The 72089-nt window shown below is 35.2% G+C and overlaps 1 long non-coding RNA gene across 2 annotated transcripts, besides 1 other annotated feature; it reads right to left on the bottom strand.

Annotated features, from left to right (window-relative positions):
* Nucleotides 1–42207: 42207 nt before the first annotated feature.
* On the bottom strand, nucleotides 42208–66050 carry LOC101927573 (uncharacterized). Of its 2 annotated transcripts, none has more exons than XR_246185.4 (7): nucleotides 65968–66050; nucleotides 55170–55251; nucleotides 52993–53115; nucleotides 52684–52793; nucleotides 52046–52092; nucleotides 47921–47980; nucleotides 42208–42288 (listed from the first exon to the last, which is right to left on the bottom strand). It is a non-coding gene; the product is annotated as an uncharacterized LOC101927573 (long non-coding RNA). The 2 variants fall into 2 exon arrangements; XR_946305.1 differs by lacking the exon at nucleotides 65968–66050 and adding an exon at nucleotides 57351–57430.
* Nucleotides 69213–69282: a silencer, noted in NCBI's record as "silent region_2802". NCBI's record gives its function as "represses an Ori minimal core promoter by ATAC-STARR-seq in GM12878 lymphoblastoid cells {active_cell/tissue: GM12878}" and the evidence as "EXISTENCE:reporter gene assay evidence [ECO:0000049][PMID:35858748]".

Raw genomic sequence — 72089 nt, 5'->3', positions numbered from 1 at the left:
TCTGCCATTCCTTGTTACCCTATTCAAATGTTGCCAAATATTCAAGGTCCAATTTAACTCATACTTCATTTAAGAAATGCCCACATCCTCTGGATTCTGCTAAATAGTAACATAGTTTCTTGGACTTATTAGTTAAATTGTTTTATATTCAATTATTATTTAGCATTCTTTCTCTACCAAGATTCTTAGAGGTAGGAGGTAGTTAGGAAGCTTAGAAATTATATAGGAGCTGAAATTCTGGTTAGGTAGTTATCCAGACTCTATTTTTACTCTACTAGTGACTGGAAATTCACTACTTTAAGAAGGCAGGCTCTTCAATGTTTGAGCAGCTCTAATCTTTTTAAAAAGTATTTTTAATAGAGATAAATAGTACTTTTGGAATTCATATCTACGATACTAGTTCAGTTCTCTTAAACATTACAGTATCTACTCCTTTCTCCTCAGAAAATATATTGCAGATATTTAGAAAGTGCTACCCCATCTACGCTGAATCTTGACTTTGACACTTTCTGCTCTATTAATTATTCCTTGGGAGGGGATGGCCTCCAGCCTCCTGTCACCCTGCATACAGATTCTGGATTGCATTACATTTAAACTGTCGATGGCTTTCAACTGAGAGAACACAGCATGTCACTCAAGATGTGTTCCAATGATTGTAGGTTAGAGTGGAATTCTTACTTCATATTCATAAATCATTTAACTCTGCAGTTACTAGAACATAAAATATAGTAATAAGTTGCAGTAAAGAGACTGTTGCTGAAATATGATTAGAGGTGACTTTCTATTAAGGCATTTTAAGTGAACCCTAAATACAATCCTTTAACCACTGAAAATGAGACTATGGCACAAGAGTAATTGTCCCCTCAACAAAATGTCACATGGTGGGATTAATTTTTTTAACTAATATGTTAAGAAAGTAATTTATGAACAGTATTAATAGAAGAGATTATTACTGAAAGGAAATAATATTCTTCGTTTATGAAATTTCATATATATACACACTTACATATACAAAAAATGTAATTCATAGATAACTCTCAGGAATATGTCACCCATTAATTATTATGTAAAGTAAAATTATCCAATAATAATTATTTTGGTTTAAAATAGAAAAGTCAATATTTTAATATGATAGAATAATTTACAAGTTACTAAAAAGCCAAATTTGTAATCCATAAAATTCTAATAAAATGCAATATATATATAGTGTATGTGTGAATTTAAGAAAGATCAATAGACTCTATACAAATAGAAACAGAAGAAGATTAAAGAGTTAAAAAGGAAGAGAGAATGGAAAAAGCATAAAATAATATCAAATAATCTAACGTATGAATAATTGGACTTCCACAGTAGGAAGAAAGAGAGCAAGAGGAAGATGAATTATTTGAAGAAATAATACCTGAGAAGTTTCCAAAATAATAAGACCATAAATTACAGATTCAAGAAGCTAATATAATTCCAGAATAATTAAAAACAAAACAAAACAAACAAATTCTAGACGTATTGAAATTGCTGAAGATGAAAGACAAAGAGAAAATCTTGAAGGTATCCAGAAAAAAAAAACATATTTTATATACTGAAATGTAGAATAAAAAATGAAAGCAGATTTTTCATTTCAAACTCTGAAAGCCAGACAATAATAGAATAATATCTACAAACAGAGATTTCTAGGCTCAGGGAAACTGTCTTTTTAAAAAAGAGGAATAAATAAAGACTTTTCAGACAGTCAAAGCCTTGAAGGAGTCTATGCCAACAGCACTGCACACAAGAGATATTAAAGGAACCACAGAAAAAGAAATCTAGAAAGAAATAAAGCTGAAAATGTCATACGTAATTGTAAATATAAAATTATTATGACTTTTTAAATCAAAAAGCAATGATGATATAGGTTTATAGACTATGGAAGCGTAAAGCATATGACTAAATACAACAAAGAATGGGAAGAGGAATTGGAATTATACTATTTTAAGATCTATATATGACACATGAAAAACTAAAATATTTGAAGGTAGATTCAGTAATTAACTATGTACTATTTATGATACATACTAATACATATAGTAAACTTGTACTGAAATGACATGAGTGTACGCGCCATAGTGCAGTATACATACTAAAATGTACTATGGCTTAAGTAGTACACTGTATGTATTAATATGTACTAATATGTACTCATATGACTTCAAGAATTTTTATATAACATTCTTGAAATGACAAAATTATATGTACAGAGTACAATTTAGTGGTTGGTAGAGGCTTAGTCTAGGGAAAATGCTGAAAAACTAAAAGGATATAAATATAAGCCAATAGTAGAATTAATAAGAAATTGTAAAATATAGGCAATTCATTTTAAAATTTTTATCTATTTATTTTACAATTTTTTGTGGACACATAGTAGGTGTATGTATTTGTGGGGTACATGAGATTTTTTGATACAGGCATGTAATATGAAATAATGACATCAGGGAAAATGGGGTATCCATCCGCTCAAGCATTTATCCTTTGTGTTACAAACAATCCAGTTACATTCTTAATAGTTATTTTAAAACACACAATTCTTTGGGAGGCTGAGGCAGGCGGATCATGAGGCCAGGAAATCGAGACCATCCTGGCTAACACGGTGAAACCCCGTCTCTACCAAAAATACAAAACGTTGGCTGGGCGTGGTGGTGGGCGCCTGTAGTCCCAGCTACTCGGGAGGCTGAGGCAGGAGAATGGAGTGAACCTGGCAGGTGGAGCTTGCAGTGAGCCGAGATCGCGCCACTGCACTCCAGCCTGGGCGACAGAGCGAGACTCTGTCTCAAAAAAAACAAAACAAAACAAATACAAGTTACTATTGGCTATAGTTACCTTGTTGTATGATCAAATAGTGTATCTTATTCTTTATAACTATTTTGTTTTGTACCCATTTATCATCTCCACCTCTCCCCTAGCCTGGCACTACCCTTCCCAGCCTCTGGTAACCATCCTTCTACTCACTATGTCCATGAGTTCAATTGTTTAGATGTTTAGATCCCACAAATAAGTGAGAACATGTGATGTTTGTCTTTATGTGCTTGGCTTATTTCACTTTAAATAATTATCTTCAGTTCCATTCATCTTGTTGCAAAGGACAGAATCTCAGTCTTTTTATGGCTGAATAGTACTCCATTGTGTATATGTACCATATTTTCTTTATCCATTCCTCTGTTGATGGGCATGTAGGTTGCTTCCAAATTTTGGTTATTGTGAACAGTGCTGCAACAAACATGAGATAGCAGATAACTCTCCCTTGTACTGATTTAATTTCTTTTGTATGTTTACTTACCAGTAGGATTGCTGGATCATATGGTAGCTCTGTTTTTAGTTTTTCGAGGAATCTCCAAACTGTTTTCCATAGTGGTTGCACTAGTTTACATTCCCACCAACAGTGTACAAGCCTTCCCTTTTCTCTACATCCTCATCAGCATTTATTATCGCCTGTTTTTTGCATAAAAGCCATATTAACTGGGGTCAGATGATAGCTCATTGTAGTTTTTATTTGCATTAAGCCTTTTTAGCTGGGGTCAGGTGATAGCTCATTGTAGTTTCTATTTGCATTTCTCTGATGATCAGTGATGTTCAGCACCTTTCATATGCCTGTTTGCCATTTGTATGTCTTCTTTTGAGAAATATCTATGCTGATTTTTAATCAGATTATTAGATTTTTTTCCTATAGAGTTATTTGAGGTCTTTATATACTCAGGTTATTAATTCTTCTCAGATAGGTAGTTTGCAAATGCCATTTAATTTTTTTAAAAGCACCAAAAGTGGAAAAAATAAACGAAGAACAGATAGACTATCTTGCAAACAGCCAGTGAAATAATAGATTTATATCAAACACTAACAATACTTACATTATCACTTGTTTAAATTATTGTTTCAAGACAGAGGTTGTCATACTGGATTAAAAATTAAGGACCAATAACCAGATACCACTACATACCTTTAAGAATGGCTAAAACCCAAAACACTGAAAATAACAAATGCTAGCAAGAGTGTGGAGCAACCAATATATTCATTCATCACTGATGGGGATGCAAAGTAGTACAGCCACTGTAGAAGACAGTTTGGCAGTTTCTTAGAAAGCTATATATACTTTTACCACATGATCCAGTGATCATATTCCTTGGTTAGCTCACACAAACACACAAAAAAAACCCACAACCAAAGACAAACAAACAACAAAAAAACCTTGCACACAAATATTTAGAGCAGCTTTATTCATGATTGACAAAACATTTAAAAAGTAAGAACAAACAAGATACCATTATAAAACTTCAAGAAAACAAGATACCCTTCAAAAGATAAATGTATAAACAAACTGTAGCACATCCATACACCGAAAAATTATTCAGCAATAAAAGGAAATGAGCTACCAAGTCACAAGAAGACATAGAGGAAGCTTACATGCATGTTACTGAGTAAAATAAGCCAGTATGAAAAGATTGCATACTACATAATTCCAACTACATGACATTCTAGAAAAGGCCAAATTATAGAGACAGTAAATAGGTCATTCGTTGCCAATGGTTCAGTAAAAAAGAGGATGAAACAGGTGGAACTCAAGGAATTTTTTAAGGCAGAGAAATTGTTCTATTTGATGCTGCAATGATAGCTACATGCAATTATACCTTTGTAAAAACCCAGAAATTGTATAACAGAAAGACTAAATCCCAATGTAAACTATGAACTTTAATTAATAATATTCTGTCAATTGCAACAAATGTGTCACATTAATGAAAAAATGTTAATAATAAAGGGGATTGTGGGGAAGAAGAGGGGAGAGAGGGATAATATGGGTACTCTGTCATTTTGAAACCGACCCAATTGTCCCATAGACAGTTTTTTTTTTTTTTTTTTGGATAAACATAGAAGTTGATTCTTTCAGTCTTAAAACTAGAGAAACTTACATTTGTCTTATCTGAGTTTCTTTCAGGGAACTGACAATCAGTCAGCATCCCAGACATTATCAAGGAGCTGAAACTTATAAGATCACTGCATCTGGACAATGGTGGGATGCCAGATCCCTTGCTTGCCTTGATGGTTCTGTACTCCTCGCTAATACCTGTTTTACTGCATGTAGCTACATCCCTTCTCTGCAATATAAATCCCCAATTTTAGTCGGTCAGGGAAACAGATTTGAGACTGATCTCCTGTTCTCCTCGGCTACAGCACCCAGGAATAAAGCCTTCTTTCCTGGTAATACTCATTGTTTCAGTAATTGACTTTTCTTGCTGTGAGCAACAGGACCTAAAATGAATCCATTTCAGTAAAAATTTCTGCTTATTTTTTCTTTAAATCTTAAACTTCTCTAAAAATAGTCTATTAATTTTAAAAGGTAATATTTATCTATTTGCTAGTTACAAGAAACTTAGATTGAATGTGATGGCACGGATAAGATTAAAACAAATGTAAACACTAATCAACAGAAAGCTGGTGTGACTCTTAATAACAGAAAAGTTGAAGTGAAAACAAAATATATTATCAGAAATTAAAGAAGGCCATTGTGTAGCAATAAAATGTTTAATTCAGCAAGATGACATGACAACTCCAAAGGGGTATGTACCTAGCAATAGAACTTAAAAATGCACAAAGCAAAAGTAGATAAAACTGAAAGGAAGAAGAGGCAGATTCACAATTATAGCTGGAAACATCAACACTCTTCAGCACTACATATTCAGTAATCAATAGAACAAACAAAGAAACAGAAAATTGGTAAGAATGTAGGAGACTGAATATCACAAGGAATGTGAATTATTTCACATTTACAGAACACTCCATCAAATAACAGCAAAATACTCATTTTTTTCCACTGCACATAAAAAATTCACCATGATGGACCATATTTTGGGCCAGAGATTGGCAAACTTCTGTATAAAAGGTAAAATAATAAATATCTTAGGGGGTTTTTGATCTACACAGCCTCTCACCACAACTCATCTGTTGTCGTGTGAAAACCCTTGAGAATAGAGAAACAGTTTGGTATTTTTTTTTTCTGGCCAAATTGAATAGATAACATTCTACTCAATAATCTCACTCTGCCCTAGGTATTTACTCATGTGAAATAAAAACTTAGGTACACACAAAACCTGGTACCTGAATGTTTATAGTAGTTTCATTTGTAATCGCCAAAATCTGACGACAATCCAAATATCTCACAGCGAGGGAGAAGGTAAACAAGCTGGTATATCTACACAATGGAATGCTGTCAATCAATCAAAAAGGAAGAGACTATTTTTGGGTGCAACTACATAGATGAATCACAAATGAGCTATACTAAAACAAAAAGATTCAGTTTAAAAATGCTATATATTGTATGATTCCATTTATATAACATTCTGGAAAAGACAACATTTGAAGGATTAATGTTATATTAATGGTTGCAAAAGGCTAGGACTGGGCGAAAGGTTAACCACAAAGTGCCAAGGAGACCATTTGGGCAATAATAGGATTGTCTTATATTGTTGCTGTGATGGTGAGTGCATTAATTACTGATTTTTAAACTCATAAAACTGTACACTATCTATCAGTAAACTTTACAGATAAATGTTATGTTAGATTCTACAGAGTCCCTGAAGGTAACATGGGGGCTACCACTGTGTGAGGATACTGTGACACTCTTGCACCTGTTTTATGAATTAAGGGTTTTTTAAAAAAACTATTTGAGTGGTACAGTTTATATCATTATGTACAAGATCTAGTTTAGATGAAAGAAGAAATATCATCTCATCTTAGAGGATTCTGGCTCTCACTACCCTCAAGAATATTCCAAGTAATTTTCTATAAGACACTGCATTTTCTTCGCCTTTGTCACTTCTTGCCTGCACTATTAACCGATCTCCTCTTCTTTTCAGTGAATTTGCCAATAATATTTCATTCAAATTCATCCCACATAAGTAGTAGATTTAAAATGAAAACTTGATGAATATCATTGAAAGCACCTGACTGTTTCACTGAATTCTGAAGCATGAATTCTTGAGATTTTCTGAAGGTGTGTCAGGGGCTGCCACCCGGAGTGAACATAAAGCAAATTGTACCTTCCTCCTCCCCTGAATGCACTAATTTCAACAAGGAAATTCTTCTTTTATTTGTTTTATAAATTTAAATTCCACCTCAGATTACTTACATACAATAAGTTCTACTTTCAGAAACAGTTTTAAAACCCCAAACTCTCCTGATAAAAACGTCTTCTTAACGTGGCAAAAAAGTGCAACGGTTGTTCTATCTGGTCTTCTTCAACACTGCATTTACCATTTCTTGCCCTAGTCTTCCCGTAGCATGATTAAACAGTCATGCTCTCCATAAGCTCTGTGCCTTGCTCATTGAAGCCTATCATCCCAGAATGTTCTTTATCCTTTCATTTGCTTGGATAACTTTTGTTCATACATACAGATTCATTTTTAGAGGTAAGTGTAAGGAAATTCCTTGACATTCCAGGCTGGATTATTTATTCCTTCTCATATTTTCATTTTACATATTGCTGTAAGCACATTTTCACATTTTATTATATTGCTTTTTATGTGACTCAGAACTCAGCCTTTGAGTCTCTTTTGATCTCTTCCCTTCCTGTCCACACACACTCCCTTTAGTGACCTCATCCAGTTTTTTTGACTTTATATATTACCTATATGCTTATGATTCATAAAATTATCTCCAACTTTGATATCTCCACTGAAATAAAGACTTCTTTAATAAATTTCCAACTTAAAATTCCTAATTGACTATCTAATAGGTATCTCAATCTTGACTTTTTCAAACTGAACTTCTTAATATCTCCCACCCCAAAACTATTGTTTCTGAATTATTTCACTTTTTTGCTAACAACAATAGCCTTAGTCCAGTTGTCAACCAAAACCTATGAACTCATTCTTGAATCTTCTTCTTTAACAATCAATATCGATATGTAAAATAACCCTTTTAGCTTTATTATCAAAATATACTCATATCATTCCAGTTCTACTATTGCATTGCAAACACCTTAGAGACCAATCCTCCAGCTAATGACAAGCATAACTACACAAAATTCAAAAGAAAAAGCAACTATCTGAAAACAGTGGCGCAAATGAAAAACCTGCCTATTGGCAGATTGTTAGAGGGAAATCAAAATGTGGAAATCTTGCTAAATGGGGTTCATTACTTTTCAACACTTTTGGCTTCATCACAAAGGCTTTCCTCAGTAATGGAGAAAAGCAGCCTTAGCAGCTAGAACTCCAAGACCTCAAGAGGAAAAAGCAGAAAACACCGTGGAGAAAAATTAAAGATAACTTAAGTAAGTGGACAGATGCATTGTATAAGAGTGTTAAAAGAGTCACTTACGTTAAAATTGTAATTCTCACTGAAATAACTTACAGATTCACTAAAATTTCTATCATAATTCTAACACGTGTTTTGTAGAATTTGACAAGGATATGGTAATATTTATACAGTAATACAAACAACCTTTAATAACCAATGCAAATGTTTTGAATAAAAAATTAGAATGGCACACTATGTCAACTTTAAGAATCAATATAAAGCTATAATAATGATGATAGTTTGGCAATGGTTCAGAAATGGCTCCATATCATGGTCAAATGATTTATTCTACCATTATTATTTTAACTCTTCATTTTGTGATATTAAATTCATATGCAGTTGTAAGAAATAATACAGACAGGTCCCACTGAGTAAAAGAGATCCTTTACCCAATGGTAGCATCTTGGGTAAGTTGTCTGCTGATTTTCTATGTTATAATTTTATCTATTACTGAGGTAGGGTGTAAAAATCTTTGATATGGTTTGGCTGTGTCCCCACCCAAATCTCACCTTGAATTGTAGTTCCCATAATTCCCACGTGTTGTGGGAGGCACCCGGTGGAACATAATTGAATCATGGGGACAGTTTCCCCCATACTGTTCTTGTGGAAGTGAATAAGTCTCACGATATCTGATTATTTTATAAAGATTTTCCCCTTTCACTTGATTCATTCATTCTCTCTTGTCTGCCGCCATGTAAGACATGTCTTTTACCTTCTGCCATGATTGTGAGGCCTCCCTAGCCACATGGAACTGTGGGTCCATTAAACCTCTTTTCCTTTATAAATTACCCAGTCTCAGGTATGTCTTTATCAGCAGTGTGAAAACGGACTGATACAGTCTTTAGCTTAAATTGTGTATTTGCCTATTTCTCCTTTCACTTATACTAGTCTTACTTCAAATATTTTGCATGGTGCATGGATATTGAAGATTAATATGTTTTGTTGGAATGACCATTTTATAATTATACAATGTCCCTCTCTGTCTCTAGTTATTGACTGAGATATAGATCTGGAGTCTTATTTACCAGATATTTTTCATTTCTGAAACTTTGCGTAATATAATTTTTTTCTTTTTTTACATTTACTACATCTATATTTTTATAGTTTATCTGAGTTTCTTAAAAACAGCATATAGGTAATTTTAAAAGATAATTTCTGTTTAATATAGTTACCAATATGTCAGATATTTTACTTTTGTTTTGTGTTTTTCCTTCCCCAGTGATTTTACTGTTTGCTTTTCTCTACCTTTCTATGGGTTACTTGCCCTTTTTCAGAATTTCATTTTAATTTGTCCATAGTGTCATTGAGTGTATGTGATGTAAACCTTTCTTACTGGTTATTATATATATATAACATTTTATGTACATAACTTATCATAGTCAATTGGTGTCATTATTTTGCCAGTTAAAGTAAAATGTAGAATCTGTAGCACAATTTATGCTCCTCCACCACCACCCATTTACAATATAATTGTCTTAAATATTTTTCCACATAAACTTAGAATCACATCAGAAGGTATTATAATTTTAGCTTCTAGCATCAAACATAATTTAGAAAATTTAAGAAGAGAAGAAAAATGTATTGTCTTTGCCAATATTTTATAACAATTAGAAAACTTCCTTTAGCCATATCCTTAGGACAGATCTGCCGGTGACAAGTCCTCTTAGTCTTTCTTTATTCCAAAATATCTTGATTTGTCCTTCAGTCTTGAAATATATTTTTAGTAGACATAGAATTCGGGGTTGACAGAACCTTTTTTCAGCTCTTAAAAAATATCAGGCCTCTTCTCCTCGCTGACCTGGTTTCTCATGATAAACCCGCTGTTATTCAATTTGTTTTTACCTTCATGTACAGTGTCGAATTTCTTGCTGCTTCCAAGTTATTTTCTTCATCCTGAGTTTTCAGAAGCTTGACTATAATGTGTCTTGGTGTGTACAGTTTGTAGTTTATTCTGTTTGTGATACAAACTAATCCAAGAAGCAAAGTAGTTTCTTGGATCTGTTAGCTTACACCGTTTCCCAAATTTGGGAAGATTTTAGCCATTATCTCTTAGAGTAATTTTTCAATCTTATCCTTTTTCTTGTCTCCTGGAACTCAAGAGACACAAATGTTAGCTCTTTTGAGATATAGTCTAAAGTTTCCTCAGGCACTGTTTATTTTTTAAAATGTATTTTCTCTGTTTTGTCGATTGTGTAATTTTTATTGTTCTCTCTTAAGATTCAAAAATTATTCATTCTATCCCTTCTGTTCTTCTATTAGAACCACCTTTTGCAATTTAATTTTCATTATTGTAGTTTTATGTTCTAAAATTTTTATTTGATTCCACTCTATACCTCCTATTTCTTTGCTAAGACTTTCTATTTTATTGCTGAGTTAAAAAAATATTTCCTGTATGTTTGTAACTTCTGGGTGAAGCAATTTTATGATGACTGCTTTAAAATCTCTGTCAGAGAATAATTTCTGCCATCTCAGTTTTAAGTATTGATTTTTTAAAAATCAAGTTCAGATTTTTGAGTTCTTAGTAACATGAGGGACTTCCTACTGAAACCCGGACAACTTGAGTATTATGTTATGAGATCTTGACTCTTCCTTCAATTTTCTGTCTTAGCTGTCTTCCTTTAACATGACTCCAGTAAGGAGAGAAAGGCATGCCTCATTATCGTTGAATGAATGAATAAGTCCAGGCACCTCACATGATTTCCACTGACACTGCAGGGCAGGGGATGGAAGGTGACAATGGGAGGATGAAAAGAGAAGCAGGCTGAGGGAGAGATACTTCGTTACCAACCAGTGGAGATAAAAGTCTCCACCCTCTATTCAGCCATCTTTGGTGCCACAGCTTTACTTTGAGGAGAACTGATGAGTGTCCTTACAGCTGGACACGTGTTGGAAGTCCAGGCTCTCCACTCAGTCTTTGCTGGGATTGGTGAAAGTAGGGCAGAAATTTCTTTTTTTTAATTTTTCATTTTTTTGCTAGTGTTTAGGAATAGTAGCTATTACTATATGAAAGTGTTCCGCCTTCCTCTTAATAGAATGCTGCTTTCCTGGTCCTATGGCTAGAGAAAAGGCTTTGTAGATGTTTTCTTTTCTATGCCTGCTGATGCTTTTAAGCTACCACCTTCAACAGTTTTATTACTGGAATACATAACATAAAAAGAAAACCCAGGAAACTGACCACACCATTGCACAGATTGTGAGGTCCTTAGGTCATGACTTATTTTATCTACCTTTTAGTGTCCTTCAATGATTGTTATATGTAAAATGTCCAAGCTTTTCATTGTGTATAGCAGGAGAAATAGGAAAAAAATGTCTACTCCATTTTTCCACAAATGTAAGAGGTCTGTTGATTTTTGTAAAATTGCCAAGACAATTCAATAAATTTCATTGCATTACACAAATATTTCATATCAAATATATAATATATATGCACAGTAATATATATACATAATTTACAGAGAACCTTTCATATATTTTATTTCTACATTTCATATTAATCTGCAACATTGTTATTATAGTTTAAATTGTTTTCTATTAAATAAGTTTTTGGAAAAAATGAAATAAACTCTTTTATATGTACATACATATTAAATATTTTAATGCTATTTATTCCTTTCTGTAAATAAGAGTTTCCATCTGGGATCACTTTACTGTAACCTGTAGAACTGTCTTTGCAACTTCTTGTAATGCTAGTCTGGAAATGGATCCTATTTTAGCATTTGTTTACCTAAAAATGTTTTCATTTTGTATTCATTTTTAAAGAATATCTTCACTGGACATAGAATAACAGGTTGACATTTGGTTTTATTTTCAGCTCCTACAAATGTTGCTACATTTTTATTCTGGCATGCATTGTTTTTCTTGCTAAATCAATGGCTATTTCTATTTTTACACCTGTATATGGATTGTCCTCATTTTTTTCTTTTAGTTGTTTTTAAAATTTTATTTTACAATTTTCTTTTGATGTTTGTTTGTTTGTTTGTTTGTTTGTTTTTGAGATGGAGTCTTGCTGCAATGCCCAGGCTGGAGTGCAATGTGAGATCTTGGCTCACTGCAACCTCTGCTTCCAAATTCAAGTGATTCCTCTGCCTCAGCTTCCCAAATAGCTGGGAATACAGGCACGCTCCACCACACCCAGCTAATTTTGTATTTTTAGTAGAGATAGGGTTACACCATATTGGCCAGGCTGGTCTCGAACTGCTGACCTCAAGTGATATGCCTGACTAGGCCTCCCAAAGTGCTGGAATTACAGGCGTGAGTCACTGTCCCCGGCCAATTTATAGCTTTCTATCAGTGATTTGGTCATAGCTTTGGGTAGATTTTTTGAACTTCCCAGACATGAGAAGAACTAATTTTTGTATAAATACTTTAAACCCATTCTTTTTTGAGGGGAATTAAATTAGACCTATGTTAGATTACTTGAAATTTTCTCATAGTATTGAGAATTTGTTCATCATTTAGCATTTTATTCTATCAGTGATTTAGTTTATGTATTTTCTCTTTCTATGTCTTCAAGGTTACTGACTTTTACTTTGATATTGCTGAATCTACTTTAAAGTTCATCCTGAGTATGCTTGCACTTTACAGCCCTAGAAGTTTCATTTACATATCCTTCATGTCTTCCTTTATACTATTCATGTTTTCCTTTAATTTATTACACATAATTATACCTCCTTATAGTTCTTATTTGGTAACACTACTATTTCTGATTTTTGAAGCTTTGGGTTTTGTTTTCTTTTTACTAGTGGTAGGACATTTTCCTACTTCTTTGCATGTCTCGTGTTTCTTTTATTTGATGCTGAATAATGTTAATACTGTTTTTAAATATATTTTATTGTTTTTCTTCCGATAGTGTTAGACGTTATTTTGGCTGGCAGTTAAATTACATTCTAACCAGCTCGATTCTTTTAAAAACTTGTTAATGAAAGTCTAGAATAGCCTTTACTGTAAGATTAATGTATCCATACTAACAAGATTTGATCATTCTAGAGCCTCTTTTGAAAATTGCAGATGTTTTATGGGTTGTTTCCTGCTAGGTGTGACCTGTAGTTTATCACAGATCCATGTTAGGTATTTTTAGGCTTACAATTCCCCTGTCATTGTTTTTACTCCAGAGATCATTCTTTATGCAGTCTGAAAAGTGACTCCTGGTCAGAATAATTGCAGGAATCAACTCATTTCCGATTCTACTCTCAGAGAACACGGTCTCCGTTCTGTGATGTTTGAAATAATTATTTAATATATTTTGTCCTGTTTTCTAGTTATTTATTATAAAGGCAAGTTCAAGGTTCACTTATTCTGATATCTCTTTAAATGGAAGTTTATTGTGTCTGATTGCATCACTATTCAATATATTTATTTTTCTTCTTTTGTTTGTCTTTTTCTCCTACCACAATTTCAGCTCTATGAGGGCAGCATTTTTTTCTTCCTCTACTAGAAAAGTTGCTAGCACATTGGAGTCACATTATAAATATTTGTTTTTGATGAAGCTGCTTACTGTTTTGGGGGAACAGCACTGTCAGCTAATTAACTAAAGATTCCTCATGATCCCACTAAAGTACTGTGATCTGGCATCATTTCTAGGTGGCTGATGCCCAAACCCTTTTGCTGTTAAATATTTAGACTTTTACTTCTGATTTCCTTCTTTGTAAAGGGAAGAATAATGATTTCAATATTCCAAAAACAAATGAATACCAATTACCATTTGGTATATTTTCTTAGCTCTTATTGACTCCTATTTTTAAAAGATGCTGCTGTTACGTCATTGTCAGAATGATTCATTTCCCTTGGCCTTGCTTTAAATATAACTGAAAACCTTCGTCACTAGGTGAAATATCTGCAAACTTTGAATTTCTAACAGCTATTTCCAGTTATACCTACCACCACCTTCCCCCAACTCCAAAACACACAAATGTCTTTGCTGAAAACTCTCATCTGTCACTCTTGGTTAAGAAGCAACAGCTTTTATAATTCTGTCTCTATGCAGATTCCCTCTTTCCCTCTATAAATATAGCAACAAAACTTTTCTAATTGATGTGTTTATGTATTTATCATTATTCTTCTTCTGGTTGTCTTGGAAACAAAGGCAGAGAATATCAGTATTTACGTCAGCTTAGGAATTTCTGTTGAAGAGGGAAGATAGAGACAATAAAATAGGCTTCAGTTGGGCAGAGGTGGCTTCACTTTCACTTTCTTCAAATTGGAAACATGTAGCACAAGTCTTCCTTGATTATTTTCTTGCAGCCATAAGTCTCTTAAAATTTGTGAATACTGGCCATCAATTTACTCCTAGTTGGCGATTGGTCTTTTCATTATTTTAAAAGTGTTTCTTAATTAATAGAAGTTTCTTTTTCTATTTTTTTCTTGAGACAGGGTCTTGCTCTATCACTCAGGCTGGAGTGCAGTGGTGCAATCTCGGCTCACTGTAGCCTCAACCTTCTGATCTCAAGCAATCACCTCACAGTAGCCCTCCACATAGCTGGGACTACAGATGTGCACCACCATGCCCGGCTAATTTTTGTATTTTTGTAGAGATGGGGTTTTGCCATGTTGCCCAGGCTGGTCTTGAACTCTTGAATCCAGGAGATCCACCCTCTTTGGCCTCCCAAAATGCTGGGATTACAGGCATGAGCAATCATGCCAAGCCAAAGTGTTTCCTATAAATCATTTCTAGTTTCCAAATTACTTTTCCTTTAGGTTTGGTCTTTTGTGTTCATGGTTATCCCAAGATCGTGAAGATATTATTATTAATTTTCTCCTACAAGCCTTTAGGTTTTATATTTAATGCTTACATCTAATATCCAACTCAAGTTATTGATAAAACTCAAGATTTATGTCTATTTTTATATAAACTGATACATTTATTGAAAAGCTCATTCCCATTGAATTGCATTACTGTTATAAAATAAGTGACCCTTTACATGAATGTCAAAGTCTGGTCTTCGTTGTATTCCATTAATCTATTTGTCTATTGTTGTATCAATCTACTAAGTGAGACTTTAGAGCTAGTATTGAAATCTAAGTGTGTAATTCATTCTAAGTTTTTCTTTCGTTTCCCTTCTCCAAGTCCTTGACATTTTTATACGAGTGCTGCAATAAACTCATCAATTTTACAATAAAACCTGCTAGAATTCGACTAGAATTATGCTGAGTCAATATATTTTTTGAAACTCTATATCTTAACAATATAGAGTTCTTCAATCAATAAACATGACATATCTATTTTGGTCTTAAAATTTTCTTCCATGTTTTGATGAATTATTTAAGGTTTATTGAGATATAATTAACACATAACAATGTATATATTTAAGATGTACAACTTGTTGTTTTGGTAAGTGTGTATATTGTAAAATAATCACCACAATCAGGCTATTTAACATACCCATCATTTCATATAGTTACCATTTTCTTTTTTCTTTTTGTTTTTTTTGATGGAACATTTAAAATCTACCCTCCCATTTAGCATCTACACTCCTAGCAAATTTCAAACACATACAGTGAATATTGTTAATTACTGTGACGTTACTGTACCTGAGCTCTCAAGAACTTCCTACTGCATACCTGAAATTTTATACGTTTTGACAAATATCTTCCTTCCTCCTCCCCAAAGTTGTTAACAACCACTATTCTACTCTGTTTCTATGAATTTAACTAGTTTAAATTCCACATACGAGTGAGATCATACATAACTTATCTTCTTGTGCATGAGATATTTCATTTAGCATAATATCATTCAGGTTCATCCAAGTTGTCACAAATGCCATGATCTCCTTTTTTAAGGCTGAATAATATTCCATTGTATGTATGTATATACACCACATTTTCTTTATCAAGTTTTTTCATCTATTAAGATCTAGGTTGTTATTGTACTTTGGGTGTTGTGAATAATATGGTAATGAACACAGAATTGCAGGCATTTTCTTGAGATATTTTATTTCCTTTAAATATATACAGTTAGATTGCTAGATCATATGGGAGTTTTACTTTTAATTTTTAAAGAAAATTTTAATTTTTGAAGAAAATTCTGTACTGTTTTCCATAATAGCAATAACAATGTAAATTCACCAAAACAGCACATGTTTTCTTCATGTCTTGGTAATACTTGTTATCTTTTGTCTTTTGATAATTTTCATTCTAACAGGTATGGGGTAATATCACATTGTGCTTTTAATTTTTACTTCATGTTGATAAGGATATTGAGCACGTTTATATACACCTGTTGGCCATTTCTATGACTTGTTTTGATAAATATATATTCAAGACCTAGGCCCATTTTAAAATAATATTATTTTATTTTTTCTTGTTGTTATTGAATTCTTTACATATTTTAATATATAAGGATATTAATCTCTTACTGGATATATGATTTACAAATATTTTCTCTCTTTCTGTAGATTGTCTTTTTCCTCTAATTGTTTCCTTTGTTGAGCAGCTGCTGTGCAGTTTAGTGCCATACCACTTGTCTAATTTTGCTTTTGTTCCCTGTGGTTTTGAAGTCACATCCCCAAAATTACTATCTAGACCATTGTTAAGATGTTCTTCCCTGTTCTTCTGTCTTATGTTTGTCTTTTATTCAATTTGAGTTAATTTTTCTATATGGTGTGTGATAAATGTTTCATCTTATTCTTCTACATGTGGATATCTAGATTTCCTAGCATCACTTAAGAGACTATCCTTTTTTCATTGCATGTTTCGATATGATACTTTTGCAAAGATCAATTGACTGTAGATGCATAGATTTATTTCTGGGCTCCGTTTTCTGTTCCATTAGTTTATGTGTCTGTTTTTATGTCAGTACAATACAGTTGTGATTACCATAGCCTTACAATATCTTTTGAAATCTGTAACTGTGATGCTTCCAGCTTTACTCTTCGTGCTCAGGATTGCGTTGGATATTTGAGGTGTTCTGTACTTCCACATGAATTTTAAGACATTTTTCTGTAAAGATAGCTATTGGTAATATGATAGAGACTGTATTGAATCTGCAGATGACTTTGGGTAATGTGGACATTTTATATTATCAACTCTTTAAATCTATGAACACAAGTTGTCCTTCCGTTTATCTGTGACTTCTTTAATTTTCATCAACAATGTTCTATAATTTGCAGTGTACATATCTTTTACCACTTTGGTTCAGTTTATTCCTAAGTATTTCATTCATTTTGTTGCTATTGTAAATGAAATTGTTTTTGTTTTAATTTGCTTGTTGGATTGTGTGATGTTTTTGTAAAGAAACATCATTGACGTTTCCATGTAATTTTGTACCTTGCAAGTTTACTGAATGTGTTTCTAACAGGTTGAATGTACTCTAACAGGATTTTGTTGTTGTTTTGTTTTCGTTGTTGACCCTTTAGATTTTTCTACATATATGATTATACAATCTGCGTAAGGAGAATATTTTACTTCTTCCTCTTAGATTTGGATGACTTTTAATTCTTTTTTTTCCATCTAATTGCTTTAGCTACAAATTCCATACTACGTTGACTAGAAAGTGGTAAGAGCAGGCAGACTTACCTTGTGCAGAAACTTAGAGTAAATGCTTTCATTTTATACCTAGAATGAGAGTTGTAGGCTCTTCATAAGTAACCTATGTTGTGTGGAGGTAAGTACCTTGTCTATCTATTGTTTTCAGAGGTTTAATCATGAATAAATTAATTTTGCCAAATGCTTTTCCTACACCTACTGAAATTATTATGTGGTTTTTATTTTTAGTTTTCTTAATGTGGTATATCACATTGATTGATTTGCAAATGTTGAAACATCATTGCATCCCAGCAATCAATCCTACATGGTCATGGTGTAACAACCTTTTAATGTGCTGTTGAATTCAGTTTGCTGCATTTTATTGAATATTTTGAATCTATGTTCACCAAAAACATTGGTCTATAGTTTTGACAGTTTGTTTGTTTGTGCTGTCTTTGTCTGACTTTGGTAACTGGGTAATACCGGCCCCATAAAATGAGTTCAGAAGTGTTCTTTCTTCTACTTTCTGGAAAAGTTGAAGAGGACTGGTATTAACTTTTATGTGGATTTTTGGTAGAATTCACTTGTGAAGCCATCAGGACCTAAATTTTTCTTTTTGGGGAGGTTTTTAATTACCTACTAAATTTCCTTGTTATCTGAACAGGCTATATTTCTTCTTGATTCATTTTAATCAGGTTTTATGTCCATAGGCATTTATCCATTTCGTTCAAAATATCCAGTTTGTTTTTATATAATTGTTCATAGTAATCTCTTGTGATTCTTTTCATTTCTGAGGCATCCATTGTAATATCTCCTCTTTCATATCTATTTTTATTTGTCTTCTCTCTTTTTTCTTAGGTGGTCTAGCTAAGCATTTATATTTTTAAAAAAATTTTCCAAGAACCAACTCTAAAAGCAATTGATTCTTTTATATTATTTTTAAATCTACTTTTGACTTATTTCTTCCTTAATTATTTCCTTTCTTCTGCTAACTTGGTACTTAGTGTTATTTTTTTCTTACTCTTTTTCTTTCAGATACAAATTTGGATTTTTATTTAAGATTTTTCTTTTTTATTGTAATAAATTTTAGCTATAAACTTTTTAATATATCTGTTGCTGCATCTCATAAATTTAATAGGATACATTTTCATTTTCATTTGGCTGGAGCTATTTTTTAATTTCCTTTGGATTTTCTCTTTGACCCAATGATTGCTTAAGAACGTATTGCTGGCCAGGAGCGGTGGCTCATGCCTGTAATCACAGCACTTTGGGAGGCTGAAATGGGTGGATCATGAAGTCAGGAGTTTGAGACCAGCCTGGCCAACATAGTGAAATCCCATCTCTACTAAAAATACAAAAAAGTAGCCGGGCATGGTGGCACACGCCTATAGTCCCAGCTACCTGGGAGGCTGAGGCAGGATAATTGCTGGAACCCAGGAGGCAGAGGTTACAGTGAGCCAAGATGGTGCCACTGCACACCAGCCTGGGTGGCAAAGTGAGACTCCATCGTAAAATATATACATATATATATATATATATATATATGGCTTAATTTCAATGTATTGTGAATTTATCGTTTTTTTTCTGTTATAGATTTCTAGTTTCATTTCATTGTGATTAGGATAAATGCTTGGAATCATTCTGATCTGAAGTTTGTTAAGGCTTGTATTGTAAACTAACATATGATCTATTCTGAGTAATGTTCCATATGCACTTGAGAAGAATGTGTATTCTTCTGTAGATGGCTGGAAAGTTCCGTATATGTGTGCTAAGTCCATTCAATCTAGAGGCTAAGTCAGCTGTTTATTAATTTCTATCCGTATATTCTATTCATTATTGAAAGCAGGATATAGAAGTCTCCTAGTATTATTGTATTCTTGTCAATTTCTCTCATCCAATCTGTCAATATTTACTTCACATGTCTAGGTGCTTTAATGTGGAGTGCATATACATTTATAATTGTTACACCTTCCTGTGAATTGACCCTTTTGTCCTTATATAATGACTTTTTGCTCTAGAAACAATTTTTGAGTTAACATCTATTTTTTTTCTGGTATAAGGATAGCCACTCTGCTTTCTATTGGTTACCATTTACATGAAATATCTTTTTCTAGCCCTTTACTCTTACCCTATGTAGGTCTTTAAGTCTAAAATGAGTGTCTTCTGGACAGCATATAACTAGGTCTTTTATTTTATGTTTTTAAACCATTCAGAAACTCTATGGTTTTTGATTGAAACATTTAATCTTTTTATAGTTAAAATAATTATTGATGATGAGAAATTATTATTGACATTTGGTTTATTGTTTTTGTTTGTTTCACAGTTGTTTTGTTCCTCTATTCACTTGCCTTCTTTTTTTACTTGCTAATGTTTGTACTGATTTGCTTTGGTTCTTTTCCCTTCATTTTGTGTCTTTGTGTTCAGTTTTTTTTTCTTTGTAGTTACCTCTAGGCTTGCATAAAATATCTTGTAGTTATGACTCTCTATTGTAGGTTGATAATAACTCAGTTTCAATCACAGGAAAAAACTTTACACTTTTACTCTCTTCCATCCTTCCACATGTAAATTGTATGTTCTTGTAGTCAGAGTTGACTTCTTTTTATATTGTGTTACCAGTAACAAACTTATCTTTCAACTTTTATAGTAGCATTATAAAAGTAATTTATGCACCACCATTAGTGTTACATTATTGTGTATTTGCTTATATAGTTATCTTTACCAGTGAGATTCATGCTTTCATAGAATTCCAGTTTTATGGATATTATAGGTGACATGTAATTTTCTCTTGGGCTTTCAAAATTCTCTTTGTCTTTCAATTTTTAAAACTTAATGATAATGATAATGCATTTTAGTGTGGACCTTTTTTTTGTTCAACCTGTTTGTTTCCACTGGGCTTCTTAATATGAATATCTGTTTATTTCCTCAGATTTGAGTAATTTTCTGTCATTATTCCTTTAAATAATTTTTCTGACCTGCTCCCTTTCTCTTTTTATTCTGAAACTTCCTCAGTGTGTCAGTAGGTACCTTGATGGTGTTCCGTTAGGCCTGTAAACTTTCTTCATTAGTTTTTATTAGTTTTACTGTTTTTCTGCTCTGGCTAGGTAACATTAAATGCCCTGTCTTTGAATTTGCTGATACTTTCTTCTGCTTGATCATTCTGTAGTTGAAGCTCTCTTTTGCACTTTTTCTTTTATTCATTGTGTTCTTCAGCTCCAGAATTTATTTGGTTCTTTCTTATAACTTCTATCTTTTGGCTTAATTTCTGTTTTTGTTCATATATTATTTTCTGATTTTATTGAATTGCCTATGTGTGTTTACTCGTATCTGGATGAGCCACTTTTAAACCATACATACAAAAAATTACTTGAATTCTTCTTAGGCAATATTTATGTTTCCATTTCTATGTGTTTTATTATTGGAAATGTATGTTTTATATTGTTGATGTCATGTTTTCCTGACTTTTTTGTTCTTTGTAGAATTGCATTGGCATTTGCATTATTAAAGCAGTGAATTACCGTCCAAGACTTTACAGACTGGCTTTGGTCTGAAAGGACTTTTACCTGCAGCTGGGCATGAGTTGCTGACTGGATGGGGTATGGTTGGGTACTTTTTATGGATCCAAGGGGTACATGGTAGCCCTGAGTCTAAGGCTGCTTTGAATACAAATAGTGCGTGAGCTAAGAAGGGACAGTGGCCACAGCTCTGGGAAGGCAGTGTTAGCAGTGACTCAAGCTCTGGGTGTGGATTGAGATGTATTGGTGTGGGCTCTAGGAGGCTATATCAGCTGAGGTCTTTATTTAAAAAGACTGTTCAAGTCCTCTATAATGAATTGCATCTGTGGTGCTGGTGTGCTCTGTGACAAGGGCTACTGAATTTCCCGTGTTTTACTTTTCCCATGTAGAGGGAAGTCACAGTCAAGTAGATTCTTCTTGGTGCTTTCCTGTGCCAGAATGCAAGATGAGATAATACAGGAAAAATGCTTTCTACACTTTTCTCTGTGGTCACCATCAGTTTTTATATTCCACTGGGTTGCATTAACTTCTTAATTGCACTCCAGAGCTCTCCCAGAGCTATTTTTGACAATTAATATTTGTTTAATCATTCTTTGTGTGAGGGGGCAAGGGCTTGGACCTCCTATTCTGCCATGTTGCTGAAATCACTCTCTCCTTTGTTCATTTTAGAAGTCTTCATAGGAGTTTATCACATATGCCACCCACATTTCTGTATTTGTAAAATACACTCTCCACTGAATCATTACATGACTCAAGGGCTTGACTATGTATTTAAACTATTTTAAACTCAAACTTTTTAAATGCAATTATTACAAAGGGTGATTGTTACCCATGGTGGATGTCATCTAAAATGTTTGTAATAGAGAGTCGGTCATTCCTGAGGCCTCTGCCCTATTCTCTCTCATCCCACTTTTTTTCCTCCTTCCTCCTATGTCCTCTATAGCACTATAGAAGCCAGAGTTTCTCAGCTGATACTGTGCTGTTCCCCAGAGCTATAAGAAAGCTTAAGATCAGCTGCGATTTACTGAAGCAATTAAATTAAGTTATTATTTTCTGGAAGTAGCATTAACCAGTACTAAATAAGATAAGAAAATATTTACAGAAGTTACATTGAGCATTCCTGGCATTTAAGCGGTTTTTTTAGGAAGACGTTGCATCGAGTTTTAATATTTTCCCCTATCACTTGGTGGGGTTTTATTTGTCCAATGATTTAATATCTGATCCAAAACAATTATGACCTAATTTATAGCAATAAATCAAAATTCTGTCATGATATGCAGAAATCATGGTAAAGAGTATGAGACAAGATTCAAGATGGTCAACTAGATGCAGCCAAAAGGAACATCTGTCACTGAGAGAATACATCATCTGGAAGACTGGTGCACTCTGCAAAGATCGTCAAAGGGAAAGTATTGGAATGGATGGCCAGATGACAGAGATGCTGAGCTGAAGGAGGAGGAAGCTAGGAAATCTGCATGGGGCTGCTATGCACAGGGACTCATTCCTAGCCCCCAGTGACTCCTGGGGGAAGGGATGAGTTAAACAGGTGAGGAGTGACCCACTCTCACCAAGGACCTGTGGTAACTTGGCAGCAGGAGACCCCATGACCCTCACAGTCACTTGATCTGGCAGGGAGAGTTGTTTAGAGAGGTGGTAGGGGGCAGGACTCCAGCCTGTGCAGAGCCCACAGGGTTTGATATGGGAACATATGCAGTGGAACATGTCCAGGAAAACCAATCCCCCAAGGCTCACCATGCTCCTCTAGGAGATTTTAGCCTTATGGTAACTGTCAGAACTGGACAGAGCAGGGTGGTCTTGCCTGTAAGATAGGGCCAATCCTATGTGAGCACACTCCATCCTCTGACCTCCCTGGGGCACCCAGCCTGGCTGTGCCTGCTTGTAGTGAAGCATTCAATGCCCAGCTGAGGTACTTCCTGTGGGTCCTCATCATAGATTCTTCACTGACAGACCATGCCTGGCCATTGGAGAGCACCAGTAGAGTGGTCCCTGCCAACGTGCACCAGCCCACCCGCACCTTCCTCCCACCACAACCTCCCTCACGCTACCTCGCCAGCATGCACGTACCCATGGCCACCACCCCCCACTGCTTTGCTGGCACATGCCCGTGGATGGACCTCATCTCCTCTGCCCCATTGGCACACATGTGTGCATATCCTGCCACACAACTATAGCTGGTGTGAGTTCACATCACGCCCACCTTAGCTGCACAGCCATTGCCAGCATAAACACACACATGAACATGACAACCCCATCCCCCACTGTGCTGCCACTGCCACCACTGTGAAGGCATGCACAACCCTACCCCCTGCAATGCTGCTACAGTTGCCACTGAAATGCACCCATGGAGGCTGGCTTCTCTGCACCCACCAGTCCCCCACCCCTGTTGCTGTTACTGCTGCCAGTATGAGCACATTCAGGAACACTGCAGCTTCACTTCCAGTGGCACCCCACCCCAGCCAATGATGCTGCTGTCATGGTGCCGCCGCTGCTGCTGCTGCTGACATATGCAAACAGGCACAGATCCTACTGTTACCACCCTGACAAAGTGCTTTGGCTGGCCCCACCGATCATAGTGCTTTGCCCAGCAATCAGGGAACAACTCAACCCCTCCAGAGCAGCATGTTTCTAACCTCGATGGGCCAGAGAAAAAAGCTAGGGGACCAATACTAGCCCTCCAGAGTTAACACACATAGCCTAGGAGTGCTGAGCTGAGCACTGACCCCCAAAAATATTCAGAAATGAAGCCAGTAGACTGAACTTACCTTATACCACAACAAAACCCCCAAGGGCATCAAAGAAGATAAAATCAAAGAACTCATCCAAATAATAGCAACTTCAAAGGTTGAAGGAGTATCAGCCCACGCAGATGAGAAAGAACAAAAACACGAACTCAAAAAGCCAGTTTCTTCTTACCTCAATATGATAGCATTAGTTTTCCAGCAATGGTTCTTAACCAGGCTGAAATGGCTGAAATGACAGACATAAAATTCAGAATATGGATAGAAACACAGATTATCAAGATTCAAAAGAAAGTCAAAACTCAATCCAAGGATTCTAAGGAATCCAATAAGATGATATGGAAGCTGAAAGACAAAAATTGCCATTTTGAAAAAGAATCAAACTGATCTGATACAGATGAAAAACTCACTTCAATAATTTCAGAATATAGTCACAAGTATTAATAGCAGAATTTGCCAAGCTGAGGCAAGAAGCTCAGATATCAAAGACTGATTCTCCATAATTACTTAGACAAAATTAAAGAAAAAAGATGAAAAATAAATAAAACCTAAAAATATGAGATTATGTAAACTGATCAAATCTACATCACATTGGTATCCCTGAAAGACAGGGAGAGAAAGCAAGCAACTTGGAAAACATATTTCAGAATATTGTTCATGAAAATTTCCCCAACCTCACTAGAGAGACCAACATTCATATTCAAGAAATCCAGAAAACCCCTCCAAGATACTATGCAAGATATTCATCCCCAAGACATATAGCCATCTGATTCTCCAAGGTAGAAATGAAGGAAAAAATGTTAAAGGCATCTAGAGAGAACAGTCAGGGCACCTACAAAAGGAACCCCACCAGGCTACTGGTGAAACTTTCAGCAGAAACTATACGATCCAGAAGACATTTTGGCCAGAAGACATCTCAGCATTCTTAAGGTAAAGCCAGAGGACATTTCAGCATTCTTAAAGAAAAGCCAGAAGACATTTCAACATTCTTAAAGAAAATAAATTTCAACCAAAAATTTCATATCCAGCCACACTAAACTTCCTAAGTGAAGGAGAAATAAGATCCTCTTCAGACAAACAAATGCTAAGGAAATTTGTTACCACCTGCTTTACAAGAGGTCCTGAAGGGAGTGCCAAGTATGTAAAGGAAAGACCATTACCAGCAGCCACACACACACAAAATACTTAAGTACATAGACCATTGAAATTATAAAGCAACTACACAATCAAGTCTGCGTAATAACCAGCGAAAAACACTATGACAGGATCAAATTCACACATCTCAATATTAACTATGAATGTAAATGAGATAAGTCCCACAGTTAAAAGGCACAGAGTGGCAAATTGGATAAAGAAGCAAGACCCAATGATAGGCAGTCTTCAAGAGACCCATCTCACATGCAGTGACACCCATAGGCTCAAATAAAGGGATGGAGGAAAATCTACTAAGCAAATGGAAAACAGAAAAAAGTGGGGATTGCTAGTCTAATTTCAGACAAAACAGCCTTTAAACAAAGAAAAAATCAAAAAAGATAGGAGCAATACATAATAGTAAAAGGTTCAATTCAACAAGAAAGTCTAACTACTCTACATACATATCCACCCAAAACAGGAGCACCCAGATTCACAAATCAAGTTCTTTTAGACCTAGGAAGAAATTTAGATAACCACAAAATAATAATGGGGGACTTCAACAGCCCACTGACAGTATTAGACAGATCATCAGTGCATAAAACTAACAAAGATATTCAGGACCTGATCTGAACACTTGACCAATTGGACCTAACAGATGTCAACAGAACTCTTCGCCCAGAAACAACAGAATATGCATTCTTCTCATATGCACATGACACAGAATCTAAAAGTGACCACGCTTTCATCCGTGAAACAGTCCTCCAGAAATCCAAAAAACAAACGGAAAAACCCCACAAAAATCATACAAACCGTACTCTTGGGCCAAAACACAATAAAAATAAAAATCGATGCTAAAATTTAGCTCAAAATCATATAATTACATGGGAATTAAACAGTCTGCTACTGAATGAAATTAAGATAGAAATCAAAACTTTCTTTGACAGTATTAAGAACAAAGATACAATATACAATAATCTCTGGCCTACTTGAGAGTAGAGGAGGGTGAAGATAAAAAAATTACCTATCAGTTACTGTGTTTATTACCTGAGTGATAAAATAATCTGTACACCAAACGCCTGTGACGTGCAATTTATCTATCTAGTAAACCTGCACATGCACCCTTGAACCTAAAAAGAAAGTTAAAAAAAAGAAAAAAAAGTTTTGGCATAAAAAAAAAGAATGTGATACATTCAATTCCATTTTCTCTTCATAAAGAAGTATTTTCCCACAAGTAACGCTCATCAACATGTATAGATCCTTGTAATTCCAATGTATTTTTAGGACTATTCACACAGACCATAAAAGTCACTCTTCAAGTTTCTCAAGTTTTGTTTTGTTGTCTCAACTCTACTATTAAGTAATGCCCATCCCAGCAGGAAGCACTGAGTTGAGATAACCAAAACATTTGTGCAACCTCAGGTACAGCTCTGCTATAGCTCGGAAATATGTGCCAATTTTCTTTCATGCCTAGTTCCCCAAAATACTGCTTTCTTTTTACTTATTAACAGGAGAGAAACGGTTTGGTTGAACAGTCATTACTTCTATTCGGAAACAGCTTTGCATGTTAAAAATAACGAAGCCATGAAATCTGGGTGTCTTACCTATCTGGATAAAACCTTACAGATATTACAGTAGAGAACAATTCCACATTGTGTCAAAGGCTGAATCAGCCTTTTTTTCTCTTGCACTCACTTCTTAGATCCTATTATGATGGAAATGTGTCACGAATGAGTTCCAATTGCATCCAGACTTAAAAAGCTATTTCATAACTGCTTTTAATCTGACTATTTAAAAGTATAACATGAGATAAGATTTTCTATCTCCCATATGGAAATATAAATTATTAATAAGAAAAGAGTAGTTATTCCCAAATTCTCAAATTCCTTTTTTCACATGAAATTATGAAATCATGCTTCTCTGAGTGTTCAAGAAAAAGGAGGCATGTCACTATAATTAAAAACACACCCCTACTCCTCTTACTTGTAATAAAAAAAGTCAATTCAGAAATTATTGATGGCTTACAGTCAAATGCCCAAATGATATGCTTAACCAACATTAAGTCAGCTGTAATAGGCTGACAATTTATTTCATTTTCTATATATGTATTTTTAAACTCCAGTAGTAGCTACCTTTAATATATTCCCCATGAAGAATAAAAGTCTACAATAATGTAATTTAAAAATAATGCTGCCTTTAAATTTCAGAGTAAGGATTAAAAAGAACAAAGCCATATAACAGAGACTATGGTTGTGCTTTTCCTGAAAGTACTGAATATATCGTTAGCACTTGTTAAACATTTACTTCTCTTGCAAGTAACCTATGCTTTTTCTCCTCTCATAAATTCAATAGAAATTCTTACTATAAAGCCAATAAAGGCTTGTTTGTTTTCAATGCATGTGTTAGTTATCAACCAGATGAGACCATTGGCAGGTTTCCAAAACTCAATTTTGAAGCCAGTTTTTGCTCTTTGATTCTGTGAGTCACTTTTTTAAAAAACATTGGGCTAGTGATACGTTAAACTAAGTAATGGAGTATCTAAGCTCTCCAAGTCAATAGACCTACCTCTTTTTTTTTTAATCACTGTAACATGGTTTTCCAGATTTTACAGTATCCAAAATACCCCAGTACCAAGTAACACAGAGTACTCTTTCTTTGGCAGGGAATATAGGGTAAATATTTCATAGCACAATGAAGGCTGGGCAAATTGGTAAAGAATTATTTATTGGGTAACAAAAAATGTAAGTAAACCTTGTCAAGGTCTACCCTTGAAAATGTTGCTGAAATATCTTTACCTCTGCTCCTTTTTTTTCCCATCTGGAAAATCTTATTGCATTATTGAATATTGTTGCTAATGAGTTTTTAAATGAAAACTGCTAAATTAGGAAGTTATTCCACCTTTCATTAAAAAATCATCAGGGCCCAGGCTCCTGCCCCGATAATTAAAGCCTAATATGTAATATTCATGATAGTTATAATTTCTGCATTACCTATGCCTGTGAATCTCTGAGTGTCTATTGATAGCTAAGGGTTGGCTTTTACTTAATTATGATGATCTTTCTAGTAACACTGCAATTGTTTTCCCGAAAGCTTGAGGCCTATAACTATTCATGAATCACTTCCCCTGCACATGAGTTGCAGCCCAAAATGAATTATCCTGTTTCCTTTCATCAGGCCTTAATTTTAATAATTACTTGCTGCACAAATAAAATAAGAGAAGCAATGAAGCTCTCATTACTGATAAAAGTCACATGTGTCTTTGATACAAGTTATTTTTGGCTACTCTCCTTGAAGTTTTCTGCAAATTTTGAATGAGATAGCTAGGATGGGATAGAACATAACTACAAATATTACCTGGAGAAGTTATTAACTGCACACTGATACATTTAAATTGCACTGTCTTGTTTTAAATTGTTTACAGTGGTTTTAGGATGGCCCTTCTGTAATTTAATGTTCATGTGCCTAGTTCTATAACCAGATAGTAATATTCTTTTTGTTTGTTTTTTTGTTCGTTTTTGAGACAGAATTTCACTCTTGTCACCCAGGCTGGAGTACAATGGTGCCATTTCTGCTCACCGCAACCTCCGACTCCTGGGTTCAAGTGATTCTCTAGCCTCAGCCTCCCAAGTAGCTGGGATTACAGGTGCCTGCCACCAGGACCAGCTAATTTTTCTATTTCTGGTAGAGACGGGGTTTCGCCATGTTGGCCAGGATGGTCTCGAACTCCTGACCTCTGGTGATGATCCTGCCTTGGCCTCCCAAAGTGCTGGAATTACATGTGTGAGCCACCGTGCCTGGCCCAGATGGTAATATTCTTGAAGGAAGCTTCTAGGAAGAGTTTAAAAACCAGCTCATTCCTAAGATACAGTTTAGGGAAATTGGAAAATAAAATGAGTTAGAACAGGTAGGGTGATAAAAAGAAATGCAGCAAGACATGTTAATGCTCAGGACTGTTTAAAAGGTTAGGCAGAAATTAAACTTAAGGATTCTCTGGAGCACTACTCTTAAACATTGTTGTGGGCATCTGGATAAGCATAAGAGGATGTATATGCAGTCATGTACTTTGTAGCCCTGAGTAAATAATGCATTTCAAAGTTAAGTACGCATACATTTTTTTTTTAACCTCGCTTAGGTTTACTGGTTGCCAGAGGTACCAAAATCTACAGAAGTGTTGGTAAGCATAATAAATGATGTTTACTGGTTAAATTGTCAGATGTTTGTTTGTAGCAAAAAGGGAAGACTATTCATTGCATCTATAAGTTATGTTGCTTTTTCTTTAAAAAAAAAAAACAGAGGAAACCGTATATCACATTAGATGATATACAATTATTGTAACAATATTAAAATCAGAGTTCTTTTGGAACCAAGGCTACTGAACATGATGAATGGAAGTGATGTCCTAACAATTTGATTCTTTGTCATTTTTTATTTCATAAATATTTTATGACACCTGAAATTCATGGCAATGAGCATTAAGCATCCTGCTTGAACCTCCTGAAAATGGTGACCTGGGAATGCATATGTCTGTCAGACAGTAAGATAAGGATAAAATTAAGGAAAATATGATGTAGACTTTCAGATTCTCCAAGACTGTAGTATCATCTGTAGTGTCTTCCTAATGATGGAATTAAATTTCCCAGATAATGCAAAAGCTGATGAGACAAAAGAGTGTTCTGTTGCCTTTGTATTTCCTTCTAATTGTCTGTGTTAACCCTGTGGCAGGCAATTAGTACAAAGAAATTGGAGAACATGAAATGCCCCATTAATTACTAATAAAATATATAGGTCTGGTTCTAGGACACACAGTGTGGGTGGAGCACCTCTTGCAAGAGCTTGCCTCCCCTCCTGAGCACATCATTGCAGGGCTTTATTGCTGAGGGGCACCAAGACTCATCATCCGCGTTTCAATCCTCATAAGCAGCTAGGGAAAAGGGGGATGGGAGGTAAGAGGACAAAGACTGTTGTAAGTATGAAGCAGGAGGAGAATATGTTTCCATCTCTGCAATCATCTCCTTTAAAGCTTCCACGAACATTGAACCAAAATTCCCCATGAGAGTAGCAGCTAGTTTCTGGTGGCCACGTGCCTGGCCACAGTTGCTCTCTTTGATGGCTGCTCTGTGCTTATGTGGCCAATACGCATGAAAACATTATTCCATCCTAATTGTGCACCTGGGTTTATTCTAGATTTTAGGATTATAGGAGAAAACAATTCCATTTTGTGTTTAAGAGCTCTGGAGTCAGGCAAACCTCTTAAAACACCTCAGTTACCGACTACTGTTGTGAATGTGAACAAATACCTTTTCCATACCTCATTTTTACCTAAAAATGTGTGCAAGAATAGAACCTATTTTAAAATTTGGAGAGTGTTAAATAATTCACATACATCACTTAGTAAAGTGTGATTAATGTTTACATATTGGCGAATGTTGTTAATATTATTGTTTCAGTGAGTGCTCACACACTACGTCAGGCACTATACTAAGTGCTGGATTTTACAAATGCGTGTATCCTGGCCTCCCTGCTTACCTGGGATAGAAACCAGGGTCAAAAATGCTTCTCTGTAGAATAAATTTCCTCCTGTTTTGCTGCTGGTTGCACCTGTAAGTCTTTTCTCTGGTGATGAGCCTCTAAGTCTAAAGGGTCTCATTAGTGAGGTCATTACTGAGTGTCTTGACCTGAGAGACTCTCCTGGCTACCTAGAAGCCTTCAGTGTGTCTGTGCTCAGGGATAACCTTATCTATTAAGTGAATAAAGGATGCTGCCATTTACTCAGCAGTTCTATTGACCAGACTATGAGGAGACGTCTACATTTACTGTGACTCCTTCCTTCCCTCCAAAGGACTCCTTCCTTTCCTCCAATAAGATGTGGCATCTAATTTTTGGACACTTAAAATGAGGTACATAGACATTTAAATTACAATAACACAAGAAACCACAGAAAGAAGAAAAAGCTAGATGAGGAATACTGCGAAGTTTGCAATCATTCAGCCTCCTTTTGACTCGATTGTGCATTAGTATTAAGGGGTGGGGTTTTTCAATTCTCTTGATTCCTTAGCTCCTTGCTCTGCTAGTAATACCCTGTTTGAAGTAAGTAATTTAATGACCCTTAACTTCAGCTTCTTCATCAGTGCAACGGAGTTAATCACAACACCTCCACTTACGGTTATTGCAAGGTGATGTACCATATCTGGTATCAGCACAGTTTGTCATGTATAATTGGCTCTCAACAAATGGCGCCAATTAGAACAATCCAAGGTGAATAGATTGGGGGCTTGTAAGTGTGTTCTTTCCCTCTATGAAAGAGAGGTTAAAATGGCTTACAGCATAATTTTCAGGTACTTGTAGGCTGATTTTGATTAAGTGTCCAGATGTCTTTCTATTTTACAGTTTCCATCTCTGTTTAAGGTCACCAGGCGTTGATACCCCAAAATTGTTTTCTTTCTTTCTCTCCCATTTTTATTCTTATTGGAACCAAATTCCAAAAATAAGGATAGTTTGCTTTTCAATAATTTTTAACTGTTTCTGTTATGTAAAGCACCATCTTAAAATAAATGAAGTGAAAATTACTGAAAACTAGTTATGTAAATAAGTAGACAGATATATTTTATATATATATATATTCATTCCCCCATGCTTTGTCATCTTTATGTGATGAAACAGTGAGTGAGAATATATAATGAAATGAGTAAAAAGAGAGGGAAAATTGTTCTACAATTGTACTAAGCATATGATGGTACAATTAAGTATTCATATGAAACCTTTTCATATTGTTTACAAAACAAATAAAATTTAAAAATCTGTTCCTCAACAGAAAATATTTTCTCGTTGTTGAAGTTTTACATTCTTTTATGATTTATGAAATCACTGCTCCATGATAAAGAAGCTAGGGGTACACCAGGCTAATTATGTTCTTGGTTTTAGTCCAGAACAGATATTATTGCAACTTGTTGGTGAGTTTAGTGGACTGCTAAATCAAGAATTTCCTAAAACAAACTCAATTTTTCCCAACTTTTGCCAAAGCATCAGGTTACAGAAGAGAGTACTTAAGGTTATGAAACATTGGATAAAACATTATAAGCTTCAGTTCTTATCGAAGCAAAGCTAATTTGATTTAAAATGAGCAAAGTTTTAGCTTTACCCTTAGATTCCGTAAAATAATACATCTTATGTGGAAAAGTCCAAATTTATTTTTTTTTAAATTGTCTTGAATTGAGGTGAAAGGGTGAGAAATGTGGGTGTTTTCATCCATTTTCATGTTTCTCATAAAGACATACCCAAGACTGGGCAATGTACAAAAGAAAGAGGTTTATTGGACTTACAGATCCACATGGCTGGTGGAGGCCTCACAATCATGGCAGAAGGCAAGGAGGAACAAGTCACATCTTACGTTGATGGCAGCAAGCAAAGAGAAAGAGAGAGCTTGTGCAGGGAAATTCCCGTTTTTAAAATTATCAGATCTCATGAGACTTATTCACTATCATGAGAACAGCATAGGAAAGACCCACCCCCAGAATTCAACCATCTCCCACCGGGTCCCTCCCACAACACATGGGAATTATGGGAGCTACAAGATGAGATTTGGATGGGGACACAAAGCCAACCATATCAGTGGGGAAATCATCTGTTGGTGCCAAAATGGCATGAGTAGAGGTGGGTTCCTTATTTATAGCCCTGGTTTTTAAATGTCAAGCATTTTCAGGATTATTTACCTGGTGAACCATTAATTTCTTAACTTCCTTTGGATTCCCATTATAAGCTGCTATATATATGATATTATGTCATGTTATGTATATTATATTATATTGAATTATATGAAAGTCATCACTGGTGATGAGAACTGATCAGTAGAATCTGATCCAATGAAAATGATTTATAATATGAAAGTATCATGTTCTTACTTTGACCACCTTTCCCTGTAACTAATTTCTGTTCATATTTTAAGACTCAGCTCTAATGGTTACCTTCTAATTGTTTTCATAGTTATTCTCACTGTCAGTGACTTTAGTTAGTGGTAGACTCTATTATTATAACCTGAGACCTTGATTTTGTGCTACTTGTAGTTCTTGCTCGGGATATCATGATTAACCATTTGTCCTCCCAACTGAATTGAAAACTGCTCAATACTAGAGACAGTGATGTCACATGACAATCAAAATAGTCTTCAAGTAAACACCAGACATCCTTGGGACTGTCTGAAGAGCACTCTCTTTTCTATAAAATTGTATCTAAATAAAGGATCTGATCTAATCTATAGGCCATGGTTATATTTGGCTGAAATACTGATAACTGACCTCAAGATGTTTGCTTCATTGGTGCCCTTCACAGTAACCAAGTGAACTATGCTTATGTTTAAATTAGCAAAGTTAAGGTCTACAGAATGAAGCAACAGTAAGGAAAACAGAACTGGGTGATGAGGTAACGTAAGAGTACTTGTGGTGGAAGTTGGGGAGCCTAGAAAGCAGTGAGAAGAGAGACCAATAGCTACAATCTGAGTGAGAATCACACATGTCTCCCAACCTGTGTCAGGGACTGTTAATGTCCACTTCTATGAGGTTCCCAAGAGAGAGAACACGTTCTGTGGCAGATAAGAGATAATTCTATGCACAGCATGGAATCTGTCCTTGGCTATGTTCCTGGTATATCCCCTGTGCAAGCCATCCTTAAATTTTATATTCGTATTAGTCAATTTTCACACTGCTGTAAAGATGCTACCTGAGACTGGGTAATTTATAACGGAAAGAGGTTTAATTGATTCACAGTTCCGCATAGCTGGGGAAGCTTCAGGAAACCTATAATCATGGTAGAAGGTGAAGGAGAAGCAAGCACATTCTTTACAAAATGGCAGGAGAGAGAGAGAGAGCAGGGAAAACTGGCATTTTTAAAACCATTGGCTCTCATGAGAACTCCGGCCCTATTATGAGAACAGCGTGGCAGAAACTGCCTCCATGATCCAGTCACATCCCACCAGGTCCCTCCCTTGACATGTGGGGATTACAATTCGAGAAGAGATTTGAGTGGGGACACAGAGCAAAACCAAATCAATATGGAATAGAGCTTTTCAAATGAAAAACAAAACAAAACAAAACAAAAAACCAAAAGGAATGATTGTACTGAAATCTGTGAAATGCTTTGGGACTTAAACAGCATTTCTTGAGTGCCCCACTCACTGTGACCGAAAAGGAGAGAGATCTTTCCCTTTTCATTGTGATACAATCTACAGTTGAGGCAGATACAGAGGACAGGACTGTTCCTGGGGGAAACAGCAGCACCTGGGGGGCATGTGATTACCCATCAGGGGTCTCTATGTACTTAGGAATTCCACTGAGCAGTAACAGCGGATCCAGCAGGAAACTGGCTTGTTGTGAGCACATGCTATTCACCTCTCTGAGGATCCCAGATTTGTTTGGCTAGGACAGGAAAATGACTTTCTAGAGGACTGGAAGTCAGAGTCAGTGAAAGTGACTTTATTATTAATATTGTGACTTGCAACCATCACCACCTATTAAAGGATAAATAGTCTTGGATTTCAGTATTAATATTTCAGGCAAATCTCTCCAACTATAGAAAAAGAATCAGAATTCAGGATACAAAACTCTTCTCTGAGGTGGACTTATTTATGACTTTTGAGTATGAAGTCAGTGAAAATTGGGTTGACTCAAAGTTCTTATTGTAGAAATTAATAGTTAATTCTTCTATATACACCAGAAATCATTCAGAGAGGATAATAATTCTTCCTTTGGACAAATATTTTAAACATTGAAAGTACTCAGGTAATCATTATGAAGTGTGTGATGAACACTTTCAGACTTTTTTTAAAATTTAATGTAACAAACACCTTCTGAACAAGGAAGGGATGTGAAACTAAGGGATATAATTGCTCCATGGAAAATTCTCTTGTTTCTTAAGTGTGAAGTTTTATATCAAGGACAGAAGTTTATTAGAAATTTCGCCATAAACCCAGAGATTGAACTCTTAAGATTTTAAAAGAAACAAAATTCTAGAATTAATTTTGGGCATTCATCGAACATGGTAGAATTGTAGTTCTCACTGATGCCTTCAGGAATCCTGCATGGTCCTCCCTGCCTTCTCAAGGGCAATTTGTCTTTCCAGAAGTACATGTGACTTGAACTATAGATCAAAAGCGCTAGAGGTCTGGGTCCTTTTTAGCCAATCATATTTGTATTAACATTTTCACCATCGTCGGCGTCATGAACATTTCACTAAGTGATTAGTATATGCCAGGCACTATGCTAAATTATCTACTTATAGATTTATTTAATTCTCTTTAAACAGCCCAGTGAATCAAGTAGTTTTAATCCCATTTCTCACTTCTTCTAATGAGAAGACTAGAAATAAGTAATAGGTTCAAATTCACAGAGATAAGTGGCAGAGCTACGACTTGTACTCAGGTGGTCTGAACAGAGCACTGCCTTATCCGTGAGGGCTTTACTCTGCCCCCCAACTGCTCCTGGTTATTTAAAGTCAGGTGCCCTTTATCTCTGCCTGAGAGGAAAGATGGAATTCATCCTTCTTGCTCTATGTTGTCTAGATAAGGAATCTTGCTTGCCTCCCAAAGAGCTTTGTAACCAAGCTGTTTATGGAGTGAACTTAACTGAGAAAAATAGTAGTCAGCCGAAATGTTTGTCTCCATTTGCAAAATGATCAAACATCTGTCTCAGTCTAACTGAAAAACTAAGTTGCCTGTTATTTGAGGGAGAGTATTGAGTCCTTTCATCCTTGGGTTGAATATCAGTATTCTGTTTCTTAATCTTTCCCACCTTTGTTTCTATTCACCAATTGAAGGATGATCTATGTTCTTCAATAGCCATCACCTTCTCCACCAACCCTCCCATTCTTAGCTATCATTGTTTTTAAGAACCTAGCAGCCATGTTGACTTGATGAATTGAACTCACAATTCTACCCCAGGAACAATTTAATTAGGTTTTTTCATCACAATCTGAAACTCAGAATCACCCATATGCAGCATCCTTCCCTCTGTCTCACTCCCTCTCTATTTCCATTCTTCCATGCTTCCTTACTTTTCTTACTTCCTTCCTCCTAAACGGAAAGTATGTGTTAGGCATGGTGATAGAAACTAAGGTTTTGATAAATAGCAAGTGATATTCCTTGCACCTGACAATCTAATATAGAAAGACTGACAAGGAAATCCGTTGTTGTAATGCAGAAACGAAATCCTGTAATAGGAGCTCAGAAGGTCTAGAAACAATGGAATCTTAGTAAACCAGATCTTGGGGGTGGGGAGCAACTTATATGTAGTGTTTGCCAATTTCCAAGTTGTGAATTATCCTGACCTAGAGGATTTCAAGGTACCTAAATCATGTAGAATTATGTACCTAAAAGAGATATGCACATTTGCTCTAATGAGCTGGTATGAGTCACCTCCGACTCAGTACCGGCTATAAGCGATTAATCTTTCATGGGTGTTAGAAGAAGCTGTCACATTGGAGTTGACATCTGATTTCTTTCTTGAATTATGAGTGGTTATCTGCCAGGCAGATAAGGGGAAATAAAGCATTTCAGGCACAGAACAGCAATGCAAAGGAATGAAGTTGAGACCTTATAGTAGACTAACACAATAGTCAACATAAGACATGATGAAGAGAGTAGAAAAGAAAGGTAAAATTAAAGAGACCTTTTCAAGACAGAATCAACAGGAATTGGTATTCAATACTGTGAGAGGCTATAAAACATATAGATAATGGTTCCTTATACCTCTATCTGGGGAAAATGGGTGAATGTACCACTAAATGAGACAAATCACACAAGGAATTGAAAAGAGACTTGGTAGTGAAACAGAACTAAAATTAAACCAGTAAGTAGCAATTCTGTTGGAGCAATTGTTTATTAATGTGTATTCAGTTGAGAAATTGGGCATGTATTTTATTATGTTAGTAACTGTTTTATGTAAGTTGTCCATGTTTTGAATACCATCTTGGTTAATAGGCCAAATTTGGATTGCTCATTAAGTTGGAGATTTCTATTGAACATCGAGGCAAATATATTTTGATTATATTTGAAAATATTTGATCTAGAGTTTGGGAATGAGGTAAAAATCTTAGTCGAAATTTTTCAACAAATGTGGTTGGAATCATTTTTGTAGATTGTCTGCTTCAAAAAGTATAGATTACTGCCTTATGGACATTGACCTTCCTCACTTTCCAATTTCCACTGCATGTGCTTCTCATCTTCAGCCTCATTAGTTCACCTAGAATCGTTTGAGTTTACCGACCTCAAACTGGATGCCAGGGTCAATTTCAAACCTCAAACTGGATCCTAGGGTCAATATGTTTCTATTTTATTTTTTTCGTTTTAAAATCTCATACCATCTCACATTCTTCCATTCTGAACCTACCAATATTTCTGTCCCACTCTAATACCTACTCCTGTTTTTTCCATTTTGGTCATCCAAGGCTGCTATAAAAATTATCACAGACTAAGTGGCTTAAACAACATTTATTCCTCACAGTTCTGCAGGTTGAGAAGTCCACGATCAAGGTGCCTGAAGATGTGGTTCTGGTTTGAAGATGGCCTTTTTGCAGATGGGTGTTGCTCACAATATAGAGAATGGAGAGAGCAGACACAAGCTCACATGTCTCTCTTTATAAGGGTACTAACCCTATTTACAAGGGCTCTGTCCTCATAACCTAATTGACTCCCAAAGTCATCACCCCCTAATATTATCACATTGGGGGTTACAATTGTAACATAAGGATTCTGAGGGGACACGAATATTCACGTAACACATCGAAATACGTATTCACAAAACTACTCTCTATCTAGTATGTCATCCTAATTTCCTCCTGTCTCGTCCTGCCCCTTCCCAGTCAAATATCATTTTGTTTATTCTGCCTCTTAATTAACCCTCATGCTTACAACATTCCATCCTCCTTAATCCCTGCAGTGAATGCTTTAGCTTCACTCATTATTTCTCACTTTTCCTAGTGTAATATCTTTTAATCAGGACTTTGTGCTAATAATCATACCCCCTCTGTCCTCCACTTTTTTTCACTCTATTCTTTCTAAAAAAACTAATGGGACAATTTTTTTTCACTTGCTTAAAATAATTCTTCACTTTCATTAGAAAATTTGAAATTTTCTGCGTTTACTGTTCCTCATGATCTCACATCTAGCCATGCCACCCACACCATGTATAGACATACTATATGAAATTCTCCTGAGTCATCTCAGCCTGGGCACATTTCACAACCACTGTAAATTTTTTCCCCATTTTTCTTACCAAGCTGGTTAAACTTCACTCATCCATTAAGTTTCTAAGCTTAAGTATTACTTTCCCATATAACAGAATGTATCTCTCTTCCGTAACTTTATACATAATATTCTGATGGTCAATTTACTTTTCTTCCATGTCTCCTAAACTCCTTGATGCCTGTATGTCCTTTTCGTTTCTCCTTACTCATGTTTCTTATAAATACATGATAAATTTACTAATTCAATATAGATAGATTAATAAATATATGTTACTGAACAGAACTAGGAAACACATACATGTGTACATATGAATATAAAATATCCATAAATATATGCAGAATAAGTATATATATATGAGTTTTTAAATTTTTTTCCAAGGGGCAAATAATTTCAAACATGACTAAGCTGCTACATTGCTACATGAAGCTATAAAATTATTTTTCATTATTTGATATCTACTTATGAGTTCATATAATTTTACTTTGGTCTCTCAATGCTGTCCAGCCATCCTTTTATTTCTTTCTTTTATTATAATGGATGTTACAAATATCCTCCACTCTTCTGCAGTCATCAGTTCCACTTTGGAGTCTTTCATTCTCACAAAATAACCTTGATTCCTTCTTTTCTGGAACTGAATTCAAACAATATGATTCTTCATGTTTGGTGTCTCAAACTGCTTCTTCTGTGTCTTTATCCACCTGCTAAACTTTTTTATGTGTGCTCGTCATCTTGTTTACTTCAGACTTCCCTAAAGCCTGGCTCCCACATTTGTCAACATTTTCTCTTATATCTTCATAAGCCCATTTTTATTAGCTATTTCCACACACCTGTGAACAAACTTGACTTTGTTCTCCTAGTAGAGATTTTTTTCCAGTTGGATATATCCTTAAATGATTCTTTCAGCTTTCCTGATTTTCCTGCAATGTATACTTTTTAAAAGAGTTTTCTAAACTATATTCCCCTCTTTCTTCCTTTGACATTGATTTCTCAGTTATTTTGATGCTAGCTTTTATCCCCAGTCTTCTGTGTTAATTTATTTCTTGAGGGTCACACTGTGTGCCTAAAGACAAACTCTGGAAACTTTTATCAGCGGGAATGTTGATTGAACTCTGTGAACCTGGCTCTCTTCAGACTTGCCCTATGTGAACATTTTACCACCTTCCTACTTCCTCACTGCTTCTGTGTCTCATTCTGCAGCTTCTTTTCAAATCCTAACTCCATAAGTACGTCCCAAAATGCTTCTGTTGACCCCCTTTTATGGTAATTTAGCTAAGATTTTTGGATGCTCTATGTCTTTTTGAATATTTAATGTTAGACATTTAACTTTAGCCAATCTAGTGGAGGTGCAGTAAAAATACATGGTGGTTTTGATTTCCATTTCACTGATGACTAATGATGCTGAGTATATTTTCATGCACTTATTTACCAGTTTTATAGAGGAATATGTAAATATTCTTCTTTGAAATGTCTATTCAAGTATTTCCTTCTTGTCTTACTGAGTTGTTTTTCTTTGTTGATACGTTTGAGTACACTACATTCTGAATGGCCGCTTTTGACCGATGTGTATCTTTCTATCTAGAGCTTTGCCTATTCACTTTTAATAGTGTCTTTTGAAAAGATGAAGTTTTAATTTTGAGGAAATCCCATTTATCATTTTTATTTAAATTTCTGATAGTCCTTTTAGTGTCCTGTTAAATAAATATTTTCCTATTTCATTGTTGTAAAGTTAGTTTTATATATTATCTTCTGGAAGTTGAAAATGTTAATAGTTATGTCTATGATCCATCACATATTAATTTTGTAGTTAATTTGAAGTAGAGGTTGAGATTTATTTTTATCTGTATGGATATTCAGTTATTCCAGTACCATATGTTAAAAGATACTATCCTTTTTAAATCATTTGGCATCTTTGTAGATCAAACCACAGTACATGCATAGTTTTATACCTGAACTCCCTATGGTGTTCCATTGATCTGTTTTTATTCTTACATTACTACCAAAACCTATTTTGATTGCTGTCACATTACAGGAATCTTGAAATCAGATAGTTTGAAGCCTCCAAATTTGTGAGTCTTTTTCAGGTTTAATTTGGTAGTTCTAGGTCCTTTACATCTCCATACAGATTTTAGAGGAAACTTGTCAATTTTTTCCGAATGAAAAACCTGGTAGGATTTTGAATGAGATTGAGTTGAATTTTGAAATGAGGAAAAAAGCCCGACATCTTAAAAATATAGACTCCTTCATTGCATTTACATGAATTATCTCTCAACTTATTTCTATCTACTTTGTTTTTTCAGCAATGTTTTTTCTCCAGTGTATAGCTCCTGCATATCTTCTATTACAATTATTCCTAAATATTCATGTTTTCTAAGTGACAACATACATTTCAATTTACTATTCCAATTCTAAATACTAGTCTACAGAGATAAATTTATATCGATTGGTGACTTTGTTTTCTGTGACTTTACTGAATTTACTTAAGTTGTAATATAATGTTTTTCAATTATGTAATTGTATCAGAAAAATATATTTTTACTTGTTTTATTCCTACCTGTATACTTTTTGTCTTGCTAAAGATAAACCTTTCACATAATGTTAACAAGATATGATAAAAGTAGACATCCTTGCTTCATCTCCAATCATATAAAAATTCCGTATTTTACCATTAAATATTTATTACCTCTAAGAACTTTTATATTCCTGCCTTATAAGTTTGAGGAAATTTTTTAATTTCTAGTTTGCAGAGATTCTTTATTATAAATGTATTGACATTGTGAAATGCCTTTTCTACATTATTGATTATATTTTTATGTAGCTTATATTTTATTAATGTGAATTATGCTTATTTAATTATAAATGTAAACACAATCTTGCATTCTTGGGATAAACTTTGCTTGTGATTTCTTTTTCATTTGTATATGTTTCTTTTGATTTGTTACTATTTTGGTAAGAATTCTGCATGTGTATTCATGATGAATATTAATTTGTATTTTTATTTTCTTGTGATCTTGTCTAGTTTTGGTATTAGAATTATTCAATTATTCTGTCCTTATAAAATGTGTAAGAAATTCTCCCTTTTATTCTATTTTCTGGTTGGGAAACAGTATTGACATTATTTCTTCTTCAAATGTTTACTACAAAATTCTGGTGAAGCTACCTGTGCCCGGAAATGTAACTGTGGGAAGCTTTTTGAATACAAACTCATTTTCTTTAATAAGTATCACACTATTTAGATTGCATATTTTCTGTATCAATTTTGAAATTAAGAGTTAGAGAGTATATCCGAGTTTCCCAAATCGTTGCAGCTGACAAAACACAATGAAATTTTAAGATGAGCAAAAATTGGGCATTTTGCAAATGAAGATAATATTAAGATGTGTTGACAGGGCATAGTGGCTCATACCTGTAATCCCAGCACTTTGGGAGGCCGAGGAGGGCAGATCACAAGATCAGGAGTTCGAGACCAGCCTGGCCAATATGGTGAAACCCTGTCTCTACTAAAAATACAAAAATTAGCCAGGCGTGGTGGCATGCACCTGTAATCCAAGCTACTCAGGAGGCTGAGGCAGGAGAATCACTTGAACCTGGGAGGCGGAGGTTGCAGTGAGCCGACATTATGCCACTGCACTCCAGCCTGGGCGATAGAGCAAGACTCCATCTCAAAAAAAAAAAAAAAAAAAAAAAAGGTGTTTATTTGGAAAGACTTTATTATGACAGCCAGCGAGAAGCGAATACAGAGTGAAATGTGAAACTCCCCAGAGGTATTACAGATAATCACTGATGGGCTGCCCACTTTGAACTCACCTTAATGTAGATGTCAAGAAGCATCCAAGCTGCCTGTTGAGGCTTCAGCTGAGGCTGACTTTCCCACCAGGCTAACCTGCAAGTGAGCACATGCATATGGTTGAGACCCAGTCAAATAACAGACAGTTAAAGAGCAGAGAAGTGAAAAGAGAGGTCTAATGCACATGATCCTCTTTCAGTAACCAAAGTGCTTGACCAAATGATGTCACCTTACTTGTGTTTGTCAACACCTCTTTTGGCAAGAAGTCACTCTCCAACTGCTAACATCATTTGACAGCAGCCCCTAATTATTTTTCTATGTTTATTTATCCTTGAAAAACAAATTTCACATGTAATGCAGACACGATTATTAGCAATAATTTGGAAGATACAACAAAGAAAAAACAAAATGAAACTTCAAAAGCGTACTTTTAGAGTTAAACCTAGAATATTTACTTAATAAAATAATGTACATAATTTATAATTACTATTACACTATATTTATATCGTATATTTATTTATATTTAATAAGTTATGAACTTTTAAAATTCAATAAATACTTTCTTTTAAATATCTAAATAGTGCAATTTGATGCCATCTTGGAGCTACACTAGAATTTGTTCAGCCATTACTTGCTTTGATTTTGAGTTACACAAAATATTTGTTTATGATTCTGTGGTAGATTTTTTGAGTCTTTGAACATATTCCAATAAATGGAAATAATAAGTTAAATGATATAGATTTTGTTAAGCCTATTGACAAAATATTTTTAATTTATTTTTAGAGAGCAGTAAGAACATTTAAATTCCCATCATGAGTATATGAAAATGCCAATTCTGTTGCACAGTTGCAAGCAATTTTTTTAATCCTTGAGTATTTGCTAGATAAAATATTTCATTTATTCATTTTAATGTCTTTAACACAAAACTTAACATTTTGACATATATTTTTCGGTCACATATACTTTTTTCTGTAAATCTCATTATTCTTTATTCCTACTTACCTATCAGGGTTTTAGTATAAATCTTGATGAAATATAAGTCCTGTACAGAATAATATTAAATTTTGTCTGTAATATTTTGGCAAAGATTCTCCTTAGCTTTAGTAGCCTTTTAATTTAGTTTATGTATTTTGAAATGGATGAGATTTTTACTGTTTTATGCAGTTAAATTTTTTAAAATTTTCTTCTGGCTTATTTAATTGCATGTAATTTTAGAAATCCCTGTTAGTATTTACAAAAATATTCATTTACATGTCTGTGAATGTTTTGTAGTTTAGTGAATAAAATTTAAATCAGCTGGAATTGATTTTAACTATCTTTTTTTTTTTTTTTTTTTTTTTTGAGACAGAGTCTCACTCTGTCATCCTAGGCTGGAGTGCAGTGGTGCGATCTGGGCTCACTGCAAGCTCTGCCTCCTGGGTTCAAGCCATTCTCCTGCCTCAGCCTCCCGTGTAGCTGGGACTACAGGCACCCGCCACCACGCCTGGCTAATTTTTTGTGTTTTTAGTAGAGACAGGGTTTCACTGTGTTAGCCAGGATGGTCTCGATCTCCTGACCTCATGATCCGCCCGTCTTGGCCTCCCAAAGTGCTGGGGTTACAGGCGTGAGCCACCACGCCTGGCCGATTTTACTATCTTAAGCCCTGCTATGAAGTGATTCACCTTTTCATCTCTGCTCCCTCTTCTAAAGAAGCCAACCTTGCAGAAGGTAATGAAGTTGGTCAGTGTAGCTTGCATTCCTTCTTTTATTACTCCAAAAATACTAGTTGTATGAGTTGGGCTATGTTAAACCCAGTTATTGGAACTTCTGGGCACTCATTTCCAGCTCTTAAACAGAGAACTCCTATTAGTTACTATGCATACTTCTACAGTACAGGATAAATAAAGTAAGCATGTTATGGGGTGTCAGAGACAAGGGAAGGAAAGAAAAAGGCAACAGTAGTGAGGGAATCATAGAAAATTTGTTTTCAAACCACTAGAAACAAAAGAAATAATTAAAATAAACACTCCTTTAGGCATCAAAAGATGCCTTTTGAGCTTTGAGCTTCTTTCGTAGAATGCTTACTGTATTTCCCAAAAATGCACGATATGCAACCTAAATATCATCATTATGAAATTGTCATCAAATGAAGAACATGGGCTATTTAGTAGGATGACTGACCCAGAGTCATCAAAAGATTCAATATCATGAGAAATATGGTCTAGTCTGCACTGGGTGGGAAGATGAATGAGACGTAACAGCCAAAGTAATTTTATGAATTTTTAGTGAAGCCTGCATTTAAAAAGAAACAATGAGAACGCTTTTTCAGATAATTGGAGATGAAAAATGGATATGCTATTTTAAAAATTAGTTGAATGAATGCTTATGTTTTCATGTATATCAGTGGTGGTGTGGTTTATTAGGCAAATATCCTTGATATTGGGAAATGGATTCTCCAGTGTTCTTAGAATTAAGAAGCACATTTGGGAGTGTTACTATGGATGCACTCTACCTTCAAATGGTTTGGTAAATGGATTGTGTGTGTGTGTGTGTGTGTGTATGTAGGGTATGCGTGTTTACATATGTGTAAGGAAAGAAAGAGCAGTTAGTGAATATGAGTGTTTATTTTAGCCATTTTTTGTTTCCATTAATTTGAAAAGTTTCTGAATACATTAAATGCATACATACATACATACATACATACATACATACATACATACAGGTAATAGTTCCTACTTCATAGACTTATTATGAGTACTAAATGTGCTGTTTCATGTAAAGAGCTGACTACTACTATGATAAATTATTACTATTTAATGCATGTTAAGTAATAGTCACAGAGAATCTTGGGATGAGAATATTGAGAATACATTTTCCAGTATTAAAAATAATAATAATAATAATAAATGTGCAATTATTGAGGTATTTGCATTCCTTCTTTTATTACTCCAAATATATTAGTTGTGCTTTTCCTATATTCCTGTGTTTTCTCAAGCAGTCCTGACATCTGGTGTCCCAGCATATGCTTCAATGCTTCAAACAAGAGTAACTTACTACCTTTTATTTTCGTCCCCTTTGGACGAACACATGTTTCATGCCATTTTAAGTCCCCTTTATTTAATGAAGTTCTTTAGAGCATCTTGATCCCAATTGAGATTTTTTTTCCTGAATTCCTACAAATTGACTTATTGCTTCTATTACTGCTCTGGGAATTCAGATGTAGATGTGCAACTCTTGTTTTCTTTGCCTCTTACTCTAAAATGCTTGACAGCCTACAGTGTCCATTTCTAGTATGAGGCCAAATACAGTTTTGGAGAATAAAGAAAATAACAGCTTAAGAAAAGAAGAATATTCTATATTATGGCTGGAGCTAATCTTTCAGATGGTGCCTAATTCTGAAAGTTGAGTTTTCCCAGAAGTCTGAAACTTAAAGTAAGAAAAATCACATGCCTTTGAAGATTTCTTCAATTGTACTATACAACCCAAGTACAAAGAAGAACTGGATTTCTCTGTGCATATTAATTCTAACATTAACTGCCTACTTCCTAAATGCAAAGAATTTTCTGTAATAAAAACTGGACCCACATTAGGATTAAGGCAGATAAGATTTCCTCAAATACAATACAAATCATAATCCCTTCAATTTAACTTTCTACTGTCATGGGATTTTCAAAGAAGGAAATTTAATTTTTCTTGAGTCAAATGTATTAATAATAAAAACAAAGTCCAATGACAGTGTTAGCAAAAAATAAGAAATGTATGTAAAGCCCTTCTATATTTGAATTAAATGCCTGAATTGGGCAGCATTAACTCCTAGACATTAAATATGATGTGGGTGATAAGAAATATTTCAGGCAAAAGAAAATATTTGCTTATTGAGCTAAAATGATGAATGGATCTATGTTATGAAAATAGACCACAGGTTTATTATCGGAAAGATTGTCTTTCCAGTTATTGGTAGAATGCAGATGTACATTAACAATGGTCTAGGAAAGTCAGATACGTTTAGTATGTGTTACCTACTGCAAGACAAATAAAGGCTATGATATATAGTGGACATATTTTTTTAATTATCTTTGCTCCTTCACATTCTGAATCCTCCAATATTCTATCTGGCTTATTTTTATTCAGTTCCAAGCTGGGCCTCTTCAATGAGATTATTCCAAATTCTTGGCTATAGTATTTCATTCAGAGTTTGGCGTAGATGAGTCAGTCCATTGAGAGTTGTCTCTGAGACCTTATTACTCAGATGGTTGAATTAACTAGGATAGATAGGATACACTGCAGCCAGAAGTAAACACTGGCATTTTACTACCTTAAAACATATAAACATATTTATAGGTCAAGGGAAGTCCAGTTTGGGTTGGGTCACACTCCTGCTTATAAGTTGGTCACATAAAATATATGGCTTCTAAAGTCACTGCACCTGAGAGTGAAAGAATTGGAAGACTTAGAAATAAATATTTTTAAGAGCCAGGACTATTTGTGACTTAGACCATTTCTTCCTACCACTCATTGACTAGAGGTCAATCATTTGACTTCAACAATGTGAAAATAAGGCTAAATAAACGAGTCTTCCTGTTTGTCCAGGAGGAAGAATAGGATGGCGAAAATGTCTCTGCGTTAGTCTTCTTTCTATAGACGTTAATAGTCCCATAAACTATGAGCCTTGAGTAATTGGTGTCCATTTCTTTTACACTCAATATTTTAAAAAGAACTTTATTAGAATTAAATCAGACAGAGGCATTTTACCAATTATTTCAGGCAGGTATCTGGATGGAGACTCACATATGACCTCATAAAAGTTTTTCTCCTTTTCTTAAGTACTGTTTGAGTTGAATTTCTCCATTTTAAAACCAAGAGTCATCACTAATTTAGACCTTTTAGACTACCCAGCCCAATGCTTTATAAAATTAACACCGTTAATCAGTTAATCAATTGGTGCATCAATTGGAAAGAATTTATTTTTCATGTCCTTAACATTATAGTGCAACTGGTAAACATCTAATCATCTGTCAAACTTTGTTCCAGTGTCACTGCTTAATGAAGTGTCTTCATCCCATTCTGCACACAGCTCCATTAATTCACTTAATTCTCATGGGCAGCATGGCATAAAATATAAAACCATAAACACGGAAATTAGAATCACTAGGTTTAAATCCTGGCCTGCCAATTACCAGCTTTGTAACGTTGGACATTATGTATAATCTCTTTTTTCCTCAGATTCCCCAACTGCAAAATGGGGATAAAATTATTAAGTTATCTTAAAAAATAGAAGAGTTAATAAACAGAAAAAAGTAGAACAGTGACAGTCATTAGGCAAGGTTAGATATTTTATTGCTATTGTTATTTTTACTAGACTGTGAACTCAAAAACAAATGTAGTGATTATTTACTATTTTTTCTTCAATACCCAGAGCATGCTTAGTACGCAGTGAGCACTCACTAAATATTAGTTGACTGTGTTGCACTAGTAATAATAGTAATAATTATAATAACACCTGGCATTATTAAGCACCTAGGATGTGCTAAGCATGGTTCTAAGTGCTTTTCATACATTAACTTATATAATGAGTAAGTTGAGAAAATAGTCTATCACTGAGGATAATTAATACTTGCTATTATTATTTAAAATACTGAAGAATTTCAATGGTTTAAAAAAGAAGAGTTTATTACTCATTGGGACAAAATTTAACTTGGATGTTGCTAGTTTCAGAGATCTCCTGGGTAGAACTTCCAAAAGTACTCACTCAGGGTTCCAGATTTTCTTCTTCCTACTGCACATTCTTTATAAGGCCTTCTGAAGTTACCTGGAAAAGAACAGAGGAAAGAACCATAAAATGAAGGTGCTTTATTGTTTAATTAGAAACAGGGCTAGAAATATGTCTCTTCCTTCCACACCTGTTCTATTGGCCAAAACTTGACACAAGATTGTGCAAAATAAAAAGAAAAGAAAATGCTTCCTTTGTGATCATGAGTGAAATTAAGTCACCCGGTAAAAAGTGAATTTTAAAGACCTAGTGAGGGTAGTTAAGATTAAAATCCAAAACAAATGAAAACTAAAGACTGCTATCATTGGAAAGCTCCACTGAAGAAACAATTAAAAGTGGCCTTGCAGGTTGCAGACTAAGAAAAAGTAGGATTGGTGGAATGAAAGGAGAAAGCACTCCAGGTGAGAAGACTAGCACAGCTAAAGGTGTGGAGAGAAGACTCTACAGGAACAACTCCTGTTAGACAGCTGAGCACTATGAAAAAACTCAGACTCAGCACATATAACACCAGCAACAAACACAGGTCATTAAAAGAATGTAGAAATGAATGCATGCATCCTTCTTTCTAGAAAACTTTGACATGTAAATAAGACTATTGCTGGTTGGAGACTGGGATTTACTCCAGTGCACCGGGTTATCAGATAAACAGGTTCTTTATACTTGAATTCAGTCCTTCTTCAAACTCCTACATCCACATAAGATGGCTGACTAATCTTGTTTAGAATGGTGTTGTTGGCAACGTTTTCTGACAGTTTCAACCTGTTGCATTGTACTCTGAATCCTGGTTGTTTTTGCACAATTTAGTCTTGCCTCCTTACCTAGACTATATACCATTCAAAAATAGAGACTTGAATAAATTCAAAGTCCTAAGCACAGTGTAGTGGACATAATAGTCGTTTACATAACATTGATTTATCTCTCGAGTCACGAGATGTTGTGTAGATACCTGGCACTGCAGTTTTGTGCTCTGCACACAGGCTTCTAAACAGGAGCACACCAAAGTCCACACATCTTACCTAGATTTTTTACCTTTTCATCTTTTCTATTAGCCAGTGAAGGAACAAAAGGCTAAATTATTATATTCTGAGTCATGGAGCTCTCTTGGTCTCCGTAGTCCATTTTGTAAGGGATGAGGCAGAACTGAACATTAATTAGTAAATGATTGATATCCACCCTGCCCTGTGCATGCAACCACCAGTGACCTATATTTTGTTGAATATGTGGTATTCTGATACATTAAGATACATTATTCTTTCACTCCTTCTGACACATTTTCAGGTTGGATGCCATGTTGTCTTGTGTGGGTGCCCAAGCTTGGCTTAAAATTCTAGTGCTTTCTCTCTTCCAAGGGCTGAGGCATTTGGAGAAGGTGTAATGCTTCCTGGGAATGCATCTGCCAAGTGTTGGAAGTTAAATAAGCAGAGAAATTTAAATGACATGTCATGTAAAACCCAATTCAAATCCAACTGGGGTGTCTCCAAGAAGCATCTTTAAATATAAATTTCTAATCTATGTTAAAATTACATCTTAAATTAAATGCTTATGGAGATGAATGGATTGCTCTATGAGTCAAAATCATTTACATGGACTGTTTCATGCTTAATCTGAAACATGTTTTCTCTAAGGTTCAAATGGGTAGGTAGAGTCTTCTACTCTTCAGACAATTACATCTTTAGGCTTCTGTATTTTTCTTAAATCAAAATCTATATTGCCTCAAGTGGGCAAATGATGTGTCCAGCTGAAGGCATCTGAATTGAGTTTAGGGTTCTGGTGATAAAAATATGAGATGCAGGCCTGGTGCGGTGGCTCACACCTGTAATCTCAGCACTTTGGAGGCCGAGGCAGTCAGATCACGAGGTCAGGAGTTCGAGACAAGCCTGACTGACATGGTGAAACCCCCGTCTCTACTAAAAATACAAAAAAAAATATTAGCCAGGTGTGGTGGCACGTGCCCGTAATGCCAGCTATTCGGGAGGCTGAGGCAGGAGAATCGTTTGAACCCAGGAGGTGGAGGTTGCAGTGAGCCGCGGTCACACCACTGCACTCCAGCCTGGGCAACAGAGTGAGACTCTGTCTTAAAATACATGTGTGTATATATATATATGAGATGCAGACTGTGCATGTGATTTGTCTTCACTTATGCAGAGTAAAAACATGGTGGCTAAATAAGGTACCTTTGTGGTTTCAAGAAAAAAGATTTGACTATTAGCTTAAGTAGGTGGGACTGAAGAGAAGCCTATAAATAAATATAGGGGCTATTGTAGTGGTCAGGTAACCCTATTGTATTTATTATCTTCTTTGCATTAAAGTAGATGACTGAAGAATTAGGCTAATGGAGACATTGAGCAATGGATGAGGAGAAATGGCAGGATAAGTTCAGGATTAGAATAAATATTTTTCAAGGAAAAAGAGAAACCAGTTAGGGGGTTGCCACAGCTGGCCTCTCTCAAGCTCGCTCTCTCTCTTTTCCCCTCTTTTTTTATCTCTACCTTTGGTTAAAACAAAATAAGTAGAAAACCATTAGCCTGGGGTTGTTTCTGTACCCACAGTTCTTACACAAATAAACTGATATTTAACTTAAAGGCATTCCTTATAATGCATTGATTTTGAAAAAATGAACAAATGAATTAAACTGAGCTTCAGCCATTCACAAACAGCTATTAGTTATATTACTAGAGGCTTTCCACTGGACCATACACAAATAAAGCAAATGTCTCACTTTAGTCAATCAAGTGATGTTCATACTTTGATTCTGCATTCAGTCTATAAAAGCCTGCTGCTCAAGCTGCTAAAGTGGAGCTCTCTGAACCTTTTCTGGTTTTGAGTGTTGCCCGATTCATGAACCTTTCAATGCTCAAGTGAACCCTGTTACATTTATTTTGTCTACAGGTTTTCTTTTAACACGTATATATTTTTTAGCATATATGGCTTCCTTTAGCTCATGACCATTTCATAGTCCAAACATGTGTGAACAGAGTAGCAGTTACTTTCATTCACTCAATACATGCAAACAGAATAAGCCTTTGCTGCCTAGTCAGAAAGACACATGTCAGGACTGCTTTGCTGAGGCAACAAGTTCTCCACTGCTGTAATTCAACTATACTCAAGGCTGAGTATCACTGAGGAGGATGAACAAATATGTAGAGTTTAACAGAGATTTAATATATAATAGATAAATAGATAGATAAATGATAAATAGTGCTGCTGGAGATGATTATGGCTATAATCAGAATGATAATGATAATGACAGTGATCATTCACTCTCGTATTTTACTTTCTCTCTTTCAGGCTCTGTTTTAACTAAATGACACGCTTTCGCTTATTGAACTTTCATAACCCTATGAAATTGATACTATTATCATCTTGTATTTTACAGAGAGAAAATTAAGCCAAAAATAGGTTAAATAATTTATTTTAATGCACAGTAGGCATCAAAAAAGAGCAATAATATTAAAAACAACGAGCAAAAACAACAACAGCAACAACGAAAACAGCCCAAAACATGCAATAAACAAGGCTCAAGGAAAATAGCATCTGCAAGCCATATTAATATCTGTGGTGTTTCCCCCAAAAGTAGTACAGATCTTCTCAGTGAATCTTTTTTTGGAAGACTGAGTATTTGTAACCCATATCTAGCAGAGGGATGAAGATCCCAGTACCTTTGGTGATGATGCCAGAATGTGACTACTCTTGAGTTTTCCTCAGTGGTATTTACCTATCAATATAGAATATAATTCTCACTAAATTCAAAATTAAGGATATTATGAGTTGAAGGATTATGTTTACTGATAAATGTGTCATTTAAATCTTAGTTATCATGCATGGATGGCTTAGACACTCATCTCTAACACCTTGTTCCATTTTTAATTTACTCATTTGATAATCCTGCAGTAAAGACTACATGCAGGCATTTAGAGAAGTTAGACTTTTTCTAGCTTGTATCTGGTTTCTACTCCAAGACCACAAGAGACAGACTCCCAAGAAGCAACACTCTTCAGGTTTCTGATTCCTCCAAAGTATAATTCATATACACACACACACACACACACACACACACACACACACAAATTACTATATATATCAATTTATATATATTGTACTTACTCTATATTATATTATCAACATATCGACTTTCCTTCAAATTGTTGTTCCTGTAGATTAGAACATTAGAGGTAAGGCTTGATCTTACAACTACAAATCTATCACCTTGACATTAATTTAGATTACATGTCAATATGAGATTTGGCAAGAATGGTGCCATCCAATAAATCTAATGAGAAGCATTACATTTTTCTCAATATACTAGCATTGTCAATTAGGTTTGATTGAAAAATGAGTTGTTCTCACTGGCACTAGAAGCAGTAGATCCCAAGTATTCATACATCAATAAATAGCTAATAACAGGCATTGTGTAGCTCATTAAATAATCATAACAGTTATTCTTCCTTAATAGGACTGGAGTGCCTTGTATCCTGCAGCTGAGTAAATCACTGCACTTGATGGTTTCCTGTTTTATTCTAAAAAGCAAAGACTGTAAATAACGTGAGCTGTTAGCTGTCATACAACTCATATCATTAGTAGCAGGAATACTTATAGAACCCTAAGCAAACATAATATGACAGAAAAAAGATGAAGAGAAGATACCAAAGACAAGGGTAGTGGAAAAATAATAACAGAAAATAGCAAGTAATATGCTAGATAAAATATAATAATAAACAACCTGTTTGCATAAGCATACTTACAAACAAACAATGTGTTAAGGCCAGGCCACTCACTCATACTTGGTTGGATGTTTTGGTGGAAAAAATATGTCCTGAGTTCCACTATTGTAAATTGAAATTCGGTTGCTTTGCTGATGTAAAAAAAAAAAAAAAAAAAAAAAAAAAAAAAAATTTGTTTATCCCAGAATAAGAATAACATATTAAGTTCAGTATGAATAGTTTTATGAAATTGTATTCAGGTATAAGTGTTACTCAGCTGCTTATAACAAAGTATGGAAATATCATTAGCCTTAAGAAGATGGAAGTTAAGTGCCAGTAGCACAGACTCACATTTATTGGAAATTCAGTCTTCTGGTATTTTTCTTTTCTGCCATTCACCTCACATATCTTGCATTTCAAATGTGCCTCAGGATTCAAGATGATTTTTAAAATGAAGGGAATCATGCCCATGTTCTAGACAGCATAAAAAAGTAGGACAAAATGTACTGACTCAACTCTTGGAAAAAGCTTTTCTGTAAATTATACAAATATCTTCTATTTACATTTCATTAGTCAAAACACACAGCTTTCAGTAAGCTGGGAAATACAGTAGTAAAATAGGCATATGACTATATTTAATAAAATTAGTAACAAAATATTCTTTTCTAACAATGGTTTAATTCTTTGCTTGTGACTAATATGCTCTCTTATAATTACTAAATAATTTGAAGAAAATTATAAATAGATGAAAGAGAAAGAGAGAAAACATTGGAATGTATTGAAGGACCTGCTAAGTGAGGAGTTATGTGGTTGAGATCTACAGGATGAGAAAATGCCATGATGTCATGGATTTGAAACTGCTACATTCCAGTTCCTAAGTCAGTGGCTGAGAAGCTGAATAAAACTTTTGATGCTTTTGTAGGGATGATTTGATACCAAAAGGAAAAGCCCTGATAAATACCTCAGCTTTTGGTTGTGACTGCAATAATGATACATCCATGGAGAAAGGAGCAGAGGAAATAGACAAGTCCTTAAATAAAATAAAGTCCACCTTTAAATCATCTCAATCCCTAGTAGAGATTAAAATGACCTGGAATTTATAGTTCTGCGAGCATAACTACTTTTTAAAAAACATAAGTAAATTCTCTATGGAGGGAGATGGTTATAGTAAATGCCTTGTATTATCTCTATAGGTTTTCACCCTTAATGTCTGGATATTAACAGATAAAACAACCAGTAAGAAACCCATATGAGAGCACAAAGTACGAAGAAAAGTATGAGGGAAAAAAGTGACAGATAAAAGAGGCAGATCAACAGAGACTCCAACAATAGGCTAATTAGACTTATGATGTTTTAAAAAGAAAACCAACTTTAATGTGTTTATGAAATTATAAATAGTATTGTAAATTTCAGCTGACAGCAAAAACTACAAGTAAAATAAAATAGAAATAGAAATGAAACAAAATTATCAAAATCAAAATCAGTAAATAGATATGCTAACAGATTAGACACAGACCAAGAGAGACCTGGTGATCTGGAAGCTAGAAAAGCTGAAAGCACACTTCCTTCTAGTGACCTGGAAGACAGACTAAGCATAAAACACACAGGTAGATGCACATCATGAGAAAATTATAAAACTGCAAAACAGGAGCATAAAGCACATATGGGATTTATTGTAAAGTTCTAGTTTGCATGGAATTGAAATCCAGAGAGGTGAGGGGAGAGGGAAGGGAGAAGAGATAGTGGTAGTAAATTTTCCCCAAATAGACATAAGTCATTAAGGCTCATATCCAATAATAATACATTGAAGTAGGAAAAATGCTCAAAAAATCCCCAAAAGATCACCATGATTAAAGTCCAAAAGAAAGAAAACTTTACAAATAGACATAGAAAATCTGTATTACCTTCAAATGAGCCACAATGAGAGCTGCAGAAGAGAGGAAGCAGGTGAATGATGTCTTTAATTAGTGAAAGAGATATGAATACTAATCTTAAATTGTCTATCTGAAAAAATGCAAAAGAAAAAATATATATTCCTTTAAAAAGCCAAAAATATTTTTAGTCAAACTCAGAGAAATTTTATTAGCAGCATATGTAAGCTAAAATCAAACCAAACAGCAAAAACAGTGATGACAACATCAAAAAATCACCAGATAAGTATTCTTTCAGCAGAATAAAAAAGAGCCTAGGAGAAAGATGGAATGTGCATGAAGGAAAGTACAGTTAGATGAAAGTTATATAAATGAATCTAAATAAATATTGACAGTAACCACAAAAAAGAATATGTTGTGAGCTTTAAAATATCTACAAAATTAAAGTATGTAACAATAGTAATACTAAAGTCAGAAGAGAAATAGTGTTAAAGTGTTTGACACATTTTGAATTGTCTGGAAGTCAATAAAGTATTAACTTATATTCATTGGAATCATTATGCAATCTCTAGCATACCAGTAAAACTGTAAAATAATTTATAATATGTTAATACAGGGCAAAGTTAATGATAAAAACAACAAGAATAAAAATTATACCTCTTTCAGATTTTCCAGATCTGAATGTCTGCTTTAGGAGCAAAGTATTTGCTCCTGGTGCAAGGCCTTTGGGCAATTCCAACTAGAAAGAAAATGCAAATAAAGTTTATCAGAGACTTATAATACTAGATATTCTAGATACAGAGTCAGAGTGAAAAACGGGCAGAAAGAGAAGTTGTCAGAAGAGTTGCTGCTGGGAATCCTGCTAGTCATGTGTCCTGGTCAAACCTGTTGAATTATGGCCATAGACATAGATCCAAAGCTGACACCCTCTGCCTTGAAAGTTTCTTAAGTTTTCCTGGCCAAAGGAGTCCTAGCTGTATTGTGCGGAGCATGTAGAACATGAGATGAAATTTCAATTTTGTTCTAAATGTCAGGGGAAGTTACTGAGATTTCATTTAAAAGATCACAGTCTGTTGTGTAGAGGATGGATTTAGTGAACATGATTGAAAGCAAGGTGACCAGACAGGCATCTGTAGCAGTGGTCTGAGGGACAGCACCTATCCACTCCTGGGGAATCATTTTGGATAGAACTAGTGGATTTAAGTGACTCTGACTTCACAACTGCATTAGATATAACCCCATCCTCCCACCTCACCCACAGCCCAGACTGCATTAATTAACAATCCCCTCTTCTAATTAGCTTGGGGTAATTATTTTCCCTGTGAAAGTTGGTTTTGGGAAAACATTCCTCCTTTTCTTTTCTCTTAAGAAGAGAGGAAGCTGAAAATCAAACGTTATTGTTTATGGCCAAAAGTAATATGAAAGACAGTGAAAATCTTTCAGCTCTAAAAGTAATTACCTAAAATCAAAGGCATGAAAATGATGGCTGGCTCTTACAAGTGTGTTTTAGGTCATGTAAATCATGTTAAAAGTTGCAATTAGAAATAGATTTGTCCCCCTGGGAGAGCTACATGCAATTTTCAGCTGCAGAAATTTACTTCTCTTAGGCTCCAGGCAACCATCCCTCCAAACTGTAATCTGTTCTTCTATATTACATGTAAGAATCGTTGCCGAGGTCAATGTCTTGGTGGTATTAAATCGTTTCTTATGCCTGACACGTGTCTTCTGTTAAGAATATTAGGCTGAAATAGTTTAATGGCAGATATTATGGAACAAATTCTGCACCTTGTTTCTGATTGCTGGAAAATTGGTGGCTCTCATCCATCAAAAATTATTTTCTAACCTAATTTTTTCTTCAACTCTACTGTAGGGCTTTTAAGATTATTTTAAGAAGCATCTTTGCTGCTACATTTATCATGGGATGTGAAAGGACAAAGTTTTAACATCTTTTGTCTGGAGTCCTGGGTCATTTTTTATTGCAAGCCTTTGGGTTATATTTTGTTAGGGAAGTAAATTCTAGAGCAACTTTGAACAACCTCTAAGAATCATTTCAGTTTTAGGATGGAGAAAGGCCTTTGCCGTAGTCTTATTTTACAGCTTCTTATGTGTCCATCTGCAAAACTCAGTAAAGTACTTTGTGAGTATAATATGCCTTCATCCAGTTATTAATAAATACGCACCAGCATCTATGTTCAGGCACTGTGTTAGGTTCCAGGCATACAATAATCCACTAAACAGACAGGATTCTTGCTCATAAGGAGCGTTCAGTTTTGTGTAAGCAAAGGGCCATTCATCCAAGCTCCCTTACTCTAGTGGGCCCCTGATAAGATGTAGAGCAAGTGCCTAGGTCTGCACGGAAAATTTTATTTTATGTTGAATGTGAAAGTCTGATGTTTCCTCTGAAGCTTTGGGCTTGCACACATATTGCCTGCGGGCCTGGTGTCAAGATTGTCTGTAAGACATTGGAATCTACATGAACTTTAATATTTTCTAAAATTGTGGTCTGTGGATTTTTATTTTGAGATTTTACTCCCCGTCAGACATTTTAGCATGTGTGTACATGCACACATGTATGTTACCTGTGTTTTTGTGTCTTTGCAGTGTCTCCTCAAAGCAGATTGGTGTGACTGATTTGCAAATGAGGAAATTAAGACTGAACATTCACTTGCCCTTGGCCAAAAAACTGGCAACTGGTAGACCTAGGATTCAGGCTCAGGACTGTCTGCTTTAGCAGCCTGCATCCTGTGCCTGCCCCTACTCCAGCATATTCCCATCTTTTTGGTTTGTACTCCTTTCAGCCCCCTTCCACTTAATCTTGTAGAACAGAGCAGTTCTTACCAGTTTTTCATTTTCATACTAAAAATTATTGGTGCTTTAACTTGTTGGTGCCTCAAGTTACTTTCTGGATTGTGTCTTTTTCCTTAAGAAAAAAAATGAATGGGAAATTAAACTAAGGGCAGATACTCAACTTAGACTGTATATGTGGCTACTTGTATGTATATAATACTTGAAACTGTTCAAACTACAGGATGAAAATACACAAGCCCCAAAATTGAAAATTCAAACATTGTGCTATGAACTAAATTATGTGCCCTCAAAATTCATAGTTGAAGCCATAACCCCTAATATGACTGGTTTAGAAGATAAGACCTTTAAAGAGATACTTAAGATTAAATGAGGGTCATAAGTGTGGGACACTGATGGGATTGATGTACCTATAAGAAAAAGGGAGAAACCCTAGGGAACTCACATACAAAGAGCCATCTGAGGCACAGTGAAAAGTGAGTATCTCCAAGTCAAAGAGAGAGATCTCATGAGAAATTGGACTTAACAATGTCTTTGATCTTTGGCTTTTAGCTTTCAAAACTCTGGAAAAATACATTTTTGTTGTTTACTCAGTCTTTGGTATTTTTTTATGACAGTCCTATCAGATTAATACACATGGTAACATTAAAAGAGGAAGGGAGGAGGAAATGGAGGAGGGAGAAGAAAAGGAGAGGAGAAGGGAAGAAAGGATAAGAGGGAGGAAGAGTGAGAAACAAAAGAAAGCAAGAAGGAAGGGAAGGGGAGGGGAGGGAAGGGGGGAGGAGGAAGAAAAAGAAGGAAGGAAAGAAAGAAAAAAGAAAAAAAGAAGAAAGGGAGGGAAGAAAATAAGGAAGGAAGGAGGAAAGAAAGAAGGAAAGGAAAGATTAGGGGAAAGAAAGTAAAGAAAAATAAAAGAAAAAATAACTGCCCATTAGAAAGATTTTAGAGGGAAGACAGAAGAGATTTTTTTTAAAGTTCTAAAGGTAGGAAATAAGTGGACAAAATAAAGAGACAATGTCTTGAAAAGCAGCCCAGTGGCTTTACAATAACTATTGGTAAAATTCTCTTTTTTGCAACATTAATTAATGTCCTATTCTATGGGTCATTCAGTGAGTTAAGGTTCTTCCCTCAGATCAGGCACTCTACCTGGGCTTCAGATACACCCACTTCCCTCCCAATGCAACTGCCAAGAGATTGTCATACCCTAGATAGCTAAGTTGTGCTTCCTCCCCGATCATGAGAGGGAACACATGTCTGGCCCTCAACAGTGGAAATGACAGAATAACTTCCTTCTCTGTGTTGAGTATAAGGGCCTTGTGGGGCTGAACATTCCCTGTCTAGTTATCTGATAGACACTCTCCCCCACAGAGGAGAAATCTCTCTTTCACTTGAACAACACTCAGCAGAATTTCATTATAATCTTTGTGAGGCCCTGGGATGCTTCTCTGATTGGTCCAGTCTCCACTAGATACCATGGAGCCAATGGTTGAATATCAAAATGCTTACCTAATTGGGTGAGTAGAGGGGAGATCTGACATTTTCTGGCTCACCAGATATCAGTTTTAGTATCTGTGGCTTGTCTCACAGGTCAGTCCTCACCTGTTGGTCATTGTAGAACCTGTTTTATCCACTGACAATATTCCTATCTTATATATTCCTGGTACTTTCCACCATATGTCCAAGCAAATTAATTATATTACTTTATTTTACAGGCAAAGTTGCATGTGTTAAACACTTGTAGGCAAATCCATAAAAAACTCACAACCTTAACTTCCCTAAGTGCCAGTTTCTTCACCTGTAAAACTGAGATAATAACAGTTACCTCGCAAGAATAGTATGAGGATTATATGAGCCAATGTGCTAAAGTACTTAGAAAAGTATCTGGTATATATAAGTTGTTTAATAAATAGGAACTGACAATATTGCAATTATTCAAAATAAGCATCCAAGTTATTACTTCTTAGGAGAATGATAGTATTAGCAAGCTCTAAAATTATAGGAAACAGTGCCACCACTTCCACTATTCCTGGGGTGGTATTTCCAGGAGGGCTGACTGCTAACTTCCTCCCTGTCCAGTAGGCAAAGCCAACTGGTATCCTGGTGAAGAAAGATCCCAATTCTTGTTCCCACTCCCCTCTTCTCTCTGTAAATAAGGAGCAGAGCCACAATATGGATCAACTAACTTTTGTTTTGCAATTTCAAGTGTGTGCTGGCTCCCTAACACAATCTCCTTTCGGGTGGACTTTTCACCAGAACATGCTATTATCTTGTCTGGGGAATGCTGTAGATATAAAAAAAAAAAATCCCAAGGAGATGTTTTGAATATACAAAAATGTAACTCCAGGAAGAATTTTATTCCTTCTTACAGCAGAACTCTCTCCTTGTTTCCCTCCTCCGGGGACACTTAGTGAATAATGTGTGCGGGCTCAGGAGTAATTGAGAATAATGGCAGTGTCAACCTTAGGACAAGTGATAAATCTTAGTTTGTTTATGACTTAGAAATGTTATTAATGTTTGATCAAAAGAACACTTCTTAGTTGTAATTAAAATATGCTAGAGCAATTCTTTAGCTTCACAAATAAAGAAAGAGGCTTGCAAAGCAACTTCAGAAATTTCCTCCCAGGAGGCACAAAGTAAACTTTGATGAGAAGCAGCCAAACCACAGATTATTCTAGAGCATGTGTAATTTCAAGGATCTGCTATACTATTTCATTTATTTTTAAATATTCATATGTCCTGGCTGCCTACTATCTACAGTGATGACACTGTCTCACTCACAGGGAAGTTAGGTGGAGATAGATATAAATACATAAGTGATTACAAAAATATGTGATAAGTACAAAAATAACATTCTGTACTAAGTGCTATGGGAGCACAAGAGCTGTGATGCTTGAATGGGATCTTTTTAGAAAGGAAATAATATGGCCTCAATCCTACAGATTTTGATTTAATTATCTTGCAATAGGACCCAACTTAGGTATTTGTTTTTAAAGTTTCACTGATACCTATGTGCAGCCAAGATTGAGAGGCACTGCCCTAACCGATATCAGTCCTACTGAGCTTCCTTATTCTTGGCAGTAGCAGCTTTATGATCTCTCTCAGGGAAAGAAGGCAATGAAAGTTTTTATATTCTAGTTTTAGGATCTCACCATGAGACAACATGGGACTCAGCATCCTTTGCACCCTGCATGTGAACAGAGATGCCCGTTTGGCGCAAGAATGGGAGGCAACTAAAACCAACCAGATATACTCGGAGACCAGGACTTTATTTCTCTGAATCTTAATTTCCCATTCTAAGAGGAAAGAATTAGACACGACTGACCTTCTGTAAAAAATCACAAGTACAGAAAATGCTTGAGAGAAAGATACTGGGATGGTAATTGTCAAATTTAGGTGGTGATAAGAATCCTCAGAGGGAACTTCTTATAATGCATATTCCTGGGCCTCATCCCCAGGGAACTTGTTTGAGTATGCTGACAGTGGGGAATTACGTGCATAAATTGTGTATTTTTCATAATCTAATTGGGTTATTGGGTTATTCTTTCTGTAGGGAACTTGAATATACTTTGAAAAAAAAAACCACAGTGGGGTTGAGGAATCCCAGTTGGTGCCAAAAAGGTTTTATAATTTTTTTAAGAAAATGAAAGGAACAGAAGAGGAGAAGTCTTGGGTATGACAGAAAAGAAATTGTCATGTGCCAAAGTATATTTTGGTTTAAAAACAGTGCTTTAGTGTTGGAAAGGATCACCAAGGTGATTTGGTCTAATTACATGTAGCAACATCAGTTAAGCCATCATAAATGAATAGCCATGTAGCCTGGCTGAATTCTCTCAGGGGATTCCCTACATCCCTTTTCCATTTCTGGTTGATTCTGGTTGTCTCTTCACTGACCACATCCATCAATCTATACTTTTTGCCTTTTGGCTTTCAGCAACATTGAATAAGCTAGCTTGTTCCTGCTCACACTCCTTTGTCTATACTTGGTAATGGGTCTCTTGTCATTTGGCAAAACAGTCTTCCTTTCTCCCTGAAGAGGCCTCTTCCTCCAATTATTCTTCTTTCAGTAGTTTTCAGAGCATTCACCATCCTGCTCACAGTACTCTGAAAACTGCAGCAAGTCTCAGAAAGGGTCTTCCTAAATGCTCCCCAAAAAGCAGTATTACCCACATCTGCTGTCCTCTACCCCATGGACAATGAGAGCATTGCTTCCTGAAGTCACTTCCTATTACTTTTTTCAATGTATTTACTGAATATTAGCAAATCAACTTGAATTAGATCTAGAAGAAATTGGTGGTTCCTTCCAATCACTGACCCCATGGCAAGGAGTAAACTCATTGAAACGGAAGAGAAATTGAATGCCTTAGAATCAGTTAACCAACTCTAATCTACCTGAAATCACTCTTAGAACCTGTGCCCGAGAGTACCTGAACTAAGCGTGTCAGGATTCCGTAGATTCTTGGAGGCTGAAGGAGCAGAGAAATTATAAAGATTAAATGCAGTAATCAGGGCTTTAATCCCACTCCACATCCAAAACCAAGTGTTTGGATTGTCATGTTCTGATTCCATAAAGCTTGGCTCATCACCATGGGTAGTAAATGGTCATTTTATGGAAGGTACTCACTACTGGGTTGGCAAAACCAAAACCATAATTTTCTCCATGAATCTTTGATTTGTGAAGTTGTTTTTCTAATACCAACTGTGGCAGAGTTTTTACATATCATGCACAAACAAGGCAGAAGCCTCTGTTCTTTAAGAGGCCAGGAGGAAACCTGGCCCAGTGGCTCACGCCTGTAATCCCAGCACTTTGGGAGGCCGAGGCGGGTGGATCACTTGAGGTGAGGAGTTCAAGACCAGCCTGACCAATATGGTGAAACCTTGTCTCTACTAAAAAAAAAACAAAAATTAGCTGGGCATCGTGGCATGGGCCTGTAGTCCTAACTACTCAGGAGGCTGAGACAGGAGAATCAATTGAACCCAGGGAGTGGAGGTTGCAGTGAGCCAAGATAATACCACCTCACTCCAGCCTAGGTGACAGAGTGAGACTCTGTATCAAAAAACTAAAACAAAAAACAAAAAAAAAAAACAAAAAAGAGGCCAGGAGGAATGGAGGCAGGAAAGACAGAATGTCTGTTTCTACCCAAGTTCTATGCAGTGAGAAAAGGTGTTGTGGAAGAAAAACTGGGAAATAAAATGGTCTAAAAATCTTCTAAGGGAAAATAAACAAAACATTTTATTCTCTGTGGAAATGTCCATGCTATTCAGTCAACTAAGGTGACTGGCAATGCAGTGGGAGGTGAGTTATGGGCAGAGGACCAGAGAACTAGAAGATTGGACTACTCCATCTTTTTAGAGAAAACATTCTCCCAGACACGTAGAACTCACTCGGTAAGACATGGTCAAGGGTACACTCCTGCTCAAGGATCTACAATGATGCTTAACCACCTTAGCACACAGTCCTCTGCAGGTTTTCTGCCTCATGTATTACCACCTCTCCATAACATGCAAATTCTCCATAATGAAGCTCCAAGGGACCATCCTCCAGAGTCAGGGCTAGAGATTCAGCAGTGTCAGCTGTTTTCTCTGCCCTGAACATGGTGGTCTCTTTCATAACCCAAGTCATTATTCTTGCTGGCTCTTCAACAGCCAGATTTCTTCTGATCTCTTTCCAATGAAAATCTAATTATGTTTTAGCATCAACCACAATGCTATGTCCATTAAATATTTCTTGATTTTTTAATGATTGCTATGATTTATAAAGCTTCAATTACATAGCAGGCATCACTATTAAGTGATAAATATATTATTATCGAATTCCCATAACCATCTCATAATATAAAACATCATTTTTTCTTGTTTTGGGACTGACAACAGAAACTTAAACAAGTTTTGTCTTCCCGTTAATGTCACAAAGATTATAAGTAGATAACTTGTACTTTGGACCCAGATCTGAACATACCAGAATCAATACTCATGGTCCTCTGTCACCTTTCATTATTACTCTTGCCTTCTACTTATACTTCCTCAAATAATACTTATAAGTATACTATACTTATACTATACTACTTATACTTCCTCAAATGTAAATGTGTCTCTACTGAGTACCTATTCCAACTTTAAATATAATTTGCTATTTGCAGATCTACTTTCATTGCTCTGCTGTAAGCAGTTCTTTCTTATCTCCCAATCCTTCCTCTCAGTTGGAGGAAGAGCCATACCAGATAAAAATGTATTGAACTCAAAGTGAATGAAAAATGAACAAGACTTTGCTTCTGGCTATGATGTACCTTGTATCAGAGTAACTCACATTAAAAGAAACACAAAAAGAAGTCATTTAGTCAGAAGGAATATAACCCCTGGTAAAAGATGAGGCAAGCATATATTTAAAAATTATGAGGTAAATAACCAGATATAAATAAATAGACATTGTTTAAAATAATAGCAATAATGGTTTTGGGGTTTTAATATACATTGTAGGTAAGGGTTGCAAAATCTTTGGTGTGGAGGTGATAAAATACTAATTTGTTATATATTCTAATAAAAAGGAATAAATAAAACTGAACTAAAGAAATAAATAACATGCAAACTATTAGAGGGCAAATGGATGATTTATAAAATCTGTAATTATTTCAAAAGAAGGCAAGACTATGAAAAAATAATACATATGAACATATATAGAACAAAGGATAAGATGTTAGATTTAAGTAAAAGTATATTTGTAATGTAATTAAAATAGACTAAATCCTCTCTCTAAAATAAGAATTGATAGGCTGGATTATAAAAAGAAGAAACTAAACTAGCTAACCCATGATTATAAGAAACACCATTGACCACCCTGGCTAACACAGTGAAACCCCGTCTCTACTAAAAACACAAAAAAATTAGCGGGCGTGGTGGCGGCACCTGTAGCCCCAGCTACTCGGGAGGCTGAGTCAGGAGAATGGCTTGAACCCGGGAGGCGGAGCTTGCAGTGAGCCGAGATTGTGCCACTGCACTCTAGCCTGGGCAACAGAGCAAAACTCTGTCTCAAAAAAAGAAAGAAACACCATTAAATATAAGGACACAGAAAACACAAAGATAAAAGGAATGTAAAGATTAAAAATGCGCCAAGCAAATACTAACCAAGAAGAAAGCCAGTGTTGCCCTACCACCATTGAAAAGGGAGATATTTATGGTTAGAAATATTTCCAGAGGTAAGGAAAACATTTTATGATAATAAAAGAGTCTACTCAACAGAAATATGCATCTATTCTAAACTTATATTCCCTTTTTGTTTTCAAAACAACATGTGAAGTTTAGTGTATTTTACTGATGCATACAATTTGTTTAGACAGGAAAATAGAAAATGGATGGAAAAGGATAAAAATTATGCCTACTGGGAATCACCAAAGCATATCTCAAAACAAAAAGGAATCACACAGGAGTAATCTAAATTTATCAGGAAGAATTTGGGCTGGATGGGGTAAAGAATGCATAATCAAGAAAGCCAAGTAAAAAAAACAATTTGTATAATATATGCCCTTATTACTATGTCCTGAAATAACATATAAAATGAATGGTGGTGATTAAGTCAGTCATAGTATCTAATTTATCTTTCTTTTGACTCTTTCAGTGATATGATTATTCTTTTTATCACATGTGTATAAAAAGCCTAATCATGAATGTTTGACATTCGAGATAGCTTATGTGGTATTATTTCTATTGACATAAATATGCCATTATGTATTCATACATATGCAATATTTATGTGCAGTTGCATCTATGCAAACGTGTGTATAGTGCAACCAAATAAGGTATTAATGCTGACGTGTATAGGTCAATAAAATGATCCCTGTTTGGAAGAGCGCTAAACAATTTACCCAACCTTATATGCACCTTGAATCACCTGTGACTACATGATAGGCGTAATATGCAGATCTGTGCAATCCTCAGCTTTATGAAAGTTCCTTTGGAATGATGATGCTGTATTAAGATCATCTCTTAATAATTTATACTTTTTCTTAATATTATTTTGTTTACTAATTATTAAATAGGTAATACACATTGATCAAAATTCAACAATATAAAAGTGAATACAGTGAATAGTGTGCTTCCCTTCCTCCCTCTTTTGATCCCAGATAAACCAGTTATTCTCTTTGAAAGCAATGACTAATGTCTATTTAATTTCCAAAGGTATTCAGTGCATTTAATAATAACATCTAGTAATTATATATAATATATATAACAACAGATTTATGTATCTGTGTATGTGTATATGTATGTGTGTTTATATCTCTCTTTCTTCTTTAGTCACATTGTTTTACAGCTGAATTTTTCACTTAAAACTACCACAGGGAGATTTATAAAATTGTCTTTTTACATGGCTATAGAATATTTCATTTTATGAAGGTATCAAATTTATTGTACTTGTCTTCTTATATGGAAATTCATTTCATTACTTTATTTTACAATTATAATTATGCAATGAATGTCCAAGCACATATATTATCTTGCTTCCACCCCACCCCAAGAAAATGAAAGTGCTTCTGTAGAATAAGTACCATATTCAGAATGCTGGATTAAAAAGCCTTTTCAGTTTTAACTTTGAAAGCTACAGCCAAGTTGTCCTGCAAGAAGACAATTCAGGTTGACAGTTCCACTAATAGTGACTTACCCTTATCAATGTTCTCAGCATATTGTTCTGGGAGAACTCCAGGAGAGTGGGAGAGAGGCACAAGAAGGCAGCTAGAAGTTTCTGAAAAGGCAAAGTTGCAACACCCGCTATGATGATTGGTGACTGACCACATTCTTGAGCTAACCCGATTTAGAAAGGATTCTCAACATTAGAAACTCTATTAGGTTCCTCTTTCCTGCAGACAAATGATATGCAGCAGTCATTCTTTGAAACTACAAGACTTCAGTAATATAAATTTTGGTGTTTGCCACTACTTCATATAAAATCAGTGGAACAAGCATTAGTAAAAAATCAACTTAAAGAGTTAAAAAAGTATTTTAAAAATGCTGTTGAAAGCCCCATGGTAGATTGTGTCACAGGGAAAAGTGGGTATTTATGGAAGGGGAGGCAGAAGGAGAGGGTCGAGAATTACATTAAACCTTTAAAAATAAATCATGTTTTAGTCCTCTGTATATGGATGTTCCATTCTCTCAGCACCATTTATTAAAGTGACTGTTTCTTCCCCAATGTTCTTGGAATCTTTGTCATAAATAAATTGGCTATAAATATGTGGATTTATTCCTGGATTCTCTGTTCTGTTCTGCCTGTCTATGTGCCTGTTTTTATGCTAGTACCATGCTGTTTTGGTTACTATAGTTTTATAAAATACTTTGAAGTGACTTAGTGTGATGCCTCCAGCTTTGTTATTTTTGCTCAGGATTGCTTTGGTTATTCAGGGTCTTTTGTAATTCCAATCAATTTTAGGATTTTTTTTTCTATTTCTGGGAGGAAGACTGTCATTGGTATTTTGACAGGGACTGCATTGATTCTACAAATCATTTCTGTTGGCATGGTCATTTTCACAATATTAATTCTTCCATTCCATAAATGTGGGAAGTCTTTCCATTTTTTCATATCCTCTTCAATTTCTTTTCATCAGTGTTTTACATTTTTCCTTGTGGAGGTATTTCACTTTCTTTGTCAAATTTATTCCAAAAAAATTATTTTTTGTAGCTATTATAAATGGGATTGCTTTCTTGATTGTTTTTACACTAGAGAGTAGTTGGTGCACAGAAACTCTACTGATTTTTATATGTTGATTTTGTATCCTGCAACACTGTTAAATTTGTTTATCAGTTCTAAAATGTTTTGGTGACTCTTTTAGGGTTTTTAATACATAAAATTATGTCATCTGCAAAGACAATTCGACTTCCTGCTTTCCAATTTGGATACTCTTTGTTACATATCTTTTGTTAATTCAAAGGATAGCAGATTGGTTCTAGAAATAACAAGGACCATTTTTATATATGAAATACAAATCAAATTTTCTTCATAATTAGAAAAGCTTTGAAACCTATCTTCTTCTCTCCTCCCTCCTTCCTTTTCCTGGTCTATGAACTTTATTATTCAAGAAAGATGACTTCAATTGCTGCTAGCTTCACATAATTTTCACCTAGTTCTCCATATAAATACAGATTATTCAGGAAGGTTGAGAAACCTGCCTACAAGAACTAGCCCACACACTTCCAAAGCTGTCAATATAATAAATATAATATAATAAATAAAATAACTAAGTTCTGTGGCTTTTCCCCATGTGATTCAGGCCTGTATATATTCTCTCATCATTGCATCCTTTCATGTAAGGTAGTGCTCCTGGGTATATTTATGAAATTACTCCCATGTCTGCTCAAAAAGTTGGCTTTCAGACCTCTGTAGCTGGTGACTAAGTAAACTGTCAGGGTGTAGTCCTCAGGGGCAATTTGTAGACAGTTACCACATACAGTGTGGTCAGGAGTTGTGGAGCAGAAAGTTCCCTGAATTAAGTAGAAGGAAGGAGTAGAATATTTTCAGAGAAGAACTGTGTTCATGGTTTATTTCACTTTTTAAAAATTTTCTTAAACACCCGACACGGTTATTCATTTAAATAATTGGGGTAGAGGAAAGAAAGGGAGAAAAAAATTACACTTAGATTAACCATGTTAAACCATTCTGTTACATTTTATTTTGTTTTTTTTTTTCTATTTTTTAAACACAGGTTATTTAGCATACATTTATTGAGTATCTGGCATTATGCTAGATGTAGTTGTGGTCACGTTACGTGGTCAATTTTGGATCCTGAAAATTCTCATTTGACTTTACAATCAAATTATTTCTTGATATTACATATACTTTGTTATAAATATTAACTATATTTTAACATGAAAATTATTGGACTTAGAATGTTAATAGTTTGTTTTATGTGCTAAAAGTAAAAAAAGATAATATTCTTTAGAACCAGATGAACACAAATCCAGATTCACCTCATTACCAGCAGGGTAAATGAAGGCAAAATATGTAGTTAATCTGCTCCTCAATTTTTTCCTTGGAAGTCTAATTGCTGGATCATATGGTAGTTCTGTTTTTGAAGACCCTCCATACTGTTTTCCACAATGACTGCGCCATTTTGCATTTCTGAAAACAGTATAGAAGGGTTCCAATTTCTCTGCATCCTCACCAACATTTGTTATCTTCTGTAGTATTTTTTTATTAGAGCCATCTCTTGATTATCTGCTCTCCGATCCATATCTTCAACTTCTGCCTTACTGTTCTACATATTTCATTAATGATCAAGCATGCAGAAGTCTTTTCCAGTTTTAAAAACAAAGAAACCAAAGCAAAAACAAACCATAACCACTTCTTCAAGCCCGTATTTCCGTCCAGCTACTTCCATTTAATTTATATTTACAGGGCAACCTCTCAAAGGAAGCATTTTCACTCTTACTCTGTTTTTTACCTCCCATTCTCTACTCAACCCACCCTCATAAGGCTTTATCCTTTCCACTCCAGTAAAACAGCTCTCACTAAAGTCAATAATGGCCTTCTTTTTTTAAAGCCAATTTACATTTCTGAGTCCTCATGTTAATTGATCTAGGAAGAGCACTTGAAACATTTGAACACGTCTTCTTTTTAAAAACATTTTTCTCTTAGATACTCTGGTATCACAAACTCTTGGTTTTCCACATAACTTTCATGCTGCTCCAATTCAGTCTTTACTTTTGACTTTATTTTCTTACCTGTCCTTTTAGTTTTACTTTAATGTATGTATTTTTCCTACTTGTTAATTTATAAATTACATGCTAGTATGGGCTGAATTGTGGCCTGTCAAAATTTATATAATGAAGTGCTAATTCCCTGTATCTTAGAATGTGACTGTATTTGGGGCTTTATAATTATCTTTCTCCCTATTTAGAAAGGTAATTCAAATGAAATGAGGCTGTTCGGGTGGTTCCTAACCCAATATGACTGCTGTGTGTATAAGAAAGAGGAAATTTGGACACAGGCATGTGCCTGCGCACAGAAAAGACCAAATGAGGAAGTAACAAGAAGTCAGCCATCTGCAAGCCAGGGCGGGAGGCCTCAGGGAAAACCAAACCTGTCAACACAATGATCTTGGACACCTAGCTCCAGAACTGTGGAAAAAATAAATTTATATTATTTAAGCTACCCAGTCTGTAGTATTTTGCTATGGCAGCCCTAGCAAAGTAATACATATACACTGAAAGGTAAAAATGTTAAGTGTTCAGTAATGCAGTTTTATACATTTGTAAGGTAGTATATAGTCACCACCTAGATGAACAAATAGATCATTACCAGCCTCCCAAGTGACTCCGACAAAGTAACCACCATCCTGATCTCTATTAGCACAGATTAATTTGTTTTTCAATTCCAAGCAAATGGAATCATACTGTAGTAAGCTTTTTTTTTGCTTCCCATTTCTTTTGTTCAAAATTACATCTGTAAGATTCATTCTTTTTATTGGATGTAGCAGTAGTTTACTTTTTTATTACATAACTATAGTATTCCATTTTATTGCTATAATTTTGGTTATCTGTGCTATTGGAAATAATATGCTCTTATTATTTATTGCTAACATTCTAAGAATGCAGTTGACTTTTCAATACAAATCTTTTATCCAGAGACCATGATAAGTCTCTTAGACATTTTAGATTTTGAGGTGAGGAGAGTTATGAGGTGGCAGGGAATGTTTTCTATGTAAGAAAACATGCCTCCTATAAATAATGAGTTTTACTTCCTCTGAATGCTTACTTCCTTTCTAATCTTTGTAAATTTTGTTTTTTCTTTGCCCTACTGTAGTAGCTATGCCTCCAGTACAATGTTGAAGTAAAGATTGAAACCACCCTTAATTGGTTCCTGAGCTCAGGTTGGAAAATGTCAATACTTCACCACTGAGTATGTTTGCTCTAGGCTTTTTGTACATACCATATTTTTTAAGAATTATAAAGTTTCTTCTATTTTTTTCCTAGAGATTTACACGTGTATGTGTTAAATTTTCATTAAATGTTCTCTCTATATTTAGCATAATCAGCATGTATCTTTATTCTATTAATGCGGTGCATTATATCTGATGATTTTTAAATCTTGTTACAAAATCTACTTGGTCTGGCCATGCTAGGTGGCTCCAGCCTGTAATCCCAGCACTTTGGGAGGCCAAGGCGGGCAGATTACTTGAGGCCAAAAGGTCAAGACCAGCCTGGCCAACATAGCAAAACCCCATTTCTACTAAAAATAAAAAAAATACAAAAATTAGCTGGGGGTGATGGCCAGTAACTGTAATCCCAGCTACTCGGAATGCTGAGGCAGGAGAATCGCTTGAACCTGGGAGGTGGAGGTTGCAGTGAATCAAGATCATGCCACTGCACTCCAGCCTGGGTGACAGAGAGAGACTGTGTCTCCAAAAAAAAAAAAAACTGCTTGGTCTTAATGCATTATTCTTTTTATATGTTACTGGGTTTGATTTATCATGTTATGAATTTTGTCAAGTTTTTACACAGATACAATTCTGTTATTACAAACAAGTTGGGAACATTTGTTTATCTTTTTCCATTCTCTGAAAAATGAGTGTAAAATTGTATTAATAGTTCCTTAAATGTTTGAAAGAGTTTATTAATGTATTCATCTGGAGCTATAATTGTCTGTGTGAGGAAGATCTCTTTCTAATTGATAAATTTATTTTTCATATGTGAGTTCACTTTTCCTGTTTCTTCTTGTATCAGTTTTGACAATTTTTTTAAAATTGATAATTTCATGTTTTTGTAAATTATTTTTCGTAAAACTTTTTAACGTAAGACCGGATATTTTCAAGGTCTGTAAAATGCATGGTAATTTATCTTCTTTATTCACATATTCTGCATGTCTCTTATACCGTTGTGTCTTGTTTTAATCTTTCATTTTCCTTCTGTGCTTCCATTACATTTTTTTATTGACTTCTCGAATTCATTAATCCTACCTTGTTTGTCATGTTTTCTAAAATCTTACTAGTGAGTTTTGTATTTTATATATTTTGTTTTCCGGGATTCTATATGGTTGAGGGGTATGGGATTGAGCTGAGCCAGAGTCAGGTTGATGTTTTTAGTAAGGATCTGTTCAATTCTAGTTTGTGCCTCTTTCTTGTGCATGGACTTCCTTGGCTTTTCATTCAAAACCTGGTGTGTTTCTATTTCCTTATCCTCCAAAATGATGAAGAATATTCAATTCTGCCTTTTCTGATGTTTTGGACATACTCTTTAGCTCATTCTTTGAAGCTTCAGAAGGGCACATATCTTAATGGAGGGGCAAGATGTGTGCTCGATGCAGGCCCATCCTTCTAGCTGGAGTGCAATGGCACAATCTCGGCTCACTGCAACCTCTGCCTCCTGGGTTCAAGCGATTCTCCTGCGTCAAGCTTCCTGAGTAGCTGGGATTGCAGGCACTGGCCAACACACCCTGCTAATGTTTTGTATTTTTAGTAGAGACGGGGTTTCACCATGTTGGTCGGTCTGGTCTCAAACTCCCAACCTCAGGCGATCCATCCACCTCGGCCTCCCAAAGTGCTGGGATTACGGGACTGAGCCACTACGCCCAGCCACAGACCCTTTTATGTAACTTCCTGAGCTGGACAGTTAAATTGTGTCATAATACATGTCAATGAAGTTTAGTTTTTAGTAGGTGCTTTTAATCAATCACATAATTTCATGTACTGTAGTGAACTCTCAGCTGATGAAGGATTTCAAATCATATAAATGCTTTCAATTTGATTACCCTTGAATCTTCACTTTCAGTGGTGTTCATGAAAATATCTCCAT

Source organism: Homo sapiens, chromosome 10 (genome assembly GCF_000001405.40).
Source record: "Homo sapiens chromosome 10, GRCh38.p14 Primary Assembly".
NCBI lineage: Eukaryota > Metazoa > Chordata > Mammalia > Primates > Hominidae > Homo > Homo sapiens.
Note: the sequence above shows the minus strand (reverse complement) of the source record. Positions and strands in the feature narration are given on the sequence as shown.